Source organism: Oncorhynchus mykiss, chromosome 26, assembly GCF_013265735.2.
Source record: "Oncorhynchus mykiss isolate Arlee chromosome 26, USDA_OmykA_1.1, whole genome shotgun sequence".
Lineage (NCBI taxonomy): Eukaryota > Metazoa > Chordata > Actinopteri > Salmoniformes > Salmonidae > Oncorhynchus > Oncorhynchus mykiss.
The window spans coordinates 15,619,675-15,691,763 of record NC_048590.1 but is presented as its reverse complement, the minus strand read 5'-3'; the positions used below and the strand labels follow the sequence as shown (position 1 = coordinate 15,691,763).

General features: G+C 43.3%; 1 protein-coding gene across 1 annotated transcript; it reads right to left on the bottom strand.

Annotated features, from left to right (window-relative positions):
* Positions 1–18,825: 18,825 nt before the first annotated feature.
* LOC110506084 lies at positions 18,826–51,880 on the bottom strand. Its single transcript, XM_036964556.1, has 10 exons — positions 51,759–51,880; positions 32,141–32,225; positions 32,007–32,046; positions 31,882–31,930; positions 27,327–27,423; positions 27,128–27,153; positions 19,678–19,783; positions 19,263–19,307; positions 19,076–19,120; positions 18,826–18,933 (listed from the first exon to the last, which is right to left on the bottom strand). The coding sequence occupies exons 1-10, from the start codon at positions 51,878–51,880 to the stop codon at positions 18,826–18,828; spliced, it is 723 nt and encodes a 240-aa protein (XP_036820451.1).
* Positions 51,881–72,089: the final 20,209 nt, after the last annotated feature.

Here is a 72,089-nt window from a genome sequence, read left to right as displayed (position 1 = left end):
GAAAACAGCAGAGGTGTATTTAGAGGGTGGTTAAGATGATATCTATGAGGGTGTCCGTGTATACGGTTTTGGGGTTGTACCTGGTAGGTTCATTGATAATTTGTGTGAGGTTGAGGGCATCAAGCTTCTGTGTTATTTCTTAGTATTGATGTCTTCACCATTATACTCCAATGTAAAAATAGTACAAATAAAGGAAAACCCTTGAATGAGTAGGTGTGTCCAAACTTTTGAGTGATACTGTATACATTTTAAAATATATTTACCTTCTTTATTATTTTCCCCTAACCCTTTCACCCCTCCCCTAATTTGAGTAAACAAATGGACAACAATACTTAGGCTTCTACTTCCAGCTTATACATATTATATACATTTTACGGACAATATATTTTACATTACTTATCTTTTGCTTGTTTTTAGTCCCAGCCTTCAGCTACCCTCAACCCCTACCATCTATTGCATCTCTGAAGACCATCCCGTTTTGATTTCTAGCTGCCATATATTTTCCCACTGTGCTGAGATGTTTCACAAAGGTTCTGAACCTTTCTATTTTCATAGTTTATACAGATTGTAAATGATGTATTATTATATTATGGGCCGATTGACTATGACTTTTCAAATCCCCCAGCAGTGCTATTTGAAGAGCTAGCTCCATATAAATGTTGCAATTTTTCAGTCATTCCTGAACCTGCGACCAAAAACAGGGCAGTACCAAAACAAGTGATCTGATGATTCTGGGTGTTAGTTTTAGGGCATGAGGGTAACAGGGCTGGGATGTGTGAGTAATTTGGTTTAGGTGTGTGGGTAAGTGACCTGAGGTATACAGAGATTGGAGCTGAGAAATAGGGGTACAGTGCATTCGGAAAGTATTCAGACACCTTGACTTTTGCCACATTTTGTTGTTACAGCTTTATTCTAAAATAGATTATATATATTTTATATTAAATGCAGTACTACATGATGAAAAAGCAAAAACAGGTTTTTCTAAATGTTTTTTTAAATTTATTTACCCTCTGGAAGTATCACATTTGCAAAAGTATTCAGACCCTTTACTCAGTACTTTGTTGAAGCACCGTTGGCAGCGATGACAGCCTCAAGTCTTCTTGGGTATGACATCACAAGCTTGGCACACCTGTATTTGGTGAGTTTGTCCCATTCTTCTCTGCAGATCCTTTGAAGCTCTGTCAGGTTGGATGGGGATGGGACACAGCTATTTTCAGATGTTTGAGTCCTGGCCCGAACTGGGCCACGCAAGGACACCCAGAGACTTGTCTCGAAGCCACTCCTGCGTTGTCTTGGCTGTGTGCTTAGGGTCATTGACCTGTTGGAAGGTGAACCTTCGCCCCAGTCTGAGGTCCTGAGCGCTCTGGATCAGGTTTTCATCAAGGATCTCTCTGTACTTTGCTCCGTCCATCTTTCCCTTGATCCTGACTAGTCTCACAGTCCCTGCTGCTGAAAAACATCCCCACAGCATGATGCTGCCACCACCATGCTTCACTGTAGGGATGGTGCCAGGTTTCCTCCAGACGTGACACTTGGCATTCAGGCCAAAGATTTTAAACTTGGTTTCATCAGCCCAGAGAATCTTGTTCCTCATGGTCTGAGAGTCCATCAGGTGCCTTTTGGCAAAATCCAAGAGGGCTGTCATGTGCCTTTTACAGAGGAGTGGCTTCCGTCTTGCCACTCTACCATAAAGGCCTGATTGGTGGAGTGCTGCAGAGACGATTGTTCTTCTGGAAAGTTCTCCAATCTCCACAGAGGAACTCTAGAGCTCTGTCAGAGTGACCATCCGATTTCTCGGTTTGGCCGGGCGGCCAGCTATAGGAAGTGTTGCTGGTTCCAAACTTCTTCCATTTAAGAACGCTGGAGGCCACTGTGTTCTTGGGGACCTTCAATGCTGAAGAATTTGTTTTTTTACCCTTCCCCAGATCTGTGCCTTGACACAATCCTGTCTCAAAGCTCTACAGACAATTCCTTCGACCTCATGGCTTGGTTTTTATTCTAACATGCACTGTCAACTGTGGGACCTTATACAGTATAGACAGGTGTGTGCCTTTCCAAATCATGTCCAATCAATTGAATTTACCACAGGTGGACTCCAATCAAAATCTCAAGGATGATCAATGGAAACAGGATGCACCTGAGCTCAATTTCGAGTCTCATAGCAAAGGGTCTGAATACTTTTGTATATAAGGTTTTTCATATTATTTGCAAAAATGTCTAAAAACATTTATTCTCATTATGGGGTATTGTGTGTAGAATTGTATTATATGCAGAGCACTGTATGTTCCCATTGGTCACAATTGTGACCGAGATTAAAACATACTTACATTTGACATACATTTAAAACACACATACTTTTACATACATTTCAATATTTAAAAAAAACTATATGGATTACATGTTAAGGATTACATGTTAAGGGCATAATATTTGCATCGTGGCATGTCTGGGAAAAATGTTGGAACAAATGGCTTGATAAATGCAGCAACATAACATTATTTATAAAAAGCAATCTATTAATATGGTTTTTGAACACTATCATTTGTTTACAAGCATGATAGCTGGTCTCGTGTGGCTCAGCTGGTAGAGCATGGTGCTTGCAACAACAGTTTTTTAGCTGTGTTTTTAGTTTTTTGCCAATTAGCCAATCGGCGTTTCTCAATGAGTTCAAAGCACATGAATTCATCCGACTGGCATTTGCAACTTCAAAACTGGTAATTACCATCTTCCCACTTGGTTATGATCGCAGTATTACTCCACTCCCAATTTGAATATTCAAATGAAAGCGATAGTCTACCCAATTTACAACCTCATCTTAGTCCTCATCTTATGGACTCAGAGGATCAGTGGGCCCACTGATTTTGCTCAATATACTGTCAATACTGTCAATTTTGCTCAATATACTGGGGGGTAGCCCAGACCAGGAACCCGGGTCCAGCGACTGTGAAGCCAACACCTTAACCATTACACCAAGAGGTCAGAACATTTTGACTAGGTTGCTAGGTGTTGAGTTAAGGTGGCTACTTTACCGCTTTCCTTCGGGAGAGTGTTCTAAGTCCCACACCTGTACACACCTCTCCGATGGCCTCACAGGCACCATCCCATTTCTGACACCAATGTAGCAAAGTCGGGGGGTAGCCCCAATTGGGACTCGAACCCGGGTCCAACAACTGTCAAGCCTTAACCGTTACGCCAAGAGGAACGAACATCTTGACTAGGTCGCTAGGTGTTGGCTTAAGGTCGCTTCAATACATTGCAGTACTGTGTTTTACAAAAGGTTAGCACTAGCAGTACAGATCTATTGAAAATATATTCAACAAATACAGTGTACCCAACTTCTAATCATATCATGTAATTCTGACCCCTTTATATACTTGGCTGTTATAATATTTATAGGTATAAGCCTAATTGATTGATTGATTGATTGGTAGATTGATTGGTAAATTGACTGTCACACAAAACACCAGACTGCATTTCAAACTCTTTATTAATCATAAACAAACGGCATATGATGTAAAAACATCTTCATAACAATAGGATTGCTGCCTGGGCTTAGGTAGTTATTGTGTTTGTCTCATTGGACAAACACAATAACAACGGTGCTAACAGTAGTGTGTACTATGCTAACAGTATGTTGACTACAAACCGTGTGTGAAATATAGTGCCAATCCAACTGTTTTTTTTTTATTGTCACGTGTCTATGCAATCTAAAAACAATTGATAGCAGTGTATTGATTCTACACGGTTTAAAATGAGAATGGAAAGTATTGGAAAAAGCTTATACTAGCTGTGATCACCCTGTCTGTCTGGAGAAAACCGAATTCCTAGGCTTTTTGAGATTCCTAGGCTTTTTGGAGAAATCATTAGCATCAATGCACTATTGCAGTTAGAGTGAGATATTGTTTCCAAAGTTATGATTCTAACAGATAACGATCATAGCGTGATCACGCCTATGTTTACACGGCCATCCTAGCAACCCGATTCAGATGCTTGTTTCATATTCAACCACTTTTTTCTGGCTGTTCACACCCAGTTTTATATGGGACAAATTTGCACATTTACACTCATGTGACCTCTGAAATAGCACACATATGAAATGCTAAGTTTTTTTTTTTAAATCATGTAAAAAAACAACAACCTTTCAGAGCAAAAATAATTATTCGATCTGAGCATCCACACGAGGTCGCATATGGAGCATCAGAATCGTATCAGAATTGAGAGTCACACACGGATGTGGAATAAATCAGAACTTAAAAGATTAGATTCCATGTGTTTTTTTTTGTTGCTGTGGGGGGAAAGATCATATATGTCGGATATGCCAAATAATTGACATAAGATCATAATTGAGACACCTGTGTAAACACAGCCTTTGTAAATTAGACTATATTCACTCCCATGCTAAGCTAATTCTCCTGGTTTATGGGTTCTTAAACCTAATTAGTAATTTCATTCAGAATCTCTTATCATTGGCTCAATCGTTTGTGGGAAGGAGAGGGTGAAAGTGCATTATGCGTTATAGCTGCGCAAGAACTGAAAGCTCTATTGGTTTACAGAGCCATTGACTATTTCTAGCTATGTGTGTGTCAGAAGAGGCTGGTGGGAGAAGCTATAGGAGGATGGACTCATTGTAATGGCTGGAATGGAATAAATTGAACGATATCAAACACATCAAACCTATGGCACCCTTAGTGGAGTTAAAAAAAACATGAGCTGGTGCACACCCAGAGAAAATGATTTTATGTTGAGGTGCTGACTAATGGCGAAAAAAATATATGCTATAAAAAAAATCAAGAGAGTTGCACACTCTATATATAAACTCCCAGTCATTCAATGGGTAAATCACCAACATTTCGGCATAACTGTGCCTTCTTCAGGGTAATGTCATGAATGCTTGAACCAGGTTATGTAGAAAAAAGTGCAATCAATGACCAGTGTCATAATTATTTAGTTAATGCATTGAGTGAAACTGTTAAAGCATATACAGTTGAAGTCGGAGGAAGTTTACATACACCTCGGCCAAATACATTTAAACTCAGTTTTTCACAATTCCTGACATTTAAACCAAGTAAACATTCCCTGTATTAGGTCAGTTAGGATCACCACTTTATTTTAAGAATGTGAAATGTCAGAATAATAGTAGAGAGAAGGATTTATTTCAGCTTTTATTTCTTTCATCACATCCCCAGTGGGTCAGAAGTTTACATACACTCAATTAGTATTTGGTAGCATTGCCTTTGAATTGTTTAACCTGGATCAAACGGTTCGGGTAGCCTTCCACAATCTTCCCACAATAAGTTAGGTGAATTTTGGCCCATTCCTCCTGACAGAGCTGGTGTAGTTGAGCCATGTTTGTAGGCCTCCTTGCTCGCACATGTTTTTTCAGTTCTGCCAACACAAATTCTCTATGGGATTGAGGTCAGGGCTTTGTGATGGCCACTCTAATAGCTTGACTTTGTTGTCCTTAAGCCATTTTGCCACAACTTTGGAAGTATGCTTGGGGTAATTGTCCATTTGGAAGACCCATTTGCGACCTGACTGATGCCTTGAGATGTTGCTTCAATAAATCCACATAATTTTTCCTCCTCGTGATGCCGTCTATTTTGGGAAGTGCACCAGTCCCTCCTGCAGCAAAGCACCCACACGACATGATGCTGCCACCCCCGTGCTTCACGGTTGGGATGGTGTTCTTCAGCTTGCAAGCATCCCCCTTTTTCCTCCAAACATAACGATGGTCATTATGGCCAAACAGTTGTATTTTTGTTTCATCAGACCAGAGTACATTTCTCCAAAAAGTACAATCTTTGTCCCCATGTGCAGTTGCAAACCGTAGTCTGGCTTTTTTATAGCGGTTTTGGAGCAGTGGCTTATTCCTTGCTGAGTGGCCTTTCAGGTTATGTCGATATAGGACTCTTTTTACTGTGGATATAGATACGTTTGAACCCGTTTCCTTCAGAATCTTCACAAGGTCCTTTGCTGTTGTTCTGGGATTGATTTGCACTTCGCACCAAAGTACGTTCATCTCTAGGAGACAGAACGCGTCTTCTTACTGAGCAGTATAACAGCTGCATGGTCCCATGGTGTTTATACTTGCGTACTATTGTATGTACAGATGAACGTGGTACCTTCAGGCATTTGGAAATTGCTGAACCAGACTTGTGGAGGTCTACAATGTTTTTGGTTGCTTTCTTTTGATTTTTCCGTGATGTCAAGCAAAGTTTGAAGGTAGGCCTTGAAATACATCCACAGGTACACCTCCAATTGACTCAAATCATGTCAATTAGCCTATCAGAAGCTACTAAAGCCATGACATAATTTTCTGGAATTTTCCAAGATGTTTAATGTACAGTCAAATTAGTGTATGTAAACTTCTGACCCACTGGAATTGTGATACAGTGAATTATAAGTGAAATAATCTGTCTGTCAACAATTGTTGGAAAAATGACTTGTGTCATGCACAAAGTAGATGTCCTAACCGACTTGTCAAAACTATAGTTTGTTAACAAGAAATTTGTGGAGTGGTTGAAAAACGAGTTTTAATGACTCCAACCTAAGTGTATGTAAACTTCTGACTTCAACTGTAGCATTAGGAATATATTAGGCTATTGTTATCATATTGAAACATAATTAAATATTGTACATATTATTAACATCAACATACATTATTGTTTAATTCAATTTCACATATATATCTAATTGTTCCCTATTTCATTAAAACATTTTGTTACATGTCATCTTTTGGTTCAACCATAAAAGCATCATCAACATGGGGAACATATTGGGTGAACCAGACTTGTGGAGGTCTACAATGTTTTTGGCTGTTGGAAGAATATGTCCATTTATAAGACTTGTTCATAAAAGAGAGAGTTGTTCATTTCAATTACATTCTTTATTTTATTTAACCAGGCAAGTCAGTTAAGAACAAATTCTTATTTACATTGACGGCCTACCCCAGACCAACTGTGCGCCGCCATATGGGACTCCCAGCCTGGATTCAAACTAGGGACTGCAGTGACGAATCTTGCACTGAGATGCAGTGCCTTAGACCGCTGCGCCACTCTGGAGCCCAAACGAAGAGTTCATAAGAAGGGTCTGAGATCAAAGTCAATATTCAGACCACTAGGGGTCAATGTTTTTAGATAGGGTTTCCAGTAAGCCTCCCTTTGCAGTAGTAGGATCTCCATGTTACTTCCTCTCTTTTGTAGAGCAACATGCTCAATGCCTGTGTATTTGAGGGAGGACATAGGACCTGATGACTCTGATCACTGAACAACTTAAAAAGGATATTACAGAGATCGCAACCTGGTTGGCTTCAACCAAGTGAAATGCTACTGGATAGTCAACACCTGATTGAGCTGCGGTGTTCAGCTATGCGTTGTTTTAATTGTCTTTTTGCTTGTCCTATGTAGGCTTTCCCACATGAACAGGTGATGAGATTGCAGAATATTCCAGTGCTTTTTCGGGATTGCTTTCATCTTCTCCAAATACTTGGTGTACTCGATGCAAAAGACTGTGGCATTGTTTTTCTTCTTTGGTTGAGTTTTTACATATTCCTCTCTTGGTTTTTGAGATCATTGCAGCATGAAGAGTTTTGTCTTTGTAGCCTCTCATTTTGAATGTATCTGTCATTTTTGTTGTATTGTTGTCAAAATCTGTCTGGTGGCCACAGATTCGTTTAACCCTGCATAACTGGCTATATTGTAGACCATTCTTGAGGGGAAGGGGATGCATAGTATTCTCACATAGCAGGGTATTGCGGTCTGAGGGATTTGTGTATAAGTCCGCATGTAATGCATCATTCTCTTTGATGATTCATAAATCCAGGTAGTTTATTTTTCTCTCATCAGTCTGCATGGTGTATTTGAGGTATTCAGAGCTCTCATTTAGTAGAGTTTGGATTTCATTTAGCTCCTGCTGACTTCCTTCCCAGAGTACAAAGACATCATCTATGTATCTCTTCCATAGGATGATTTTAGAAAGTGACTAGTGTCTCTGTTATGAAAATGAGTGCTACCTCAAGTTATCCCACACACAGGTTTGCATAGTTGGGTGCAAAGTGGGAGCCATTGGCTACACCCCGAATTTGAAGGAAAAAGTCTGACTCAAAGATGATGGAGAAAGGGTAGAGTCTCTCTGCTGAAGGAAGTGGTGCAGTGCCTGCAAGCCTCCAGTGTGTGGGATAGTGTACAAGCTCTCCACATCAAGAGTGGCCAGCAGGGTGCCCTCTGGTGTCCTTCCTAAGCCCTTTATCAATGAGATCATGTGACTAGTGTCTTAAGATGGGAGATTTTCAACCATTGGTTTAATGTGGTGGTCCACAAACGTAGAAATGTTGGACGTCACAGAGTCGACTGCTGCTACAATGGGTCTACCTGGGGGAGAAGACACTTGTTTGTGCAATTTAGCAACGGTATAAAAAGTTTTCACACATAGAAATTCCCATTATTTTGGGGGGATTTGTCCTGATTCCAAACAGCTTTCCACTGAGGATGAGATATTATGCTGGAATTCTAGGGTAGGGCCATGATTCAGTTTGCGATAGAAGTGACCTTTAGATAGTCATCGGCGACATTCATTCATATAGTCACATTTGTTTTGTATACAAATTCCTCCTCCTTTGCCACTTTTTTTTAATGATAATCGAAGGATCTGTCTGTAAGTAGTTATGACCCATTCTCTCATCACTACTCAGGTTATCATAGGATTTGTGTTTCTGTTTGTCTTTCAGTAGGTCACCTACATCATTTTCAACAATCCTGCAGAAGGTGTCTATGGAGGCATTGCGTTTGGGGCGAGGTAAAAATGAACTTTTAGCTCTAAATGTGGTTCTCTCAGAGTTCTCAGGTACCTCAGCTGTGTTGATGGCTCCATCTCCTGCTTGACTCGCAGTAGGGCAGGTAAGTCTATTGATTAACATGGTAGACCTATGTTTTCATCTCACTGAAGATGACAAAGAATCTCAGATTACAGAAAAACTTGAATAGCTCTATCTGAACGTCAAAGTCATTAATGTATTAATGTATGGGTACAAATGATAACTCCTTATTGAGTACACTAAGGTGAGCTGATGTCAGGGTCTTACTTGATAAGTTGAATACATTTAGCTCCTGTTGGACTGGGGGCCCGTCTGGGATCTCAATTAAAAGATGTCGCGGGGTGGTAGTGAATTTCTTCTTCCCCCGATGTATGCGTCGAACCCTCTTACATGCTGAGGGGGATGTTCTCAACGTTGTCCCTGGTGTCCCCGTCCTCTTTTGAGAAAAACGCTCACAGTTGTTAGAGGAGCCAGAGTTAGCGCTGTCTGTGGATAGTTGGTCTGACAGAGGACCTCTGCGTCTGTCATCGGCTTGTCTTTTCCTGCTTTGTGGTTTCTTGTGCTCAGGATCTCGCCAGAGGTCTATTCGTCCGTTGTTCTTCCAAATCGCGTTTATACTTCTTGATTTTCCTCTCCCTCAGTTCGGTCGTCATCTTGGTCTGAAGGTCAGCGTTACTCTTCAATGAGATCATTCAGTTTGATAGGGTCATTAAGCTCATCTCATAGACGTTGCTGTGAATTTTCAAATGAGGTTTGCGATCTCTGTAATATCCTTTTTAAGTTGTTCAGTGATCAGAGTCATCAGGTCCCACGTCCTCCCTCAAATACACAGGCATTGAGCATGTTGCTCTACAAAGGAGGAGGTAACATTGAGATCCTACTACTACTACTACTAAGGAAGGCTTACTGGATATCCTTTCTGAAAACATTGACCCCTAGTGGTCTGAATATTGACTTTATATATATTAAATATGTATGTGAAATTGAATGAAACAATAAAGTATGTTGATGTTAATATTATGTACAATATTTAATTACGTTTCCATAGGATAACAATAGCCTAATATATCTAATATGCTAGAAACACTATTTTTTTTTTTTTTTTTTGTAATCAACTAAATAATTATGGCACACCCCTCACTATTGTCATTGGTTGCACTAATTGCACTGTTTGTCTACATAACCTGGTTCAAGCATTCGTGACATTACCCTGAAGAAGGCACAGGGATGCCGAAATGTTGGTGATTTACCCATTAAATTACTGGGAATTTATATAGAGTGTGCTACTCTATTTTCAGTTGCCAACAACTGGATGCATTTGGTTTTCAGGGATACAGCGATCTTCCGACTTAGGTTCCCTTTCCGCTGAAAACCGGATATTCTCAGGCGTTTCTGTTACGCCTGCTACGTTAAGTTTAAACATATGGAAACTGCATGTTTGACTCCATTTCATTTATATCATTCCAGCCATTACAGTGAGCCTGTCCTCCTATAGCACCAGCCTCCTCTTCTAAGTGTGTGTCCATTTATTAATTATTCCGTCTTTTTTGCCTGTCTGTTGAACTGCCTGTCTCGCTCCAATCATCAGTGTGTGCCTGTGGTTTAGTCTCCTCTTCTATGTGTGTGTATATGTTTTTGTGAGCGACTTTTTCCCAGTCTTCCTTCTCCTTTTGTTTAAGGGGCTCTCAGCGCACCTTCCCCCCTGAAACAGAATGAGAAGAGGAGCCCAGTTAGAGTCTGCCTCATCATGGACACTAGCCATAATCAACCAATCAGTACACCTTGTAATTAACCAATCAACCAATCAATGAACCTGCAAATCACCAGCCCACTATACTGATCAATCAATCAAACTACCTCAAAGCATAACTCAGGTCACTGAAGTGTGTCCACAGCTGATATCAGACTCAAAGGAGCAGTGCCAATGTCTGGTTGTACTCTCTGTTGTCCTGCCTGCCTGTTGTCTATTGGAAGTTCAAACTTCTTTGTATGCTGTTTTGGATTTTATATGACTATAATGTTGTTTTTTGAACACCATTTTGAGTTTCATGATCTGTGAGATGCTGTATGTGTATGAGAAAGTCATGATGCCAGCTTTACTTACTGTTCTGAACAGCGTTCTCCTGTCAGAGGGGGAGACACAAAACAAAATATGTTAGACTTCAGATCCCATTTACCTACGTCCTCTTTCAGTTATGTCCTGTTCAGTTGAAGTTTAAGAACCACTTTGAATAACAATGAAAATGTGATTATAAAGAACTCCCCCAGCCTTATCTCTAACCCAAAACCAGGGTCTTGTTCAGTCTTTGCACCAAACAGAAGAACATTTACTGAAACAAGGAAGGACTACCTGAACTTGTCCGATAAGAAATGTGCTTTACCATGCAAAGTGTTTTGCTACAGTGTGCCTTAATGAATACTATCCGGGTGTGTCGTCTTGTGCTATTGGGAGGTTAGTCACTCACCGATCCACTTGGAGTCAGGACAGGCTGAGGTAACATACGACCGAAGCCCTGAACAATCCAGCCCACCACACTGTAGAAGGAAAACAGAGATGTCAGAAAATGGACTGTCTACATCATATGGCATGTTTAACAGCTGCTATCATGCTTTACGAGTATAGCACATTTCAGGGCTATTACTATGTTAAAACAGCGTCATGAATGTATTTGCAAGCCGTTCCCATGTTATAGAAGCGTAGAGAATGTGTCTGACCACTGGGAAGGGAAAGGGGATACTTAGTCAGTTGCACAACTGAATGCATTCTACCGAAATGTGTCTTCTGTATTTAACCCATTTAACCCTTTCAATCAGAGAGGTATGGGGGCTGCCTTAATCGTTGTCATAAGCATGGCATTTCCTGTTAATTATAAGCTGCGGCCATTTGGGCTGTTTCTCCTCCTCACTGTCATGACAACAGATACAGTGGCAAGAAAAAGTATGTGAACCCTTTGGAATTACCTGGATTTCTGCATAAATTGGTCATCAAATTTGATCTGATCTTCATCTAAGTCACAACAATAGACAAACAGTGTGCTCAAACTAACACACAAATTATTGTATTTTTCGTGTCTATATTGAACACATCGTTTAAACATTCACAGTGTGGGTTAGAAAAAGTATGTGAACCCCTAGGCTAATGAATTCTCCAAAAGCTAATTGGAATCAGGAGTCCGGTAACCTAGAGTCCAGTCAATGAGACGAGATTGGAGATGTTGGTTAGAGCTGCCTTGCAACACAAAATTTGAGTTTGCTATTCACAAGAAGCATTGCCTGATGTGAACCATGCCTCAAACAAAAGAGATCTCAGAAGACCTAAGATTAAGAATTGTTGACTTGCATAAAGCTGGAAAGGGTTACAAAAGTATCTCTAAAAGCCTTGATGCTCATCAGTCCACGGTAAGACAAATTGTCTATAAATTGAGAAAGTTCAGCACCGTTGCTACTCTCCCTAGGAGTGGCCATCTTGCAAAGATGACTGCAAGAGAACAGCACAGAATGCTCAATGAGGTTAAGAAGAATCCTAGAGTGCCAGCTAAAGACTTACAGAAATCTCTGGAACATGCTAACATTTCTGTTGACGAGTCTACGATGCATAAAATCTAAATATTTGTATTTATTTGTCACATACACATGGTTAGCAGATGTTAATGCGAGTGTAGCGAAATGCTTGTGCTTCTAGTTCCGACCATGCAGTAATATCTAACAAGTAATCTAGCATAACAATTTCACAATAACTAGCTTATACACACACAAGTGTAAAGGAATGAATAAGAATATGTACATAAAAATATATGAATGAGTGATGGCCAAACAGCATAGGCAAGATGCAGTAGATGGTATAGAGTACAGTATATACATATGAGATGAGTAATCTAGGGTATGTAAACATTATATAAAGTAGCATTGTTTAAAGTGGCTAGTGATACATTTATTACATCAATTGTTTTCATTATTAAAGTGGCTAGAGATGACTCAGTGTGTTGGCAGCAGCCACTCAAAGTTAGTGGCTGATTAACGGTCCGATGGCCTTGAGATAGAAGCTGTTTTTCAGTCTCTCGGGCCTCGCTTTGATGCACCTGTACTGACCTCGCCTTCTGGATGATAGCGGGGTGAACAGGCAGTGGCTCGGGTGGTTGTTGTCCTTGATGATCTTTTTGGCCTTCCTGTGACATCGGGTGCTGTAGGTGTCCTGGAGGGCAGGTAGTTCGCCCCCGGTGATGTGTTGTGCAGACCTCACTACCCTCTGGAGAGCCTTACGGTTGTGGGTGGAGCAGTTGCCGTTCCAGCCAGTGATACAGCCCGACAGGATGCTCTCGATTGTGCATCTGTAAAAGTTTGAGTGTTTTTTGTGACAAGCCGAATTTCTTTAGCCTCCTGAGGTTGAAGAGGCGCTGCTGAACCTTCTTCACCACGCTGTCTGTGTGGGTGGAACATTTCAGTTTGTCTGTGATGTGTACGCCGAGGAACTTAAAACGTTCCACCTTCTCCACTACTGTCCCGTCAATGTGGATAGGGGGCTGCTCCCTCTGCTGTTTCCTGAAGTCCACGATCATTTCCTTTGTTTGGTTGACATTGAGTGTGGCGTTATTTTCCTGACACCACACTCTGAGGGCCCCTTGAGTTGGATGCGTGCACGGCCACGCAGTCATGGGTGAACAGGGAGTACAGGAGAGGGCTGAGAACGCACCCTTGTGGGGCCCCAGTGTTGAGGATCAGCGGGGTGGAGATGTTGTTACCTACCCTCACCACCTGGGGGTGGCCCGTCAGGAAGTCCAGGACCTAGTTGCACTAAACAAGAATGGTGTTCATGGGAGGACACCACAGAAGAAACCACTGCTGTCCAGAAAAAACATTGCTACAAGTATGAAGTTTGCCAAATTGCACCTGGATGTTCCACAGTGCTACTGGCAAAATAGTTTGTGGACAGATGAAACTACAGTTGAGTTGTTTGGAAGGAACACACAACACTATATGTTGAGAAAAATAGGCACAGCACACCAACATCAAAACCTCATCCCAACTGTAACGTATGGTGGAGGGAGCATCATGGTTTGGAGCTGCTTTGCTGCCTCAGGGCCTGGACAGCTTGCTATCATTACCGGAAAAATGAATTCCCAAGTGTATCAAGACATTTTGCAGGAGAATGTTAGGCTATCTGTCCACCAATTGAATTTCAACAGAACTTGGGTGACGCAACAAGACACTGACCTAAAACATAGAAGTAAATCAACAACGGAATGGCTTCAACAGAAGAAAATGCGCCTTCTGAAGTGGCCCAGTCATAGTCCTGACCTCAACCTGATTGAGATGCTGTGGCATGAAATCAAGAGAGCAGTTCACACCAGACATTCTAAGAATATTGCTGAACTGAAACAATTTTGTAAGGAGGAATGGTCCAAAAGTCCTCCTGACCGTTGTGCAGGTCTGTTCCGCAACTACAGAAAACTTTTGATTGAGGTTATTGCTGCCAAAAGGTAGGTCAACCTGTTATTAAATCCAAGGGTTCGCATACTTTTCCAACCCTGCACTGTGAATGTTTACACAGTGTGTTCAATAAAGACATGAAAACGGATAATTGCTTGTGCGTTAATAGTTTAAGCAGACTGTGTTTGTCTATTGTTGTGACTTAGATGAAGATCAGATCAAATTCTATGACCAATTTATGCAGAAATCCAGGTATTTCCAAAAGGTTCACATACCTTTTCTTGCCACTGTACATAACAATACAACAGCGTTATAGAGATAGCAGAAAAATGTATTTTTTCATTAAACTGTTCAAATAGTTCCCTTTACAACCTCTGTACAATCTGTAATATTTACATGAATAAGTACATATTTGTGTATCAAATGTATCAATGAGCTTGTAGTGTAAATACAATGCGTAAACGTCTGTGAGACTCACTTTGCTTTGGCCTCCTCTTCAGCTTCCGGAGATTTGGAGGTCACTGCAAGGGCAGAACAAACAGCTCATAAATATGCAACAAATGTAAAAAAATAAATATACATAGGCTTGCTGGTGCATGAGGTTTCTAGCCTCAGAACAATATATAAGATTGGTGATAGGCTGTGGAACCAATATAGAGTAACCTATTGCTCAGCACCCCCAAGCATCCCTATAATAAATATGAGGATCTCTGCGTGTTAGAAGATAACCTTTCTGTGGGCAGGAGGCCTTCGCTGAGACGTCTTTGTTGTCAGCTGGCTGTGGAACCACCTTCTCAAAACCCTGTTTGATCCACTCATACACCCTGAGAACAGAACACACCACACACAGGCACAAACACACACATTAGAATGTCATTGGAGACAACAAAGTGGGTAGAAGAGAGAGATTGAAGGAGAGAGGCATTCATTCATACACACACACACACACACACACACACACCTGGGAGGGATTCCCTTCTCTTCTTGAGGCTCTTCATCTGACATAACCTCCACCACAGGAATATGAGGAAGAGGCTCTGCATCTAGAGATAAGGAGTTGATCATCATCATCATCATCATCATCATCATCACCCCCACCCCAAAATCATCAATAGAACCACACGCACACACCTAAGCCCCTTTTTTGATCTAGAAAAAAAAACCTTGCAATAGAAATGTGATGTATAGAACGAACACTGGAATGCGTACAATTTTGCTACATGGGGCTTATAAATACAGTATTCTATAGAATTATCATCATGCTGGTACTTCTACCCACAGAAAAAATATGTTGATAGCTCTCACCTGGGACATCTTGGATAGCATGCACCTGAAGGAAAACAAACAAACATTCACAGAACATCTGTCAATACTCAACAATAACAGATAAGCATTGTAATGAGTCGTAAGTAGTTTGTGTACATTCAGAAAGTCTTCATAACCCTTGAATTATTCCACATTTTGTTGTGTTACAGCCTGAATAAAACATTTATTAAATATATGTTTTTTTACCCATCTACAAACAATACCACATAATGACAAAGTGAAAACATGTTTCTAGACATTTATGGAAGAAAATATTACAGAAAGTTAATACATGTCACTTTTGGCAGCGATTACAGCTGTGAGTCTTTTTGAGTCTAAGAGCTTTGCACACCTGGATTGTTCAACGTTTGAAAATTATTCAAGCTCTGTCAAGTTGGTTGTTGATCTTTGCTAGACAGACATTTTCTGTCCATAGATTCTCATGCAGATTTAAGTCAAAACTAACTAGGCCCACTCAAGAACATTCAATGTTGTCTTGGTAAGCAGCTATAGCGTATATTTGGCCTTGTGTTTTTGTTTGTTGTCCTGCTGAAAGGTGAATTTGTCTCCCAGTGTCTGTTGGAAAGCAGACTGAACATGGTTTTCCCTAGGATTTTGCCTGTGCTTAGCTCTAATCTGTGTATTTTTATCCCAAAAAACTCCCTAGTCCTTGCCGATGACAAGCATACCCATAACATGATGCAGCCACCACCATGCTTGAAAATATGAAGAGTGGTTCTCAGTAATGTGTTGTATTTGGCCCAAACATAACGCTTTGTATTCAGGAAATAAAGTTAATTTCTTATTGCATGTTTTGGAATATTTGTATTCTGTACAGGCTTCCTTCTTTTTACTCTGTCATTTAGGTTAGTATTGTGGAGTAACTACAAAATTGTTGATGTATCCTCAGTTTTCTCCTATCACAGCCACTTTTTTAAAAGTCATCATTGGACTCATGGTGAAATTGCTGAGCGGTTTACTTCCTCTCCGACAACTGAGTTAGGAAGGACGCCTGTATCTTTGTAGGGACTGGGTAAATTTATACACCATCCAAAGTGTAATGAATAACTTCACCATACTCAAAGGGATATTCAATGTCTTCTTTTTCTATTTTTACCCATCTACCAATAGGTGCCCTTCTTTGCTAAGCATTGGAAAACCTCCCTGGTCTTTGTGGTTGAATCTGTGTTTGAAATTCATTGCCTGACTGAGGGACCTTACAGATAATTGTATCTGTGGGGTACAGAGATAAGGTAGTCATTCAAAAATCATGTTAAACACTACTATTGCACACAGTGAGTCCATGCAACTTATTATGTGACTTGTTCAGCAAATGTTTACTCCTGAACATATTTAGACATGCAAAAACAAAGGGGATGAATACGTATTGACTCAAGACATTTCAGCTTTTAATTTTGTATTAATTTGTAAATATTTCTAAAAACATAATTCCACTTTGACATTATGGGGTAATGTGTGTGTAGTCCAGTAACACCAAATCTATTTAAAATTCAGGCTGTAACACAACAAAATGTGGAAAAAGTAAAGGAGTGTGTGTACTTTCTGAAGGCACTGTAGGTTTGTGCATTTTGTCATTCAATTGCAACTTTCTCTTAGACAGGGGATGCTCTTCATGTCTTAAAAGGCCTTCTCACATACTGTACAAGCCACAGCAGGAACCTGCACATATATACAACTCTGGACCTGAACAGCTACAGGGTTAGAAATATGTTTCTCAAAATGCATACCACCGTGCTCTGCATATTGGAGTATGAGTCCAAATCAAAAGAAACGGAGCACGGAGGGCAATTCTCGGACGAGTACTCCGTTTGTACATATTTTGGCATTACCTGCCTACAATACCCACTGTAGTGTAAGTAGATTGCAAGCCCATAGTAAAATAGGGCTAACGGCAACTGGCGAGCTACTACTGTTCGCTAGCTAGATAGCCACAAAGATTTCAGATCTAAGTTACCCTGCATAACATTAGTTTGAGATAGATTAACAGGCGAAAATTATCTGGTTAGCTCGATTATTACGATTCACATATAGCTTGCTGATAGTTATGAAAAAACTTTGCTTTTCGTATATCTTGTTTAGTCTCTATTGTTGCCATTATCCTTGTCTAGAAGAAGGTTCAGTGAATGGGGAGGTCCAGTGTGAGGTAATACAGTAGGGGGAGTGCGAGTGCTTTTCAAATGTAATGTTTTATTTGTTCTCCATACTCTCGTCCTCACAATAACGTACTCAAGAGAACGTCCTCTGAGAATGCACTAGAAGTATGAGAGTGTGGAGCATGGTAGTATGCATGTTATGAAACACCCGCTATATTCTTAATTCATTATCACACAGTGCATGCATGCATGGAATGACTGCTGTTAAATTCTTGCAAAGGCTGCCACTGAAGTGAGGAGACATTCAAATTGAGATGTTATGTGATTGGATAATATCATTTGGTTTTGATAGCTGACTCATATAAATTTGATTCTCCAATCAGGGATTGTGGAAAACCCTTTTCTCTCCAGGTCAAGAGTTATCGATCCCCGTAGATCATCAAACAGCTAAACCACAGGAATCACCACCTCGCAGAACCTGCTTGAGCGGATGACATGTGAATCATTGTTGCCAGCAAGAACCCGCCCTCTCAGCCTGAAGTTAAGGCACAGCTGGGGTGGGAGATGGGTAGCAATGGGACATTGTGGCGAATGGATCTCTAGAACCAAGTTTGAACATGGCTATAGCAGGTCCGTTAGCATTGGGTTTAAGTTAGCATAGCATAGCAACGCCCATATTATAGCTAGCTACTTACGCTTGGTCATTTCTGGAATCTGAATGGAAATTCTATTAAACATGACTAGCTTAGCTGCAAGTACATACATGAGAGTTTGAGAAGGCTAATGCTACACGTTAGCATAAGCCATGAGTAATTTTGGTTAGCATATTAGCAAGGCCCTTGACGTTGCTACTTACGGTAGGTGTTTTCTTAACCTCCGGCGCATTGCTCACCTCTGCAATCTGAATGGAAATGCTGTTAAACATGGCTAGCCTGGCTCCAAGTACAGAACGGAGAGTTTGAGTAAGCTAATGCTACACGTTAGCGTAAGCCATGAGACATTTTGGTTAGCCTATTAGCAAGGCCCTTGATATAGCTACTTACGCTAGGTTTTTTCTTAACCTCCGGCGCCTTGCTCACCTCTGCAATCTGAATGGAAATGCTGTTAAACATGGCTAGCCTGGCACCAAGTACAGAATTGAGAGTTTGAGAAAGCTAATGCTACATGTTAGCATAAGCCATGAGTAGTTTTGGTTAGCATATTAGCAAGGTCCTTGATGTAGCTACTTACGCTAGGTTTTTTCTTAACCTCCGGCGCCTTGCTCACCTCTGCAATCTGAATGGAAATGCTGTTAAACATGGCTAGCCTGGCTCCAAGTACAGAATTGAGAGTTTGAGAAAGTTAATGCTACACGTTAGCATAAGCCATGAGTAATTTTGGTTAGCATATTAGCAAGGCCCTTGATGTAGCTACTTACGCTAGGTTTTTTCTTAACCTCCGGCGCCTTGCTCACCTCTGCAATCTGAATGGAAATGCTGTTAAACATGGCTAGCCTGGCACCAAGTACAGAATTGAGAGTTTGAGAAAGCTAATGCTACATGTTAGCATAAGCCATGAGTAATTTTGGTTAGCATATTAGCAAGGCCCTTGATGTAGCTACTTACGCTAGGTTTTTTCTTAACCTCCGGCACCTTGATCACCTCTGCAATCTGTATGGAAATGCTGTTAAAAACGTCTATCCTGGTTCCAAGTACAGGACAGAGATGAGTCAAAGAAAGCTAATGCTATAATTTAACTATGAATAATACATTTTGGTCCTCTCTAACTGAGATTGTTTTTATTTATTAGAGCTTGCTGATTGAAGTTAACAAATGCTTGAGGGGCTGCCTAAGTCCTCTTTACTTAAACATTTTTAGTGTACAGTGTGATTTTAGGTAGGGGCTGTTATATAGCTACAACACTTAACTACAACCAATTTAACTGACTTAGATGAAAGTTCAGACAACACTGCTACAGGCTATTACTCAAATAAAATCTGTGGAACCCTTCAGGGCATCTGTCAGACCATTCCATATGTACCTCTGTTGTTTCTGCAGGTTCCACCTCCTCCGTGTTTTTCAATTCAGGCTGTGGAACCACACTGGCCAATCCCTGGGCAATCCAGCCGATGACTCTCGACCCCTGCCTGTGGAGAGATAAAATATATGAAAATTGTTTTGATTAACAACCACTTTCATTGACAGCTTTGGCTGCGGCTTTGCTAAATATATGCATTAGAATGCGGTGGGGGGCTGTGAAAGCAGTTTACAGTAACGCAAGCGTGGGCAGTGGCAGAACTGGTACGAGTTTTGGACTTTTTAGGTTTGACATATCAGAAGATGGTCAATTCAGGTATTGTAGCTTATATTTGCTACATTGAACTTAATATTTTCACCATGCCATTCTAAATCTGAATAAATAAAAAATAGATGCAAATGAATGGGAAGGATAATGGGAAGGATTGACAGCATTTAGATGGTGCTAATCCCTTTCCCATTAGGTTAGCGAGATGTACAAAACTCATGTAAGTACAAAATGTATTAACTTTTATTTCTTCAGGGGATCCGAATTGAGACCAGTCCCATTTATAATGGTGACCTGAGGACAAAAATGACATCAATACGGCAACAACAAAAAGATTTTTAAAAAATACTACAAGACAGCTATAAATGTATTACATCAACAAGCTGTAACAATCAATTGAAACAAGTACACACTTCGGTGAACACTTAACAACCGAGTTTTAAACTGACCTATCCAGGTGTAATTTGTTTTGTAATGCATTCCATAACTGTGGTGCATTAAAACTAAAAGCGGTTTTACCAAACTTTGTTCGAAGACAAGCAGCACCTCAAGAATGAATGGGTTTGGTATCTCTTTGTAAACAAGGGAGTAATGAAGTGAGCTACCGTCTGATACAGGATGCAGTGATTAAAACGTTCAAAACGTGATAAAAAAAAGTGGTTCAACTAGTATTAAAACTTCCACCTGTAATAAAGTTAAGGTGCTCTATCGTAGACGGCATCTCAAGAGTAGTGGCTTCTGCATTCTGGTAAATGGTGTCACCATAGTCAAGATCTGTCAGGAAAGTTGACTGTACTTTCTGCCGTACAAGCCCACTTTAAACCTTAGCTTTTAAACTAGCTCATCAGTATGTTTTTTTAAACGTTCTTCATCAATCCAAATGCCCAGATAGGCGGGAACACGCTCGACGAGGGAACCATCCAATAAGTGAATATAGAGCCCATCTGAGACATTTTTACATGAATTAGAGAACGACATATTTCATTTTGCCCGCATTAAGTGCAAGTTTTAAATCAACAAGGGCTTTCTGTAATGTATCAAAATCAGCTCGCAGCTCTCACATAGCTTGGTCAACTGTCGGTGCAATGGCATACATTACCGTATCATCTGCATACTGATTAATATTACAGGAATGAATACATAGACCAATGTTATTTATAAATAGTAAAGAGAACTGGTCCCAAAATCGACTCCTGCAGTACACCTTAATATTGAGGAAACATTGTGCCCTGTCTGTCAAATATTTCTTAAGTTCATAACCCTTATGTGGTGTTCGTGTCTGTGGGACCATTTTTCAATGTTTAGTAAAAGAAAAATTAGACAATTAATTATTTTTTCAACCTGAGAATCATTGGCCTTGGCTTATTTTCTGTGAAGAACATGTAAAATAACACAATTTCGTTGAGTGCACACTGTGCACCCCCTCACACATTTATACTACATATTTATTATTTGGTTCCACTGGACCTGAAGCTAATAAAAGTGTGGAAATGTGTGTGTGTGTAGATGAAAACAAGCAAAAATGAAACAAAAAGGTTTGCTGTGTGCCTTCACTCTGTCTTTCTCCTCCCTGGGCCTGCTGTTTCAACATAACACCAAGAACCTGTCTGTCTCCCTGCCTGTCTGCCACGTTTCTCGCACTCTTTACCCTTTGTAGTGTGTGAAACTACATAATGTCTTGTGGGAACCTGCACAATGTTATTACAATACATTATTTCGATACATTATTTAAAATACATTATAACAATTCTGTATTTTCCCACACTCTACCCCAGCCAGGTGCAAATTGGGGGAGGGACACAAAAAATAAATAGCATTGCATGTGAGGCTCCTTACCACAATCAATCAGTATTGCAAAAATAATCTCTGCTCAGAGGGCCTTCGAAATAATTTTTGCAGAGAAAGAAATTAGTTAGGATGGAGCGTCTACCACTTTGGAAGACTAAGACATTTTCGAATATGAGGATCATGTCTCTGTCAATTCGGAGTCTGACAGTGAGTTGGAAGAAGAGGATGAGATTTACCCTCAGCCAGCCCCAGGACCAGCCCGTCAGCAACCAGTTTATCAGAAGGCTGCATGAGGAGAAATATGGATGTAAAAAAAATGGTGAAATTGAATAGTCTTTTTGTCCAAGGAATGAAACACTCCGCATGGCTGCCAATGTGATAAGGATGCAACCAGGGCCAACGCGGATGGTGGTTACTCATGAGCAGGACAAGTCTTCTTTTGAACTGTTCATCCCAGACACCAACCAGAAAATCATTCTGGACTGCACCAATTTGGAGGGAAGGCATATTTTTGGAAGGAGATGGACCAAACTCATTTACATGCATACTTTGTGACTATTTTCCTTGCTGATGTTTTCAGATGCAATGGGGAATCCACAGAATCCCTGTGGGATGCAGAAACTGGCAGAGAACTTTTCCGTGCAACAATGTCTCTGGAAAACTTTCATATTATTTCCAGGATTATTCCAATAACCGAGACACCATATCAGCTCGGCGGCAGAGAGACAAGCTTGCTGCAATCAGGTCAGTGTGGGACAAGTGGGAGGACTGCCTTCCCCTGTTTTACAACCCTGGGCCCAACGTTATTGTTGATGAGCAGCTTATGTCATTTAGGGGCCACTGCCCCTTCAGGCATTACATACCGTCTAAATATGGAATCAAGATCTGGTTTGCCTGTGACGCTGCTTCATCATAAGCGTGGAACTTGCATGTGTCTAAGGGGAAGCCAGATGGAGGAGTCTCTGAGAAGAACCAAGGGATGTGGGTTGTTCTGGACGTGACACAGGGACTCCGTGGCCACAACATCACATGCAATAACCTTTTTACTTCACACAAGCTGGGACAGGAGCTCCTCAAGAGGAACCTGACGATGGTAGGAACAGTACAAAAAAACAAGCCAGAGCTCCAACCTCAGCTGTTGAATACACGGAGCAGAACTATCAATTCCTTTAAGTTTGTGTTCACGGCTGACGCAGTCATCAAGGAGCTCTCTGTACTTTTCTCCTGAATTGTCTCCCAGTCCCTGCCGCTGAAAAACATCCCCACAGCATGATGCTGCCACCACTATGCTTCGCCGTAGGGATGTTGCCAGGTTTCCTTCAGACGTAACGCTTGGTATTCAGGCCAAATAGTTCAATCTTGGTTTCATCAGACCAGATAATCTTGTTTCTCATGGGCTGAGAGTTCTTTAAGTGCCTTTTGGCAAACTCCAAGCGGGCTGGCATGTGCCTTTTACTGAGGAGTGGCTTCCGTCTGGCACCTCAATCATAAAGCCCTGATTGGTGGAGTGCTGCAGAGATGGTTGTCCTTCTGGAAGGTTTTCCCATCTCCACAAAGGAACTCAGGAACTCTGTCAGAGTGATCATCGGGTTCTTGGCCACTTCCCTGACCAAGGCCCTTCTCCCCCGATTGCTCAGTTTGGCCGGGCGGCCAGCTCTAGGAAGAGTCTTGGTGGTTCCAAACGTCTTTCATTTAAGAATGATGGATTCCACTGTGTTCTTGGGGAACTTCAATGCTGCAGAAATGTTTTGGTATCCTTCCTCAGCTCTGTGCTTCGAAACAATCCTGTCTCGGTGCTCTACAGACAATTCCTTCGACCTCATAGATTGGTTTTTGCTCTGACATGCACTGTCAACTGTGGTCCTTGTATAGACAGGCGCATGCCTTTCCAAATCATGTCCAATCAATTGAATTTACCACAGGTGGACTCCAATCAAGTTGTGGAAACATATCAAGGATGGTCAATAGAAACAGGATGCATCTGAGCTGAATTTCTAGACTCATAGCAAAGGGTCTGAAAACGTTTTTGCTTAGTCATTATGGGGTATTGTGTGTAAATTGATGCATATTTGTTATTTAATCCATTTTAGAATAAGGCTGTAATGTAACAAAATGTGGAAAAATGGAAGGGGTCTGAATACTTTCTGAATGCACTGTACATGCAGGCAGGGTAAAGTGATAGATCATAATAAGAGTAAAATAAAGAACAGAATAGCAGCAGCAAACAATGAGTGTAAAAGTGTGTGTGAGTGTGTATATTAAGTCTAGTGAGTGTGCGTAGGGTTAGTTAGCAAGATAGTTTGGATACCATTAGTTGACTATTTAGCAGTCTGGCTATTTAGCAGTCTTATGACTTGGGGGTAGAAGCTGTCTTAGAGCCTGTTGGTCCGAGAGCCGATGCTCTGGTAGTATTTGCCGGACTGTAGCAGAGTGAACAGTCTATGAATTTGGTGTTTGGAATCTTTGGCAATTTTCCGGGTTTTCCTCTGACACCGCCTGATATAGAGGTCCTGGATGGCAGGGAGCTTGGCCTCAGTGATGTACTGGGTTGTCCGCACCACCCTTTGTAGTTCTTTGTGGTCAAGGGCGGTGCAATTGCCATACCAAGCGGTGATGCAACCAGTGAAGATGCTCTCGATGGTGTCACTGTAGAACTTTTTGGTGTAACCCAATCACGAGGCATGCCTACAGTTGGGAACGCGCTGCAAATTTGTCAGTGAACAGCATACATGCAAAACAGCTATTTCGCCATATTTCAAATACAATCGAGGGAAAACAGATTGAAAAGCAAATGACTCCTGCTAAAAAAAAGACTAATCTCCCTGTAGGCTACAAAATATGTTATCAACTTCCAAATAGGCCTATTGAGCGAACAATATTGTACAGAGTAAAAGAAGATAGAGGCTTTTGACATGGGCATCAGCCATCACCAGTGAGTGAGCTGCGCATCATTGGGTGAGTCAGTGAAACTGGAAAGCTTTTAGAGGACAATAATTTCCCCTAATATTGTACAATATGTACAGTACCAGTCAAAAGCTTGGACACCTACTCATTTTTTAAAAATGTATTTGTACTATTTTCTAAATTGCAGGATAATAGTGAAGACATTAAAACTATGAAATAACACATATGGAATCATGTAGTAACCAAAAAAGTGTTAAACAAATGTTGTTATATTTTATATTCTTCAAAGTAGCCACCCTTTGCCTTGATGACAGCTTTGCACACTCTTGGCATTCTCTCAACCAGCTTCACCTGGATTGCTTTTCCAACAGTCTTGAAGGAGTTCTCACATATGCTGAGCACTTTTTGGCTGCTTTTCCTTCACTCTGCGGTCCATCTCAATTGGGTTGAGGTGGGAGGATTGTGGAGGCCAGGTCATCTGATGCAGCACTCCATCACTCTCTTTCTTGGTCAAATATCCCTTACACAGCCTGGAGGTGTGTTGGGTCCTTGTTCTGTTGAAAACAAATGAAAGTCCCACTAAGCGCAAAACAGATGGGACGGCGTATCGCTGCAGAATGCTGTGGTATTCATGCTGGTTGAGTTTGCCTTGAATTCTAAATAAATCAGTGACAGTGTCACCAGCAAAGCATCCCCACACCATCAAACCTCCTCCTTCATGCATCACGTGGGAACCACACGTGCGGAGATCATCCATTCACCTAGTCTGCGTCTCACAAGACATAACGGTTAGAACCAAAATTACAGATTTCCACCGGTCTAATGTCCATTGCTCGTGTTTCTTGGCCCAAGCAACTCTAATGAACTTATCCTCTGCAGCAGCGGTAACCCTGAGTCTTCCTGATGTGGTCCTCATGAGAGCCAGTTTCATCATAGCACTAGATGGGTTTTGCGACGGCACTTCAAGAAACGTTCAAAGTTCCAGAAATCTTCCGGATTGACTGACCTTCATATCTTAAAGTAATGATGGACTGTCGTTTCTTTTTGCTTATTAGAGCTGCTCTTGCAATAATATGGACTTGGTCTTTTACCAAAAACTGCTATCTTCTGTATACCACCCTCTCCTTGTCACAACTCAACGGATTGGCTCAAACGCATTAAGAAGGAAAGAAATTCCACAAATTAACATTTAACAAGGCACACCTGTTAATTGAAATGTGCAAAGCTGTCATCAAGGCAAAGGGTGGTGTCACGCCTGCTCTCGCTCTCCCTCTCTGGCACTCGAGGGCACCAGACGGCCTATCATTATGCACATCTGTCAAAAGTTTCATCCTCACAGAATGTTGACACCAAAATTGGAAGCATCAGGGAGGCCTTGTTTGTTGTTGGTGATGTTGGGTCCGGTTCCGGGGGTGCCTCAGCTAGCTCGTCGGGCTTCCATGCCATAGCTGGATCAAGAGGTTTTTCTCGTCCCGGTGGTCTCGGCAGGCGCCCACCCCACGTCATGCTTCAGCCGGTTCGCCAGGCTCCCACGCCGCAGCCGGTCTGCCGTGGGAGCACCAGACTGCCTATCATTATGCACACCTGTCCCTTACATTACGCGCACCTGAACTCCATCATTATTTGATTGTCTCCCCTTTATCTGTCTGTTCCTCACGTTATTCCCGGTGTTTGCAATGATGTCGTTATTTTGTCCCCTGTCCAGACGCTGTTCTGTCCTGTTTCATGTCCATTATTTATATTGTTCTCCCTGTACCTTCTTCCTGTCTCCAGCGACGATCCTCACAGGTGACTACTTTGAAGATTCTCAAATATAAAACATATTTTGATTTGTTTAACACTTTTTTCGTTATTTCATAGTTTTGATGTCTTCACTATGATTCTACAATTTAGAAAATAGTAAAAATGAAAGAAAAACCCTTGAACGAGTAGGTGTGTCCAAACTTTTGACTAGTACTGTGTATCTCCACACACCTAAGCTATTGGCAGATTCAAGACGAGGTAGTTTTTAAAAATCTCATAATCTCAGTTTGTCAGTGTCAAAAGTAGTCATTTGGATCATTTGTGAGGTATAAAAAAAAAATCCTGCTAAGTCTTCAATCATCTAAAATGATTTATGAAAGGCAACATTTTTCCCAGACTCTATGCTACAAACTCCCCTCCCCCCATATGTGCAACTTCTGAAAGTGCCTCTACTCTACTGCTCTATGCCAGTATGCAAAGTCAATGAAAATGCATGCAATGCTTGATTACAAAGGTGATTTTCTTTTTCATGCGTTGCTTTACCACCCTCAGGCTCACTATTTGTTCCGACACCTCCCAATTTACAAATTAAGTGTGTAACATAGTACATAGTATTAATCAGCGTGAGACCATTTACTAACTCTTGAATAGTGATGTCCACACAGGAGAATAAACAGAATAAACACTCAGTAGTAAACTGCCTCTGGAAAATGCACAGACACGCACACACGCACACACAGAAGTGCTGTACCTGTTCTCCTCCTGTGTGGTGGAGGGCTGAAGGATAAGGATAAACAGAGAACAGAGTCAAACCTGGCACACCGAGATTGAACTCAAAACGATCTTGCAGTAACGTTAACACAAATCTGTAGTGGATCTCCATTTCTTACCAATGAGAAATCCACCAACATTAGTATCTATTTGCTATGATGACATAGCATAGCGCTTACCTCAGTGTTGGCTCTGCCTAGCCGGGGTGTCCCAGCAGGCTGGGGAAGAGAATTAGCAAAGCCATGGGTGATCCAAGTCAACACTCCAGCCTCACCACTACACAGAGATGGAGAGATGGGGGATAAAATAGTTAGAGGCAATATACACCGAGTTTACTAAACATTAAATTACATAGACTTAACAGGTGAACGCTATGATCCCTTATTGATGTTGCTTGTTAAATCCGCTTCAATCAGTGTAAATTAAGGGGAGACAGGATAAAGAAGGCTTGAGACAAGCCTTGAGACAATTGAGATCGTTTATGTGTGCCATTCAGAGTGTGAATTCAGCGAGTCAAAATATTTAAGGAAATTTGAGAAGATATATTAGTTTGGCCGAAGCAAAATACTATCTCTGTCTCCCGCGCTTCAGGAGTGTGAGTAGACGCGACGAGTATTACTTAATATTACCACGTGTTCCAGTAACATTGCTATCAAGAAACACTGATTGGGTTGAACGGGAACGGGTGTTTACTAATGACGTCTCACAAATTTTAGGGGACCTTTTAGTGCTTTAAGTGAACAGGGCAAGCTTTACGTTAGAAGCTAAGCTAACAATCAGTGGCTGGCAGCCATTCCCCCACTAATAAGTGATCCCTCATCCATAGGAAAATGTATTGCTGACCTCAGCAGCGATATAAACTCAATCTGTGCTAAAGGGCTGAGACTGTTAGATCACAATGCCATAAGCGAAAAAAAAGCAGAAATTGCAACAGACGCCCTCCAAAATAAACCATCAGTTGCAGGCGTTGTAAAGGTTCTCTCCAGGTCAGCCCTGAAGTAAGGCCTCCAGCAGAGTACCGCAGTGCACAGCAGAAGCACAAGCAAGAAATGGTTGAGTTGAAGGGACAGGTGGATAGAACCAGGAAACGAATGACAAAAGGCGAAAAATAAAAGATACTGCTTGCCGAGGTACTGCAATTGAGAACATATATACAGTGCCTTGCGAAAGTATTCGGCCCCCTTGAACTTTGCGACCTTTTGCCACATTTCAGGCTTCAAACATAAAGATATAAAACTGTATTTTTTTGTGAAGAATCAACAACAAGTGGGACACAATCATGAAGTGGAACGACATTTATTGGATATTTAAAACTTTTTTAACAAATCAAAAACTGAAAAATTGGGCGTGCAAAATTATTCAGCCCCCTTAAGTTAATACTTTGTAGCGCCACCTTTTGCTGCGATTACAGCTGTAAGTCGCTTGGGGTATGTCTCTATCAGTTTTGCACATCGAGAGACTGAAATTATTTCCCATTCCTCCTTGCAAAACAGCTCGAGCTCAGTGAGGTTGGATGGAGAGCATTTGTGAACAGCAGTTTTCAGTTCTTTCCACAGATTCTCGATTGGATTCAGGTCTGGACTTTGAATTGGCCATTCTAACACCTGGATGTGTTTATTTTTGAACCATTCCATTGTAGATTTTGCTTTATGTTTTGGATCATTGTCTTGTTGGAAGACAAATCTCCGTCCCAGTCTCAGGTCTTTTGCAGACTCCATCAGGTTTTCTTCCAGAATGGTCCTGTATTTGGCTCCATCCATCTTCCCATCAATTTTAACCATCTTCACTGTCCCTGTTGAAGAAAAGCAGGCCCAAACCATGATGCTGCTACCACCATGTTTGACAGTGGGCACGGTGTGTTCAGGGTGATGAGCTGTGTTGCTTTTACGCCAAACATAACGTTTTGCATTGTTGCCAAAAAGTTCAATTTTGGTTTCATCTGACCAGAGCACCTTCTTCCACATGTTTGGTGTGTCTCCCAGGTGGCTTGTGGCAAACTTTAAACTACACTTTTTATGGATATCTTTAAGAAATGGCTTTCTTCTTGCCACTCTTCCATAAAGGTCAGATTTGTGCAATATACGACTGATTGTTGTCCTATGGACAGAGTCTCCCACCTCAGCTGTAGATCTCTGCAGTTCATCCAGAGTGATCATGGGCCTCTTGGCTGCATCTCTGATCAGTCTTCTCCTTGTATGAGCTGAAAGTTTAGAGGGACGGCCAGGTCTTGGTAGATTTGCAGTGGTCTGATACTCCTTCCATTTCAATATTATCGCTTGCACAGTGCTCCTTGGGATGTTTAAAGCTTGGTAAATCTTTTTGTGTCCAAATCCGGCTTTAAACTTCTTCACAACAGTATCTCGGACCTGCCTGGTGTGTTCCTTGTTCTTCATGATGCTCTCTGCGCTTTTAACGGACCTCTGAGACTATCACAGTGCAGGTGCATTTATACGGAGACTTGATTACACACAGGTGGATTGTATTTATCATCATTAGTCATTTAGGTCAACATTGGATCATTCAGAGATCCTCACTGAACTTCTGGAGAAAGTTTGCTGCACTGAAAGTAAAGGGGCTGAATAATTTTGCACGCCCAATTTTCAGTTTTGGATTTGTTAGAAAAGTTTGAAATATCCAATAAATGTCGTTCCACTTCATGATTGTGTCCCACTTGTTGTTGATTCTTCACAAAAAAATACAGTTTTATATCTTTATGTTTGAAGCCTGAAATGTGGCAAAAGGTCGCAAAGTTCAAGGGGGCCGAATACTTTCGCAAGGCACTGTATATATATATATATATATATATATATATATATATATATATATATTTTGTAAATTGGACATAAAGAAATACAGAATACAAATTGACCAGATACATGCTTTTACCCCCTATACTTATTGAACCACCTCCCTCTCTTTAACAGAAAAAGCAGCATACATAAAAAAATAAAATACGTTTATGATTGGAAATATATAAATATGCACAAAAACACAAATATCACAACATACTATCCCTCCCTTCCCACACCCTCCCGTATCCCGTTGGCCAAAATTCTTACTCCTGATCCATAGAAGGCAACTGTTCAAAAAAAAAAGGAAATTAAAAGGCTGCCATCTCAAGAAAAAGTTATCAGTACATCCTCTCAGAGTGTATAACATTTTTTCTAAGTGTAGAAAAGACATTAGATCTTTCAAACAGGATGATGCAGTGGAAGGTTTGAAGGATATCCAGTGAAGCAAGAGCTGCCGGCGTGCTATAAGGGAGGCAAACGCTACAGCGTCTGCTTCACTTTTAGTGAGACTATGCAACGAAGATGGAACTCCAAAATATTGCTACTTGAGGACAAGTCTGCAGGTCAATATCTAGAATTTTAGAGAGAGTATTAAAAAAGGATGACCCAATACTCAGACAGCTTAGAACACGAATAAAATATATGGTCTGCAGGAGTGAATGAACATCTATCACGTGTCATTCGTGTCTGGGAGGAATTTACTACATTTTTCTTTGATGAATTCTGTGCAAGACTTTGAACTAAATGAAATTTAACCGAGCACATGAGGATGTGAAGTTAACCCTAAGAAGGGCCTACTCCCACTAGTCATCTGCAAGGTCAAGTCACTACCCCAGTCGGTCTTGATTTTGTTTATCGGAGAGGGTTAAAACAGCACAATGTCATAATCTAGAAATCAGACCTTGCCAATTCCACAGGAGGGACAAAATCTCCTCTAGCAACATCTTGGGAGGTAGTTAAGGAAAGGTGGAAAAATGAGAGAGAACAAAGTTATGGGCTTGAAAATTGCGGAAAAGATTAAAATGAGCCAGATTAGATTTAGCTACGAGATCATTAAAACGGACAAACTTCCAATGTAAAAAATACATCTTGAGCGGCTGTTCATGTGCAAAGGATTAGCATTTCAATGAATATAATTGTAGACTGTATGTAGTGAATCTATTTGTCTTTCCCGCTCTTTCTCAGTCCAGCCCCTTCCCTTTGTCTACCAAGCTGTCATATCGGCTTGGCACAATAGGGACTTTTCCATCACTGTTAGTAACCAATATCCAATATATGTTTCTATGTATTTCTGTGATTATTTAGTTAGTTAGTTAAATAATTAAGCAAATGTGTATATTGCTGATTCATAATTTGTGCTACGGTTTGTGCAGATAACCAATAATTTTATGGCGTTCAGATGAGACTGATAGAAGGTAAAGAATAATGAATGATTGACTGCTATTGATATAAAAGATCTTCAGATCTTTAAGAGTGGATTTGGGAGAAAGCTGCTCTATATAAACTAATGTTTCCGTGGTGCCCCAGATTCCTAATGAGTTAGTTATTGCCTGATTAATTTATTAAGCAAATAATTAAATGTTAGGTAATCGATTTGAAAATAGCATGTCATCTCATTTAACCATAGTAAAGACACGACAGTGGGCTCAATAGCATTCCGCTATAGGATTGCCTCTGATCCTGGTCTGATCCCTCTGATCCTCTCTGTCCTCCTGGCACACCATATGTGCCCACAGCCAACTAGGCCACCGGGTCATATGGAACTCTCTCTCTCTCAAATGTAAATTAGCTTCATTGGCAAGAGAGGGGAAATCAATGTTGCCAAAGAAATACAATACAGAAAGAAATAGTGTCAAATCAATGTTGAAAGATCCCCTCTCTTTCTCTGTTGGCGAGCATTGACAAACTATTAGTATTGAATTCCGGCCATAGATACACTCACCCATTCTCCTCGGCGACCTCCTCCTCTTTGGCCTTGGCAGGTTTTAGAGCTGTCAATCATAATTAAAGAACAGTATGAGATGGCTGAGGGAATTGTTTATAGATTAGGTTTAAGTCAGTTATTACCTTCTTGTTTCTTCTCTTCTTTGAATGTTACTTGTTTTACCTGTTTTAAACACAAAGCGACAGTTTGAGTAATAGAACATTTAAATGGTGATACAATCTCCCCCTTTTCTTTCTCTCACTTTTGGGGGACTTACTGTTGCAGGTGAGGCATTGGTCTTCTCCTCATCTCCTAGTTTCCCAGGAGGCTGGGGAACCCCCTTCACCACCCAGCTGAACATCCTGCAACATACACAAAGTGACAATTACTGTGCTAAATCTTTACGTGAATCCACCACTATGGTAAACTCGGGGAAACAAGGAAACCACTGGTAAACTGGATCTTGAGGTAAACCACCAGGCAAATACACAAATAAGGGCAATCTGCAGTAGATACATCAATTTTTGGATGTACAAATTAATAATGCGTTCCTATTAATTCTTACAGAGTATACTGTGCATTCAGAATGTTTTCAGACCCCTTCACTTTTTCCACATGTTATGTTACAGCCTTGTAAAAAAAAATCATTAAATTGTTTTTTTCCTCATCAATCTCCACACAATACCCCATAATGACAAAGTAAAAACAGGTTTGTATAAAAAATAAAACATGTGAAATATGACTTTTCAAAAATCTTCAGACCCTTTACTCAGTACTTTGTTGAAACACCTTTGGCAGCAATTACAGCATTGAGTCTTCTTGGATATGATGCTACAAGCTTGGCACACCTGTATTAGAGGAGTTTCTCCCATTTTTCTCTGCAGATCCTCTCAAGCTCTGTCAGGTTGGATGGGGAGCTCTACGGACAATTCCTACAACCTCATAGCTTGGTTTTTGCTCTGACATGCACTGTCAACTATGGGACTTATATAGACAGGTGTGTGCCTTTCCAAATCATGTCAAATCAATTGAATTTACCACAGGTGGACTCCAATCAAGTTGTAGAAACATCTCAAGGATGATAAATGGAAACAGGATGCACCTGAGCTCAATTTCGAGTCTCATATCAAAGGGTATGAATAGTTATGTAAATAAGGTCAACCAAAAACATTTCTTAAAACCTGTTTTTACTTTGTCATTATGGGGTATTGTGTGTAGATTGGTGAGGAAAAACATTTATTTCATCCATTTTAGAAGAAAAAAATGTGAAAACAGTCAAGTAGTCTGAATACTTTCCGACTGCACTGTAGCTTATAAATGCTTCAAGAGCTTAGTTCAACTGTTGTACCCCGCCAGAACCCCAAATATATGCGTGTTTAACTCCAATGTTTGTCAGCAAAGTAAATGTAAACAAACCGCTTATGGCCTCAGTGGGGGTATAAAGGTTTTTAATTGTTTCAACAGCTGATTGCCACATTAAAGTCTTTGAGTATATGTGAGTCAATCTGGGCCCGCAGCCAGACACCTGGTGTGTTTTCTGCCTGTTTTTCTACCTTCTCTCTCCATACCCTACCTCTACTGTTCCTCTCTACCCTGCCATTAGCTTGTTAACCTGCCTGTTCCTGTCCTGCTGGGCTGTTTGTCTCTCCGTCTAACCCTCCCTTATCTCTTTGTTGTACGTCTCCTGTAATTCCCTTCCCTCCTTTCTTAGCTTATTAACCTTCCTGTCTAACCTACTGTATGTCCTGGATAGGGTCCTGCCACCTGAACATGGCCGATAGAGGGGTATTTGCAGCCATGTTTGGTAAGAAGCTCTTAACACAGCACTCTAAATAGCTCACCAGACAGTCTTGATGTTTACTTTTGGAAAACACACATCCACCAAAAACCACATAACGTTAAAGTAATTGCCATAATAACAGTAGTTAAAACCAAATACTGCTACAAATCATAGCTTTACTGATTTAATATCAAGATAATTCTGTTGTGAGCCTGTGAGTTTTGTAGAGTTTGGGAGGAAATTTCCCTACATAATGGTGCCACGTGAGAGTACAATTCCCTACATATGGTGGTGCCCCATGTGAGGAGACCATCCCCTACAGCAGTGTTTCTTAACCTTTTCACGATTAAGTTTCAAATATTTTTAATGGTCCCTCCAAGCGTGAGTTTTTGAAATGTGCTTTATGTCAGAATGTGATTGTTATGCAACAGGACAGTTAACCTGCATTGCCCTCAAACCTACTAATTATCTATAGGCTGTGTTTCAGTTTGTACATTCCAATTCACTAGATTAGCTAGATGAGCCTGACAAACTTCTCTCTTCGATGAGAGCCCAAGCACTCCCCTAGTGTTTCCTCAGGTCAAGTATGCAGATATTTGCGCATCTCTAGTCAGAACAGAACCTGACCAAACTTTTACCCCCTGGCACATTTTCCTGCTGTTGACCGTTCTCCTTAAACTCCACCTTCCCCCTCTACCCCCTTCCTGCTCAGCCGGAACTATGCCACAGGCCCCTGTGCTGTTGGAAAGCTGATGCTGGAAGATTGTGGGGTTGCTGTACTAATTGTAAACATACAATGTTTGGCCCTTTGAACCTGGTTGGTTAACTACCTGCAGATTCATGCAGGGTAGTAACATCACGAGTTGTGATTATGGTTCATTGTTTACCTAGCTAGCTAACATTAGCTGGCTGGCTCGCTAGCTAATGTTACGTGTATGACGTTATTATTCATATCTCAGAGTCATTTGCTTAGCTAGCTAGCTAACATTAGGCTATAGCTAACATTAAACCTGGTTGGTTAGCTACCTGCAGATCCATGCAGGGTAGTAACGTCATGAGTTGTGATTATGGTTCATTGTCTTAACAAAAGACTCCACTATGCAAAGATCCATTTCAGGTGCGTTTGTAAATTCAGTCTGGCCATCTACTCCGATTTCAGAGCACTCTCGTCTGAGTGTGCCAGAGAGCGCAGAATAACTGATGCATTTACAAACGCTCAACAGCCGTTGAATATGGGCAGTGTCAGTAAACGTCAGTAACCTCATCGGCCAAGAGCGTCTGGTGTGCGCTCTGAACGCGAAACACTCAACATTTATGAACAGACAATCTGCCAGCACAGTTGCAGTCACCAACGCTCTGGATAACATAACAGCCTAATCAGCTCTGCTAGGGCCAGTATTGTTCAGTGAGCTGTTCTCTCTCACTTCAACTTTCATAGCAAAATTACTTTCCCATTATTCTTCAACTGTTGTGTATGATATACCATTTTGTAGCTCTGAGTCTCTACTTTTATCCAATGTAAAAAACAAAATGTCAAATTTTGTTACATAAGGCTGATTTGAGCCCTTCGGTCACAAATATGATGTGTGTAAAACTTATTTTTGAAGGTTGTGCTGGTTATGATGTGCTAATGCTAAGCTGATTGCCAGCTATGTGTGGAGCCATGTTTGTTGACAACATACAATGCATTCTGGGTGTCATGTAAACATCTGTCAGACCAAATATGTTATAAGAAAACGAGGTGAAGGGATAGTTCACTTGTTTTTCGAGTAAACCTCCGGAAGTGAATGATGGGATGTGAATAATGATAATGACACACCGCCTTCTACATGCATACTGTAAACCACATATGTCAGAGTCAAGGCCCGCGGGCCACATCCGGCCCGCAAGAAGGTTTTTTACGGCCCCTGGGATGATCTTGATTTATTATTAGAACCGGCCCGCAGCAAGCCGGCAGCCCGCAGATCTTTTACACGCACCAATACTACATTTCCCACAATGCAAAGGTGACGCACCGAGCAGTAGGCTGCTTCATTTCAATATTTATTGGCACAGCAGTCGTCAGCATCACAGTAAAATTAACTTTCAGATACCCATCAAAAATGGCAAAACGGAAGGTGGATACTGAGAACCGGGGGTTTCAAACAAGGTGGGAGTCGGAGTATATGTTCACGAAGGTAGCTGGAAAACCTGTGTGTCTTCTGTGTGGAGAAAGTGTGGCGGTACTGAAAGAGTATAATCTGAGACGACATTATGAAACGAAACACGCGGACAAAAACAAGAATATGGACATGGAACAAAGGCTACAAAAGGCAGAGGAATTAAAACGAGGCCTCAAATCTCGACAGGCTCTGTTCAAAAAAGCCAAATCACAAGGCCAGGCTGCTGTCAAGGCCAGTTTTATTTTGGCAGAAGAGATCGCTAAATCAGCCCGGCCATTTACGGAGGGGGATTTCATCAAAAACTGCATGATTAAAGTTTGTGACGAAGTTTGCCCAGAAAAAAGGCAACTCTTTTTAAATGTGAGTCTGAGCAGAAACACCATTGCCGAGAGAGTAGACCAGTTGTCCATCAATCTAAAAGAGCAGCTTGTGAAAAAGGGAAAAGATTTTATTGCATATTCCTTGGCTGTGGATGAGAGCACCGACATTTCTGACATTGCCCAGTTGTCAATTTTCATCCGCGGAGTGGACTCCAACCTAAGCGTGACAGAGGAGTTTTTGGCTTTACGTCCTATGCATGGCACAACTACGGGGCATGATTTGTATGAAGAGGTGTCAAGATGTGTAAATGAGATGGAGCTGCCTTGGGAAAAACTCGTGGGTTTGACAACCGACGGAGCACCTGCGATGTGTGGACACAGGAGCGGACTGGTGGCGAAGATACGGGAAAAGATGCAAGAGGAAAACGCGACAGGTGAGCTGACAGCTTATCATTGTATCATACACCAGGAAGCGTTGTGCGGTAAAGCCTTGAAAATGGAGCATGTAATGAGCATCATCACGCGCACAGTTAACTTTATCAGAGCCAAAGGTTTGAATCACCGCCAGTTCAAGGCATTTCTGACGGAGTTAGAAACGGAGCATGGTGATTTGCCTTATCACACAGAGGTGCGATGGCTAAGCCAGGGAAAGGTGCTTCAAAGATGTTTCGAGCTTCGTGAGGAGATTTGTCTGTTCTTGGACAGCAAAGGGAAAGACACAACACAACTCCGAGACGAAATGTTTCTGTGTGAAATGGCTTTTCTGTGTGACATTACGAGTCATCTGAATGCAATAAACTTGCAGCTGCAGGGTCGGGATCGTGTCATCTCTGATATGTACAGTACAGTGAAGGCATTTAAAACCAAACTGACTCTGTGGGAGACGCAGATGCGGAAAGAAAATTTGAGCCACTTTCCCAGCTGCCAGACCATGAAAGAGAAGCTCTCTACCAGTGCGTTCCCGAGCACACAGTTGGCTGATAAAATAGGTATGCTTGCCGCTGACTTTCGACGCCGATTTGCTGACTTTGAAGCACAAAAAAGCAGGTTGGAACTGCTCGGTAACCCATTTGCTGTTGACGTGGAAAGCTCACCACCAAACCTCCAAATGGAGTTGATTGACCTCCAATGCAATGATGCACTGAGGGCAAAATATGCTGCAGTGGGTGCTGCGGAGTTCGCCCGTTTCCTCCCCGGCACAATGCCCCAGCTGCGCATCCAGGCTGCTCAAACGTTGTCTATGTTTGGCAGCACATACCTGTGTGAACAACTGTTTTCTTTGATGAACCTGAACAAAACATCACACAGAAGTCGACTTACTGCTGAACACCTCCACTCAATTCTGAGGATTTCTTCAGCTCAGAGCCTTACCCCGAACATTGATGAACTTGTGGAAAAGATGGGACACCACCAAGTATCACCCTCAACCTCAAACAAGTGAACATTACTGTGCAATCACATATTTAGAGTTTTTACTCAGTTCAAGTTTAAAAGTTAAAATTTAATATTTGTTTTCACTGCATGTTACTTCTCCTTAAACAAAGTGTTGTTTTTGATTAATAGATTTTTGCACTTTATTTTTTTGTATTTCAATCCAATTATATTTTAAAAATATTTCAGTTGAGTGGATGATAGAAAATTGCTATTATTGTTTTTTCTTTGAAGTAAATTTAGCCCACTTTTGCTAAAATAGAAAATATAGTCTACTGATGGTGCCTTGAATACCGGTTTCTTTCATTTAATGTTCATGTTATGGGGATATTTATATAAAGGAAATTTGTCTTTTGTGTCTGTTGAAAATTAAAGATTACTGACAGAGCCATAAGAAAATATTGCTTTATTTATCTGATCATATTGTAATATATTTGTTAGGTTTTCAGTAGGTTCAATTAGGTTCACTAGACTATATGCGTCATTTAAAAATTTTTCAATGAACATTCGAACAGTCCGGCCCTCGTCTTGTAGCTGATTTTTTTATTTGGCCCTCCGTCCATTTGACTTTGACACCCCTGCTGTAAACAGACCCAACTCATCTTGTAACCGCTTCTTATTTGTTGTTGACTCGGAAAAAACAAACATGTCTGCATGCACAAACTAACCACCATTGGATTACTTCAGACTTTTACAAAGTATTTATATTTCCATCACTGGTGAGCTGACCTGTAATGAATTGTAAATGGTCATTGCTATTAGCTACTTATAATTATGGTTTATGTCAGCCGAGAGATAGCTAAATATGATCGCTTGTGTTAGCTCACTCAGCGCTAGGACTAATGTAGCATACATTTTCTGATTATGATGGGAATTGTGTTATGCTGTTGCTACTTCTGTGAATGTCTGAACGTTGCGGCCAAAAATAAACTGCTCACATTGAGGACATACCGTCGTTAAGACTGTGTTGGTGCAAGTTGTTTCTGTGAAAAAGCAGTGTAGCCAACTCAAACGCTGACTGTTGCATCAATTGTAACTAGACATGTCAATGAAGTGTTGTCGAGGTGAAGGAAACGCACACCTATTTAAGCGAGGTGCTGACTAGCGGAGTGGAACACTTTAAAACAAATTAAGGAGAGCCGCACAGTCTCGGAGCTCAGACGCAAAAATGTTATGTCCAACGTTTCGACAGACAAGCTGTCTTCATCAGGGTATGATGACAAACACTGTGGTGTCAAAAGACACACACAGGTGTCTGTAATCATGGCCGGGTGTGGCCTGATATCATTGGTTAATTCTCATATATTAAAATAGCATACCAAAAACATAAATGGATAAAGTACGATCATAGGTACAATTTGGCTACATAAGCCTACAAACATTTACAATAGCAAAATCACAATAATCCCAAGAATGTCTTCAGAATTCCGAAGGGAGCAAGGGTCTTTAAATTAAAGATCCAGGCAGCCTCTTGTTTTAATAATAAATTGTCGAGGTCATTCCCTCTCTTAGGGAGGTTGACACGTTCAATGCCGATATAACGTAGAGACAAAATCGAGTGGTTTGCTTCCAAAAAGTGGGCCGCAACTGGGTAATTCGAGTTTTTGCACCTAACGACGGTACGATGCTCTGAGATACGTACTTTTAATTCACGCTTTGTTTTACGCACATCATTTTTACCACAAGGACAAGTTATAAGATAAATAACTGCCTTAGTGGAGCACGTAATAACACCTTGTATTGGGATCGATTTCCCTGTTTGTGGGTGTTTGAAAGATCTACATTTATAAGTACCATTGCATTGAGCACAGCCATTACACTTGTAGTTTCCATCCAGTATGGGCGCAAATAGATGTTGTGCAGGGATATCTTGGGGTGGTAAATCAGAGTTTACCAATTGATCACTGAGGTTTCTGCCCCGCGAGAATACGACTAAGGGAAGGTCCAAAAACACATTACCGATACTATCATCGGATCTTAGAATGTCCCAATGTTTGTGAACGATTCCCTTCATTTGTTCAGAACACTTTGAATATGAAGGGGTCTAATCACACCGGTTTGAGCGTACGCTACAGAGACCATTGTACAATGATGAAACCAGTGTGCTCGTACACATCAAACGGTTAATCCTGGTCCTAGGTTCCTATGGCGGAGCACATTTTTGCTTTTGCCTTAGCAGTACACATCTGATTCAAATCAACAAACTTGATGATGAGTTAATAATTTAAATCAGCTGTGCAGTGCTAGGGCAAACACAAACATGTGCACCCCTTTGTGACCAGGACCAGGATTAAGAAACTCTGACCTACAGTTTTGATGAAAAATGTGTTGCAAATGTTGCCAACCAGTGATACCCATCTCTTATATCAACTCTTCTTCCATTACAAAAGACACACAATTCCGTTCCAAAGCTACGTCGATGTCTCTCCCTAAAACAAAAACAGAGCTACCACGGAGACACGACGGCCACGAACCACTGAGGGGACACCCACCAAGTGCTCGGAGATACTATTCGGAAGACGTGTAGACAAATTGCAAACATGTAACAAAGGCTGGTCTAGTTTATAGTCAGTCTCGTTTCAGCGGTAGTCTCTTGTTAGCGGTGTGGTATGCCACTGATAAAGTCTACACCAGCGGTCACCAAGCCTTGGCCTCAATACCTTGATTAGCTGAATCAGGTATACTAGCGCTGCCTTGGAACATAACTCTGCTTACCCAGGGTTTACGCCCACTGGTCTACCTGTAGTTTGGAATCTAACAGTAGTTTGAGGATGCATAGGGGGACTTCTATAAGGGTGAGGGTGCTGGGACTTACCTGAGGGTCTTAACAGTGGCCCGTCATCCCAGAAGCGGTGAGAGTGTGTAGGCTGCGGAGTGCTGGGCGATGTGGGAGGATTAAAGCAAGCTAGGCTGTGCCAACGGGATTAGCCGCCTGAAGGACAGCACTCGCTGCTCCGCTGAAAGGGTGGGGCAGGGATTAGCCTGCAGAACCCACAGAAACCTGGAGAACATTTCAGAAGAAGCAGAGAAGACCCAAAGCGTCAGAACAAGGAGAGGGTCTGCATGAAGAACTGGAGATCAAGGTTTGGCGAGACAACCTTTCTCCTGTCAAATAATATTTGTTAGCTTGAGAAACTTAGAAAACCCAGAACCAAGATCCCTGATTCCGGATCCCATAACCAATACAACCGAACCAGTGAAGCTGGAGAAGCCCACTTAGGCTTTATAATTATTGTTTGTCTGTATTCGGATATGCTATTTGGGGGAAGAAAACTACTAAATCATTATACACTTTTGCAGGCCTCAAGTGTTGACAGGTGTTTTCAAGGGTTTTGTCTCCTACCTGTACTGGCGGAAAAAGTATCCAATTTTCATACTGGAGTAAAAGTAAAGATACCTTAAAAGTAAAAGTAACCCGGTAAAATACTACTTGAGTAAAAGTCTAAAAGTATTTGTTTTTAAATGTACTTAAGTATCAAAGGTAAAAGTATAAATCGTTTAAAATGTCTCCTTTACATTTTTTTAGGGATAGCCAGGGTCACAGTTCAACACACAGACGTCATTTACAAATGAAGCATTTGTGTTTAGTGAGTCTGCCAGATCAGAGGCAGTAGGGATGACCAAGTGCATGAATTAGACAATTTTCCTGTCCTGCTAAGCATTCAAAATGTAACGAGTACTTTTGGTTGTCAGGGAAAATGTAAGGAGTTAAAATTACATTATTTTCCTTAGGGATGTAGTGGAGTAAAAGTAAAAGTTATCAAAAAATATAAATAGTAAAGTAAAGTATAGACACCCTAAAAAACTACTTAAGTAGTACTTAAAAGTATTTTTACTTAAGTACTTTACACCACTGGTACTGACCCAGTGACTCGGTATCGTCACTGAGTCAAAAGGCGTATTTAACCCACATTTCTGTCTAACCACCTCTCTCTATTCTTTGTTTACCTCATGCCCACCCACACTCTATCACTCTTTCTCTCTATCCACCTCTGTTTGTCCTCACTTTCTTTGATTCAGTCTTTGACTGCGAATACAGGAACTGCAAAAGCCTAACATTTTCTCGTCTAGATTATGAGGAAATCTCAAAGCAAAAGAATGCGCTTTCACTTTCTTTGCCCCTCCCCCTCTAGTGTTTCATTTCCAATCATAGCATTAGCAGGATGATGGAATGGTCAGCATCACAAAAAGAACAACCTGTCATCTGCTCAACGAACCCTGACCCTGAGTTATACCACTTCCTGTGTCGTAAGACCCTGTTTACGCCAACACACAGCCAATCATCACAGAGAGAGAGAAAGAAAGAGGGCATGTGTTGGGTATGTGTATTGCGGGGGATATATAGTATGGTGTTTTGGGGTAGGTGGTTAGTTCCTGCTTACAATCCATAACTTTTGATTTTGTGTGTGTCTTTGTAATAAAAAATTCGAGTTTTAGTTAACTAGGACATAGATCCTTGTGCCTTCTGGGGAAGAACCTATACTACAGGTGTATTCTATGTCAGTGTCAGGTATAAACCACAGCACAGATGTATCTCTATCTCAGGTAACTGTGGACACAGGGCCAAAGCTGTTAATGTGGCCCGAAGAGGATTAGCCGCATCCAGCGTCAGCGAAAGAGAGGATAGTCTTCTGTGCCTGAGCTCCCTTGACCCTGACTGTACACACACACACACACACACACACACACACACAGTGATCGATCCCATAAGGACATAAGGACAATAATCCAACTGGGTTTTACCATTTTTTATACGTCTGTGGTGAATTATCTAAACTCTTAGTACTAAACTCCAAACTAGTAACACCTGTTACGCAGCTAGTCTTACATTCAAAACCTTTAATTTTGTATACATTTTGTTTGTCGACATCTTTCACCACTCAACCATTGATCCAAAATATACGTTTACTGTGAAATATAATGAGCACATTGGTTTAATCACCAAAACACAACATAATGATACCTTCTCAATTGAGTTATTTTAACAACCAATTAATCCAAAAGCAAAACATTTAAGATAATGTTTCACAATTGCCCTTTGAATGTAGTATGCTACAGTACTGTAAATTACAGTACATTACACTGTTTTCACATTAGGCAAAACACTTGCACTACCCATTAAAACGTCCACAATTTATATCCCATGTGAGGATGTGAAGGGGTGATCATTGAAGACATCTTTCACAGTGTAATCAAATGAAAGAAATGAAAGAAACATCATGTTTAGCAGGCACTAGTTTGCATCAAGCCTGTAGCCATAGGTTCTCATCGAAATCGCAATAAATATCCTCATTGGTCATGTACCTGGGGAAAAACCTTTCGGCATGGTGAATCCAAGCCTGACATAGGCCTTGGTTGAAATAATTTCATGCCCCATGGCCTGAAGGAGGGTGGTACAATCATGGGAATGGCAATCATACATCTTCCACCTGAACTGACCCCAGCAACTTCATTTTTGATACATGTTTATTGTAAAGGGGGTGCATTTTTGTTTTGTTTTGGACTGTCTGGGTTATTTGTGTATTGGTATATTGTATTGAGCTAGAACTACTTTATTACTGTGAAGTGAAATCATAGTAGTCATCCTCATAGTAGTACATTCAAGTGTGTATCATACTTTTTATGTTTGTACTTTACAGACATACACTTTCATTGTGTACTTCTCAAAATCTGTAGTAGACAAACCAGTTTACATGTAAAATATAAGGGGAGAAAAGGGAAAGAAATACATATAGGTTAACCGAACGTTTAAGTAAGTTATCATCAAGTAAGAGAAGTTGGAGTAAAATGTATTTTAACAAAAGAAAAGAGAATCATAAAAAAAAACAAAAAAAACGTTAAACCTCAGGGGAGGAAGAGGAGGATGAGAAGGAAGAGCAGGCCGGCGCTCGTGACCCGCTGATAGCAGAGTGACCGCTCTAACAATATAAATAAATGTCCTCAATGATTGAAGGCAGACGTCTAAACAACTTGCACAACTAAATTGTTTTTTCTCAAATTTGCCAGAATGCCACGTGCATCCACTTAAATCAGTACATTTGTAACAGCCCAAGCATTACGATACTTTTATTCGATCAATTAAGCCTCACGTCATTCGACACTCTCTCATAGACCTCCAGACAAAAAAAGGCTTATCTCAGACAGATTTTGGGCGGAGTAAATCCTCTCGCTTCGCCTCTTCCTCTCTGATATACCAGATAATATCTACCACATGATTGGACGAGGAGAGGAGCAACGCAACCAACCAGGACAGAGACAAGAAGAGAAGAGAAGACGGAGAGAGGAGAACAAGAAAATAAGAAATGAAGAGGGGAGGAGACGGTCGAAGAGAGGAGAAAAGAGAAGAGTGGGGGAGAGTAAAATATGGAAGGTGTTAGAAAAAAAGACAAGTAAGGCATCATAGAGATTTCAATGCAAAATATTATATTCAGACAGAAAGTGATCAGAAATTGCCATCATAAGACCTGTCGGCTATTATTGGTCATGATAAATTATGCTACAATATAGAAGTTGTTTTAATGGTGAGCATCCACCAATAGGTGGCGACGGAGTCCTACTGTTCACCGCTGTAACTCATCCTCACACTGCCTCTAGTGAGCGATACTTTAGTTTTGTCAAGACACTGGCAGAAAACATCCCATTCCTAAAATGACAACTGGGGCCTGTTCAGAAGAATGCAATGTTACAGAATGTTCAGATAGAAATGTATGGTGTAGAACAGATACGATGTTCAATAGTTTAGAAAAGGGAATCGTGGCAATTCATCCTCTGCAAAGTCCTGAATGTGTCTCCTCACTGTAACTATACTGGTCATCTGCAATAGCACTGCTCACGGCTTCATTCCCACTGTGAATACATGTCAGGTGGTTTTATACTTTGGGACAGGGTTTTGCCATTCATCCCTTTTCGATCAAATTGTGTGTGTGTGTGTGTGTGTGTGTGTGTGTGCGCGTGTGTGTTTGCGTAAGATTGCGATAGAACTGTCTACCTTTGTTCAGGCATATTGCAGAAGGACAGTAACTCTTTCTCTCCTTTTCACTCCCCCCCTTTTCTTTGTTTTCGTGGACGGTGTGTGAACACTCATCTGCTCGGCACACACACAGGGAAAACTGCAGTCGACTGACAGGCGTGAAATTCAGCATGTTCTGATATGACTGCTGATAGCGAATATTACTGCTATGTGTATTTTCTTCTACTCACCATTTTCCCCTGAGTACTCACTCTTTTCCCCCAGCATCTCCCTCACTGTTACACCTATCTTAGCTTTTTTTTAAAACTCTTTTGACATTTTTCTTTAGGGGTGGATCAGCTTCAATATTGCGGATAGATTGTAGCTTCCATCAATGTAATTGTCTGCATCATTTCCAATCCCCCATATATTTTTGGGGTATATACTTATATTTATATATACTGTATATACACATACATACTCACATATCTCACATACTCACCTATACAGTTGAAGTCGGATGTTTACATACACCTTAGCCAAATACATTTAAACTCAATTTTTCACAATTCCTAACATTTAATCATAGTAAAAGTTCCCTGTCTTAGGTCAGTTAGGATCACGACTTTATTTTAAGAATGTGAAATGTCAGAATAATAGTAGAGAGAATGATTTATTTCAGCTTTTATTTCTTTCATCACATTCCCGGTGGGTTGGATGTTTACACACACTCAATTAGTATTTTGTAGCATTGCCTTTTAAATTGTTTAACATGGGTCAAACGTTTTGGGTAGCCTTCCACAAGCTTCCTACAATAAAGGATATAGGATCAAGGATATATGAATGAGTGATGGTACAGAGCCGCATAGGCAGGATACAGTAGATGGTATCGAGTACAGTATATACATGAGGTGAGTATGTAAACAAAGTGGCATAGTTAAAGTGGCTAGTGATACATGTATTACATAAGGATGCAGTCGATGATATAGAGTACAGTATATACGTATGCATATGAGATGAATAATGTAGGGTAAGTAACATTATATAAGGTAGCATTGTTTAAAGTGGCTAGTGATATATTTACATCATTTCCCATCAATTCCCATTATTAAAGTGGCTGGAGTTGAGTCAGTGTCAGTGTCAGTGTGTTGGCAGCAGCCACTCAATGTTAGTGGTGGCTGTTTAACAGTCTGATGGCCTTGAGATAGAAGCTGTTTTTCAATCTCTCGGTCCCAGCCTTGATGCACCTGTACTGACCTCGCCTTCTGGATGATAGCGGGGTGAACAGGCAGTGGCTCGAGTGGTGGATGTCCTTGATGATCTTTATGGCCTTCCTGTAACATCGGGTGGTGTAGGTGTCCTGGAGGGCAGGTAGTTTGCCCCCGGTGATGCGTTGTGCAGACCTCACTACCCTCTGGAGAGCCTTACGGTTGTGGGCGGAGCAGTTGCCGTACCAGGTGGTGATACAGCCCGCCAGGATGCTCTCGATTGTGCATCTGTAGAAGTTTGTGAGTGCTTTTGGTGACAAACCAAATTTCTTCAGCCTCCTGAGGTTGAAGAGGCGCTGCTGCGCCTTCTTCACGGTGCTGTCTGTGTGAGTGGACCAATTCAGTTTGTCTGTGATGTGTATGCCGAGGAACTTAAAACTTGCTACCCTCTCCACTACTGTTCCATCGATGTGGATAGGGGGGTGTTCCCTCTGCTGTTTCCTGAAGTCCACAATCATCTCCTTAGTTTTGTTGACGTTGAGTGTGAGGTTATTTTCCTGACACCACACTCCGAGGGCCCTCACCTCCTCCCTGTAGGCCGTCTCGTCATTGTTGGTAATCAAGCCTACCACTGTTGTGTCGTCCGCAAACTTGATGATTGAGTTGGAGGCGTGCGTGGCCACGCAGTTGTGGGTGAACAGGGAGTACAGGAGAGGGCTCAGAACGCACCCTTGTGGGGCCCCAGTGTTGAGGATCAGCGGGGTGGAGATGTTGTTGCCTACCCTCACCACCTGGGGGCGGCCCGTCAGGAAGTCCAGTACCCAGTTGCACAGGGCGGGGTCGAGACCCAGGGTCTCGAGCTTGATGACGAGCTTGGAGGGTACTATGGTGTTGAATGCCGAGCTGTAGTCGATGAACAGCATTCTCACATAGGTATTCCTCTTGTCCAGATGGGTTAGGGCAGTGTGCAGTGTGGTTGAGATTGCATCGTCTGTGGACCTATTTGGGCGGTAAGCAAATTGGAGTGGGTCTAGGGTGTTGGGTAGGGTGGAGGTGATATGATCCTTGACTAGTCTCTCAAAGCACTTCATGATGACGGAAGTGAGTGCTACGGGGCGGTAGTCGTTTAGCTCAGTTACCTTAGCTTTCTTGGGAACAGGAACAATGGTGGCCCTCTTGAAGCATGTGGGAACAGCAGACTGGTATAGGGAATGATTGAATATGTCCGTAAACACACCGGCCAGCTGGTCTGCGCATGCTCTGAGGGCGCGGCTGAGGATGCCTTCTGGACCTGCAGCCTTGCGAGGGTTAACACGTTTAAATGTCTTACTCACCTCGGCTGCAGTGAAGGAGAGTCCGCATGTTTTCGTTGCAGGCCCTGTCAGTGGCACTGTATTGTCCTCAAAGCGGGCAAAAAAGTGATTTAGTCTGCCTGGGAGCAGGACATCCTGGTCCGTGACTGGGCTGGATTTCTTCTTGTAGTCCATGATTGTCTGTAGACCCTGCCACATGCCTCTTGTGTCTGAGCCGTTGAATTGAGATTCTACTTTGTCTCTGTACCGGCACTTAGCTTGTTTGATAGCCTTGCGGAGGGAATAGCTGCACTGTTTGTATTCGGTCATGTTACCAGTCACCTTGCCCTGATTAAAAGCAGTGGTTCGCGCTTTCAGTTTCACGCGAATGCTGCCATCAATCCACGGTTTCTGGTTAGGGAATGTTTTAATCGTTGCTATGGGAACGACATCTTCAACACACGTTCTAATGAACTCGCACACCGAATCAGCGTATTCGTCAATATTGTTATCTGACGCAATACGAAACATGTCCCAGTCCACGTGATGGAAGCAGTCTTGGAGTGTGGAGTCAGCTTGGTCGGACCAGCGTTGGACAGACCTCAGCGTGGGAGCCTCTTGTTTTTAGTTTCTGTCTGTAGGCAGGGATCAACAAAATGGAGTCGTGGTCAGCTTTTCCGAAAGGAGGGCGGGGCAGGGCCTTATATGCGTCGCGGAAGTTAGAGTAACAATGATCCAAGGTTTTTCCACCCCTGGTTGCGCAATCGATATGCTGATAAAATTTTGGGAGTCTTGTTTTCAGATTAGCCTTGTTAAAATCCCCAGCAACAATGAATGCAGCCTCCGGATAAATGGATTCCAGTTTGCAAAGAGTAAAATAAAGTTCGTTCAGAGCCATCGATGTGTCTGCTTGGGGGGGGATATATACGACTGTGATTATAATCGAAGAGAATTCTCTTGGTAGATAATGCTGTCTACATTTGATTGTGAGGAATTCTAAATCAGGTGAACAGAAGGATTTGAGTTCCTGTATGTTTCTTTCATCACACCATGTCTCGTTAGTCATAAGGCATACGCCCCGCCCCTCTTCTTACCAGAAAGATGTTTGTTTCTGTCGGCGCGATGCATGGAGAAACCCGCTGGCTGCACCGCCCCCGATAGCGTCTCTCCAGTGAGCCATGTTTCCGTGAAGCAAAGAACGTTACAGTCTCTGATGTCCCTCTGGAATGCTACCCTTGCTCGGATTTCATCAACCTTGTTGTCAAGAGACTGGACATTGGCGAGAAGGATGCTAGGGAGTGGTGCACAATGTGCCCGTCTCCGGAGTCTGACCAGAAGACCGCCTGTGCTATTTCACAAAAGTTCTGAGCCTGTATACATTTTACAGACCGCATATGTTTCACATTTGTTATCTAGTTGTTAGTCCCACCCTTCAGCTCCATTCAACCCCTCCCATCTATCTCTCAACATCATCCTCTCTTCTCTTTGTTTTTTCTTTGGGCTTTCACCTCCTCCCTCTCTTTCCCTCCTCCCCCTCCCCTCCTCTTCCTCCTCAAGAGTATCTCTCGATCCTCTCCCCCCATAAAATAACTTTGCCGCTGTTGCTTTTCAGACCTTCTTTCTCTCCCTCCCTCGCCACTCTCTCGCATCCTGTCATTTTCTTTCCCTCCCTCCCGTAACCGCCACAGCTCAATGCGGGCAACACCTCAACTCCTCTCAGATTTCTGCACTTTTCTCTCTCATCCCCTTCTCCTCCTCTCCCTCCATCTCTCATTCGTATGCTCGTCTACCTCATGTCACCCAGCCAGAGAGGCGTGATGGAGAACAAGGAATAATCCATCTTTAATGGAACAATTATCCATCTGTGGAAGAGAGATGGGGAGACACAGGGTCCAAATATAGTGCCGCATCCAGACTAGTTCCATGTTAAGTTGGATCAAATCACTGAGGGAGAAGACGAGAAGAAAAACAGAAAAAATGGTTGATTAAACGCCTGAGAGTGTTATGAGCCTGCAGTGAAAATGTCCATGTCCCAACATGTGACGAGTTATGCCTGGTGCACACCGAGCCTGGTAGTAGAAGAGGTTCTACTGGTGACTGGAGAGCATGGGTTTGAGACAATAGGTCTTCTTTCTATGGAAAGTAGAGAGAGCCAGGGAGAAGGAGACAACCGTCTGGGTGAAATACCACAGTGTGCCATCACAGCAGCAAGATTTGTGACCTGTTGCCACAAGAAAAAGGTCAATCAGTGAAGAACAAACACTATTGTAAATACAACCCATATTCATGCTTATTTATTTTCCCTTTTGTACTTTAACCATTAGTACATCGTGACAACGTTGTATATATACATAATAGGACATTTGTAATGTCTTTATTATTTTGGAACTTCTGTAAGTGAAATGTTTACTGTTCATTTTCATTGTTTATTTTACTTTTGAATATTATCTACTTCACTTGCTCACTTGCTTTAACATATGTTTCCCATGACAATAAAAGCCCCTTGAATTGAACTGATAAAGGGAGAGAGGAGAGAGAGAGAGTGAGAGAGAGAGAGAGAGAGAGAGAGAGGGAAGGGTAGGAAGAGAATGAGAAAGATAAACAGAAAAGGATTGAGAAATAAAGACAATGACCAAAATAAGTGGTTGAGAATGGGGTTTGATTCCCTTGGAAAGGCTCTACCGTAAGAACCCATGTGATCACGCAGTAGCAAAATAGAAAAGAGAGGGGTAGGAAGAGAAGACAGAGAAAAAGAGGAGGAGCGCAGGAGGGATTTGCTGAGTGATAAAATTATCTCCCAGTAATGGGAATTCCTTTGGCAAATTAGCCTAGCGCTAACGAACATGCTTCAGAAACAGTAATAGGGCTTTAATGAAAGAGGGAGTTTGAAACAGGCTGTGCTAACACCAGAGCATAGAGTTAATGCACTACTCATCTTAACCTCATTACTGACTGTTTAGAAGCCCATTTAGACCTGGAGATGGGGATTCAGGCTAAACTCGGTTTAAATAAATGGTATAGATAGACCCACACCTCCCACTGAAGAAAGTGCTTTTCACAAAGCAGCTAAAAGTAAGTTGATCAAACATTTAATGAATCAACCATTTTCGTAGTTTGTTGTAGGCTATCGACTTTTTTTCCTGACAAAACATCGGCATCAATACTCAAAGCTAATCAATGCAGCAAGGAAAGGTAGAAAGGTCAGGTAGAAAAATCACAGCCTAAAAAACAACTTGTAATAGTTAAAAAAAAAAAACATCTCAATGTGAACGTAGAGTTAGGAATATGGAAGCGGTTCAAGTTATAGACCACTCTGCTGTAGAGCAGCTGTTCAATGGTGTCCATTCAATCCAGTGTTGTCCTCCCATTTCATGGATACAACCCTTACATGTAGCAGCTGTCAGTGTACCCCTAATTATCGGTCTCTGTCCAAACCCTGGCCTGAGACAATTTCTATTAAACGGCACTCTCCAACAGAGTCTGTATGACTAAACAAGCCAGGGAAATACAACTCAGACAGCAACGCAAAGCAAAGCAGGGCCATCCATCAGCATCACTGGTGTAATAGCTACAGCGCCTCTCTGTCTACCTCCTAACACCTTTTGTCTCCCCCATTTCACCAAAAATCTTTCACATCCATCTATCCTACCCTCCATCTCTGATTATCTGGCCACACAGCCCACATGAAAAAATAAAATCATTATTATAATACAATAAGCTTTGTTAAAAAACATTAAAATGTGACACTTAATTCATTGGTCGTACGGCGAATACAGCCATTAAATAATATAGTATTTACTGTAGTTTTGCCGACATGACAGTAGGAAACTGTAGTATTTAAAGTTTACTATAGTATATATACTGTCGTGAGAAAAAATCTGTAGTATAGTATAGTAATTACTGTAGTGTTTTTGCAGACATTATTGTAGTATTTACCACAGTATTTTTGTTTTATTATCTTTGACATGGCAGTGGGGGCTTTGTACTCAAGGAAACCTACCGGACAAAATACTGAAAGACAAATTCTCCATAACCTGAAGTTAGGTAGGACTGAGGCCTGAACGGACAGTTCAGAGCTTCTACTCTTTTTTTAATAACCTGTAGGGACCACAATATAGTCTACACTTGGCATGTACTGTAGGCTTCTCAATTATAGGTGGCACAAATTGGGAATTAAGGGACTCGGCAGGGTACATGCAAATGAAATACTGTAGTATTGTCATGTTCGTCGTATGGAGTAGACCAAAGCGCAGCGTGATTAGAATACATTATACTTTTAATAAAGATAGACACGCAACAAACTATACAAAATAACAAAACAAATGTGAAGCTATCACACAAAAGTGCAGACACAGGCAACTAGACATAGACAATAACCCACGAAATACACAAAGAAGATGGCTGCCTAAATATGGTTCCCAATCAGAGACAACGATACACACCTGCCTCTAATTGAGAACCAATCAGGCAACCATAGACATATATAAACACCTGGATGATAAACAACCCCATAAACCTACAAAACCCCTAGACAGTACAAAAACACATATCACCCATGTCACACCCTGACCTAACCAAAACAATAAAGAAAACAAAGAATACTCAGGTCAGTGCGTGACAGTACCCCCCCACAAAGGTGCGGACTCCGGCCGCAAAACTTAATCTAAAGGGGAGGGTCCGGGTGGGCCTTTTTCACGGCGGCGGCGGTTCGGGTGCAGGACGTGGACCCCGCTCTACCTCAGTCTTGGCCCACTTAGGTGGTGCCTCTGGAGGGGGCACCCTCACAGCAGACCCCGGACTGAAGATCATCGTAGAGGGCATCACTGGACTGAGGAGCGGCTCTGGCAGCTCCGGACAGAAGGGAGATTCCAGCATCGCCGGCGTGACAGGCGGATGCTCTGGACTGGGTACTGTCGCCTGACGCTCTGGACTGGGTACTGTCGCCGGACGCTCTGGACTGGGTACTGTCGCCTGACGCTCTGGACTGGGTACTGTCGCCTGACGCTCTGGACTGGGTACTGTCTCCGGACGCTCTGGACTGGGTACTGTCGCCAGACGCTCTGGACTGGGTACTGTCGCCGGACGCTCTGGACTGGGTACTGTCGCCAGACGCTCTGGACTGGGTACTGTCGCCGGACGCTCTGGACTGGGTACTGTCGCCAGACGCTCTGGACTGGGTACTGTCGCCGGACGCTCTGGACTGGGTACTGTCGCCAGACGCTCTGGACTGGGTACTGTCGCCAGACGCTCTGGACTGGGTACTGTCGCCAGACGCTCTGGACTGGGTACTGTCACCTGACGCTCTGGACTGGGTACTGTCGCCAGACGCTCTGGACTGGGTACTGTCGCCGGACTCTCTGGACTGGGCACTGTCGCCGGATGCTCTGGACTGGATACTGTCGCCGGACGCTCTGGACTGGGTACTGTCGCCGGACGCTCTGGACTGGGTACTGTCGCCGGACGCTCTGGACTGGGTACTGTCGCCGGACGCTCTGGACTGGGTACTGTCGCCGGACGCTCTGGACTGGGTACTGTCGCCGGACGCTCTGGACTGGGTACTGTCGCCGGACGCTCTGGACTGGGTACTGTCGCCGGACGCTCTGGACTGGGTACTGTCGCCAGACGCTCTGGACTGGGTACTGTCACCAGACGCTCTGGACTGGGTACTGTCGCCGGACGCTCTGGGCTGAGTACTGTTGCCGGACGCTCTGGACTGGGTACTGTCGCCAGACGCTCTGGACTGGGTACTGTCGCCAGACGCTCTGAACTGGGTACTGTTGCCGGACACTCTGGACTGGGTACTGTTGCCGGACGCTCTGGACTGGGTACTGTCGCCGGACGCTCTGGACTGGGTACTGTCGCCGGACGCTCTGGACTGGGTACTGTCGCCGGACGCTCTGGACTGGGTACTGTCGCCAGACGCTCTGGACTGGGTACTGTCACCGGACGCTCTGGACTGGGTACTGTTGCCGGACGCTCTGGACTGGGTACTGTCGCCTGATGCTCTGGACTGGGTACTGTCGCCGGACGTTCTGGACTGGGTACTGTCGCCGGACGCTCTGGACTGGGTACTGTCGCCGGATGCTCTGGACTGGGTACTGTCGCCGGACGTTCTGGACTGGGTACTGTAGCCGGACGCTCTGGACTGGGTACTGTCGCCGGACGTTCTGGACTGGGTACTGTTGCCGGACGCTCTGGACTGGCGAGGCGCACTGTAGGCCTGGTGCGTGGTGCCGGCACTGGTGGTCCCGGGCTGGGGACACGCACCTCAGGGCGAGTGCAGGGAGCAGAAACAGGGAGTACTGGACCCTGGAGGCGCACTGGTGGCTTGGTGCGTGGTGCCGGCACTGGTGATATCGGGCTGGAGACACGCACCTCAGGGCGAGTGCACGGAGGAGGAACAGGATGTACTGGGCTGTGGAGGCATACTGGAGGTCTGGTGCGTGTTGTTGGCACTGGTGGTACTGGATAGACCAGACCGTGAAGACGCACTGGAGGTCTCGAGCTAATGGCCTGCACAACCCGTCCTGGCTGGATGGTGACTCTAGCCCGGCACGTGCGTGGCGCAGGCACAGGATGCACTGGGCTGTGCAGACATACGGGAGACACCGTGCGCAACGCCGGCGCAGTATATCCTGGCCCGAGGAGACACACTGGCTGTCTGGAGAGCAGGGCTGGCACCATCTGCCCTGGCTGGATCCTCACCCTAGCCCGGCAGATGCGGGGAGCTGGGATGTAGAGCACCAGGCTAAGTATGCGTACTGGGGACACCGTGCGCTCCACTGCATAACACGCTGCCTGACCAGTACGACGCCCGCCACGGTAAGCACGAGGAGTTGGCTCAGGTCTCCTACCTGACTTAGCCAAACTCCTCGTGTGCCACCCCCCCCAAAAAAATTTATTGGGGCTGCCTCTCGGGCTTCCGTGCTAGCCTTGTACCCATATACCGTCGCCGTTCCTCCTGTGCTCTCTCCACCTGCTTCCATGGCAGGGTCTTGTCCCCTGCCATTACCTCCTCCCAGGTCCAGGATGTTTTACCGTCCAGTATTTCGTCCCGAGTCCTCGATTCCACAAAGCACTGTTCCTCCTATTCACGCTGCTTGGTCCTTTTATGGTGGGTTATTCTGTCACGTTCGTCGTATGGAGTAGACCAAAGAGCAGCGTGATTAGAATACATTATACTTTTAATAAAGATAGACACGCAACAAACTATACAAAATAACCAAACGAACGTACAGCTATCATACAAAAGTGCAGACACAGGCAACTAGACATAGACAATAACCCACGAAATACCCAAAGGAGATGGCTGCCTAAATATGGTTCCCAATCAGAGACAACGATAAACACCTGCCTCTAATTGAGAACCAATCTAGGCAACCATAGACATATATAAACACCTAGATGATAAACAACCCCATAGACCTACAAACCCCCTAGACAGTACAAAAACACATATCACCCATGTCACACCCTGACCTAACCAAAACAATAAAGAAAACAAAGAATACTCAGGTCAGGGCGTGACAACTATGTACTATAGTAATAACTGTAGTGTTTTTGCAGACTGCAGTGTTTTTTCCCAAACATTACTGTAGTGTCTTTGTGGTCTGTAGTATACTTAAGCAATAAGGCCCGAGGGGGTGTGGCATATGGCCAATATACCACGGCAAAGGGCTGCTCTTACGCACAACGCAACACAGAGTGTCTGGGTTCAGCCCTTAGCTGTGGTATATTGGCCACATACCACAAACCCTAGAGGTGCCCGTATTGCTATTATAAACTGGTTACCAACGCATCTAATTAGAGCAGTAAAAAGAAATGTTTTGTCATACTGATGTATCACAGCTGTCAACCAATCAGCATTCAGGGCTTGAACCACCCAGTTTCCCATAGTAGGTACTGTAGAATTATATAGTAAAATAGGGCTATATTCTAGACAACTGCCATGGCACTGAATGTTCTACAGTATTATATGCTACCAGAGGTCTATTCTAGAACATTGTGAAGACTCTGAAGAGGTTCATTCCAGAATGTTCTAAATGACCGGAGGTCTATTCTAGAACACTCCAAAGATCCAACTATCCAATTTAGGAATCAATCTTTGAGTTCTTGTCTCTGAGTACAATCTCGTGATGATTTGCTGTAATACAAGACAGCTGGAAAGTGCAATGAGCAATCTGGTTCTAACTTTTTTTCCCCCCACCCAACTCATGTCTAACTACCACATCTCAAACAGAAGGTGTTGTTTATAATATGTCAATGAGAGAGAGAGAGAGAGAGAGAGAGAGAGAGAGAGAGAGAGAGAGAGAGAGAGAGAGAGAGAGAGAGAGAGAGAGAGAGAGAGAGAGAGAGAGAGAGAGAGAGAGAGAGAGAGAGAGAGAGAGAGAGAGAGAGAGAGAGAGAGAGAGAGAGAGAGAGAGAGAGAGAGAGAGAGAGAGAGAGAGAGAGAGAGAGAGAGAGAGAGAGAGAGAGAGAGAGCTGATTACTCTAGGGACCCCCAGGCTGTTGTTTGCCACAGGGACGCATTCCCTCTTATCTCTCCATACACCCCAAACTCACCCTGCTATAGCCTGAGGCCCAAATTCCTCCACTCACTCAAACTCTGACTACGTAGGCGCGCACACACACACACACACACACACACACACACACAGGCCCAAAATGACATCACTCCTTTTTGAATGACATCATAGACCCATGGAAGGATGACAAACAAATGGATTCTGATCTAATTTCATACTACCCCTAGGCAGTAGGCACAGACAAATTAGATAGTAGTTCAATCCATTGGTTCATATTTATATCCTGCCAAGCACTCACGCACATACCCCCACACACACACCCATGCGTGCATGTACGCACACACACTTAACATGGACAAAGGGTTTGTGTGGGAAATGAACAGCACACATGATATTTTCCCATGAACATACTTTCATTGACACATAATCGATTTACACACTACTCTAAAGTCATGACGCAGTTTTTCATCAGTAACTTGACACATCAGATCCACATCCTATATTTTCACCCATTCAATAAAAAACATTTACACGACTCAACCTAACCCGTGTTTAACGCCATCTTCTTACATTACATACCCATCTCTCTCTCTCTCTCTCTCTCTCTCGTAAGTCGCTCTGGATAAGAGCGTCTGCTGAATGACTAAAATGTAAAGTACATCTCTCTTACTCAAACACTCTTTCTAGATCTCTCTCTGCTTATGAATATTTTTCTCTTTCTCTCGTCTATCAAATCAAATCCAATTTTATTTGTCACATACACATGGTTAGCAGATGTTCATGCGAGTGTAGCGAAATGCTTGTGCTTCTAGTTCCGACCGTGCAGTAGTATCTAACAAGTTATCGAACAATTTCACAACAACTACCTTATACACACAAGTGTAAAGGAATGAATAAGAATATGTACATAAAGTTTATGAATGAGCGATGGCCGAACGGCATAGGCAAGATGCAGTAGATGGTATAGAGTGCAGTATATACTGTACATATGAGATGAGTAATGTAGGGCATGTAAACATTATATAAAGTGGCTAGTGATACATTTATTACATCAATTTTTCATTATTAAAGTGGATAGAGATGAGTCAGTATGTTGGCAGCAGCCACTCAATGTTAGTGATGGCTGTTAAACAGTCCGATGGCCTTGAGATAGAAGCTGTTTTTCAGTCTTTGATGCACCTGTACTGACCTCGCGTTCTGGATGACTGCGCGGTGAACAGGCAGTGGCTGGGGTGGTTGTTGTCCTTGATGATCTTTTTGGCCTTTCTGTGACATCGGGTGGTGTAGGTGTCCTGGAGGGCAGGTAGTTCGCACCCAGTGATGTGTTGTGCAGACCTCACTATCCTCTGGAGAGCCTTACGGTTGTGGGCGGAGCAGTTGCCGTACCAGGTGGTGATACAGCCCGACAGTATGCTCTCAATTGTGCGTCTGTAAAAGTTTGTAAGTGTTTTTGGTGACAAGCCAAATTTCTTCAGCCTCCTGAGGTTGAAGATACGCTGCTGCACCTTCTTCACCAAGCTGTCTGTGTGGGTGTAACATTTCAGTTTGTCCGTGATGTGTACGCCGAGGAACTTAAAACGTTCCACCTTCTCCACTGCTGTCCAGTCGATGTGGATAGGGGGGCTGCTCCCTCTGCTGTTTACTGAAGTCCACGATCATCTCCTTTGTTTTGTTGACATTGAGTGTGAGGTTATTTTCCCGAAACCACACTCCGAGTGCCCCTTGAGTTGGAGGCGTGCATGGCCACGCAGTCATGGGTGAACAAGGAGCACATGAGAGGGCTGAGAACGCACCCTTGTGGGGCCCCAGTTTTGAGGATCAGTGTGAGGTTATTTTCCTGACACCATATTCCGAGGGCCTTCTCACTATCTACTCTTGATCATATCTCCCTCCCCTATCTCTCCCTTTCCCATCCTCTCTACATTTCCATCTCTCAGTGTAAATTAGATCAGTGCCCAGCAGTGTTATTCCATACCTTCCATTACCTGCATGTCAGATTGCACACCGCCTCCGTGCCATCGCGCACTCAACTCCTAACCTCTCTTTCCCTCTCTCGATCTCTCTCCCTCCATTGCTAATCTGCCATTAGCTAAGCCCATTCAGTCGTAACTGCTGGTTAGAGTGAGTAATGGTACATGAGTTTCTGCTACACATCAGTGTAAAGCCGTAACAGGGAGAGGTTATTGAGTTTGATGTAATATGCACCCTATCTCTCTCTCCCCATCTCTCACTCACTCTATTGTCTGTCTGTGTCTCTTTCTCTATCATATTCACACAGTCCTGTCGCTGTTTCCCTCTCTCCGTCTCCCTTTCTCTCTCTCAAGCCACTTGTTTTGTTAAATTTTCCATTCATCTCTCTATTTTTGTCTCTGTTTATGCAGAGCAAGGGGAACATCTACTTCAGGTCTCAAAGCGAGTGACGTCACCCGATTGAAACGCTATTAGCGCGCACCACCGCTAACTAGCTAGCCATTTAACATCGGTTACACAGACACAGGAGGCAGATGGTTAGAGTCCAAGAAGGGTCCAAAAAGGGTAGGCAAGAGAATGGTTGTGGACAGGCAAAAGGTCAAAACCAGTTCAGAGTTCCAGAGGTACAGAATGGCAGGCAGGCTCGAGGTCAGGGCAGGGAGAATGGTCAGGCAGGCGGGAATGGAGTCCAGAACAGGCAAAGGTCAAAACCGGAAGGACTAGTAAAAGAGAATAGAAAAGCAGGAGCACGGGAAAAACACTCTGGTTGACTTGAACAGACAAGACGAACTGGCACAGTGAGACAGGAAACACAGGGATAAATACACTGGGGAAAATAAGCGACACCTGGAGGGGGTGGAGACAATCACAAGGACAGGTGAAACAGATCAGGGCGTGACAGGTTTGGCTAGGCGAAGTGAACATCGAAGTGAACAATTAATCTAATATAAATAAAAAAATCTGTAATCAGGTTTTAGTCAGGCAATTTTACATCTAACTAAGATGTTTGTTGCAGTAGAAGTGAAACATTTGCATAAAAACTAGTTGTCTCTCGTTAAATGACAACAAAAAAAACACTTGATTGAAGAATCCCCAGTGGCGTGCCGTGGGCCTGGGGCCTGTACCTTCATTGAGGTCCTACACAGTCCCACCCGAATTAATCCACCTCTTATTACCATCATTATGATGCCATGACAATCAATGAGTCTTTTCAATATTTCCCTATTTTTCTTCACCTTTTCATTGTGCAGCTCCGTTGCCCTGCGCGCTTGTTCGTTGAGCTGTAGATCCACTCAGGTGTCCCCAAAAGTTTTCAAAAGCACCATTGCTTGTAAGTGCCCAGCCGTACTTCGGTGTCTCGTTGCTGCCTTGGTTAGACAACTCAAGTTTGCAAAGCCAGTGTGGCTCCAAACACCAAATCGATCACTTGCAAATAATAGGCATTCCCAGCAGTACAGTTTGCAGTGCTTCTCAGAGCCTGTGAGCCATTGATAGCGCTCGTAGTTGGAACTTTGAAAGTGGCGAACGAACCCCTTTCCCATCTGTGACAGGCTTTGTAGCGTCGGCATCGGGCGACCTCTCCTTACAATGTCTAACTTTTCTTGAAAAGTTCGTCTTGAGAATGGCGTTATAATTATATCCTCGACCAAATCGATATCTTCTCCTCCTTCCGCCATTGTGGGTTGAAAAAACAGCTTAGTAGTACGCAAATTAATTCGTTTATCAAATTCAGTTTCCTAGTTCTGAGGTTCTGCATAGACCTGCCTCTCAATATTGGTAAACCAATCAAAAGACGTGCACGCACTACGCCTGCTAGCTGGCTCCTGTGTAACACTGGAGACAGCCAGCAGGCGTACAACAGCCAACTCTAAAGCTGATTGGTTGACACTAAATTTTCATTTCCATTCACTTTAAGCTACAAGCGCCCGCACTGTTGATTCTGGAGGCCCGAGGGCAGATTTTAGACCCCTGGTGGCTGAATATGATTAGATAAAAGATCTAACATAAAGACCAGCCCTCCAAATCTCAACCTGGGGCTGGAAGCAGTGCAACCAAGAGGAAAGCCATGAAATGAAGAGTATAACTCTTACTCTGGGGTATAATTTAATACATATTTGTGGGAAAATATATTTAAAAAAAATTATATTCTGATTAAGTTTAGGCCAGCAGAGAAGGCCTTGCTGGCCCTGACGGCCCACCACTGAGAATCCCTAAACTTGACAAATCACTGACGTAGGTGCTTAGACTTTGGCTACCGAACTTCGACTTGCCTCAAGAAAAAAGGTTGCGTGCGTTAACAGCAGAAAAAAAACCTGCCGAATGTTGCCAAACACCAAAACGAACAAAAACGTCACAAAATGTCACATAATATATGGGCAAACTGTTTCGACTAGGAAGCATACAGTCCACTTTATTCCTCCCCTTCCTCCATCTCTACCACACTCTAACATGTTGCGTGTCGTAGCGTGTATCCAGTGTTGTATTTAGGGTATAAAAGGGAATCATCCAGGACATGGCGGGACTCAGCCCAGTCTTTAACTCGTCTTGTCCTGGTAAATGTTTTCTCTGTGTAACGGTCGTCGGTGGAAGAAGGTGAGGGCCAAAGCGCAGCGTGGTACGTGTTCATGTTATTTATTTAAACTGAACAACATCAAACAAAAAAAGCACAACCGAAACAGCTGCGTCTGCAAACCACACTAAACAGAAAGTATAATCACCCACAAGTCAAGGGCGAAAACAGGTTGCCTAAGTATGGTTCTCAATCAGGGACAACGATTGACAGCTGCCTCTGATTGATAACCATACCAGGCCAAACACAGAAATACCAAATCATAGAAAAAAGAACATAGACTGTCCACCCAACTCACGCCCTGACCATACTAAAACAAAGACATCACAAAGGAACTAAGGTCAGAACGTGACACTCTGGTTTCATTCATACCAGTTGATGCATCCTTTACCTGTGCTAAACTTACATTACCAGTCAAAAGTTTTAGATCATCTACTCATTCAAGTGTTTTTCTTTATTTGTACTATTTTCTACATTGTAGAATAATAGTGAAGATGTCAAAACTATGCAATAACACATATGGAATCATGTAGTAACCAAAAAAGTGTTTTATGTATTTTATATTTGAGATTCTTCAAATAGCCACCCTTTGCCTTAATGACAGCTTTGTACATTCTTGACATTCTCTCAACCAGCTTCATGAGGTAGTCACCTGGAATACATTTCAATTAACAGGTCTTAAAAGTTAATTTGTGGGAATGATTTCCTTCTTAATGCGTTTGAGCCGATCAGTTGATGTCTTTACTATCACTCTACAATGTAGAAAATAGTAGAAAATAAAGAAAAACCCTTGAATGAGTATTTGTTCTCAAACTTTTGACCGGTAGTGTATGTCCAATAGTAGGGACAGTGGAAAGGGAGCCAGTCCAGGTGCATGTACAGCCCTTGCAAAAGTAGGAAACAATCTTATTCTGTATTTCGAATATTGAATTTTTTTCCGTGATCACTAAATATGTAATGATTCATTGCTAATGTATAGTGTGTGCCAGTCACTGTTTCCTGAAGCATATTCATGGCATAGATTCTTAGCTGTTAGCTGTGTTAACGGCGCTTCCCAGATTATCAGCTACAGGAGAGGCAACAAATATTACAGCTAACTCTCATCTATCGGAGCTCTTGCTCCTCTGCCTTAATCTTGTGGAGGTGTCTGGCCGTGTCCAAATACCCATGCTTGTGTCCTAAATAGTAGGCCATTTGAGTATGTGAAAAATGTAAGTTTTATAGTATGTGACATTTCGAATCTTCTCGTATACTTTAAATGCCCGGATGATATATACTCATTTTGGCTTTGACAACAGTTGATCAACTAGATATGGGAATGCTCTACCAAAACCAATGAATAACATAGACAACGCATTTGCGCATTACACATTCTCAGTATGCGAAAATAGAACGTTTAATAGTATGTGAATAAAACATTTAAAATCAAGAACGCTTTAAATGCTACGATATTATGCTCATTTTGTCTTTTCATCTAGTAGAATTCGGTGCACACTTTTCTGGAATTTCACAGGCACAATGCATTGGCCTAGTTAGCTAGCTACTTGTAAATACCAGGGCATGTGCCCAAACTTTTGCAGGGTCGAATGACAATACCAGGCATTTAATTCAGTTTAGAAATGCCTCAAAACCGATTTTGAGTAAATCATGTGGCCATAGCTCTCTTGCCATTGCACGATGCACTGCCACTAGCTATAGCTAGCGTTAGTAACGCGGTAGCCTGCATTCCTATTTTCTGGACCTAACGTTTCTCTTTTATTCTAGTGCTCCTGATTTGTCACTTCACTTGATCTGTGTTGAGCTGATTGTAAATGTTCAGGCTATGCAACATTCGTTTCTACCTGAATGGTTACAGCCTGAATGGGTCTAGCTAGCTAGTTTCCTTGCACCTAACCTGTTGTAACGAAAGTAACAGTAAACTGCACTCATTACTGTTTCACCTTGGCTCTCAAGTATGTGGCAGTCTAGTTATCTACGGAGAGTTCACACAACTCTACTTTGCTCATGATTTGTAAATAATGTGCTTCATCTGTCTTTTCGGGATCTACGTCAAGGAGTGTGAGCTGGAGGGGCAGCAGTGGGAAAACCACAAGCGAAAACACATGGTAAGCTACGTCATGTCACCGTGACCTTTTGTTGCTCTGCTTGGATAATAAAGTTCCCATTTTCTCTGAAAGCAACCACACCTTCCCATCTATTTCCTATGCTTCATTGGCATATTCATGTAAGTGTGAAGACATACATTTAGGTCAACCCTCTTATCCAGAGTGACTTACAGGAGCAATTAGGATTATGTGCCTGGTTCAAAGGCCCATTAAACAGAGGTTTCACCCTGTCAGCTTGGGGATTTCAATTAGTGACCTTTGGGTTACTGGCCCTACCCTCTTAACCGCTAGGCTATCTGCCACGTCATATAAACATGTCAGAGAGTTGCAAGTATTCCAGGAAAATGTATTGCAATTATCATAATACCTTTTACAGGGCTTTACATGTAGATGTTTGATGCTGAAAGCTATCCTTTTCATATTTTTCACGAGTTGGAATCTCCCCACACCGGAGTCAGCACGGCGGGAGGGGAGGCCACAGCCGCACCATGGAAGTAGTATGCGGTGATGGATGAGGCGCTGGGAGGCTGCCACTCAATCACCCCACCGGTTATCATCTCCTCATCCTCTCTAGGTGCAGATGTGGACGCTGGAGAAAGAGCAGGAGAAGGAGGTGATTGCCATGGAGGCACGCCTTAAGGCCATTTTAGAGGCCATGTTAAGAAATAGTTTTATGTATTTTATTTGTAGCTTTCATTTATTCATTTTGTACTGTTTTTGGTGAAGTCCTTTTTTAGACTCAAATTCGATTTCTGTTCTCATTGAAAAGTGTTTATTGTTTGTAATAATAATATAACAAATATATCAGTACATCTACTGTTGGAATGTTTTACTTTCAACATGAAAAAATGAACTCTCACATCTGAGCTATCTTGTTGCCGGTACATGGTAACAATTAGATACGTTGAAAGAAAAAGGAAACCTGCTGTTACGGTGCGTGAATGAGGACCCAAAAGCGAATTAACGTAAACAGAGCTTCTTTAATAACAAAACATAGGTAGGCTCAGATGGACCGGCAGATTCCGACAGGACAGGACAAGGTTGCAGCAAACATGACGATAGTCTGGTTCAGGCATGAATAACACAAACAAGAATCCGACAAAGACAGAAACAAAAACAGAGAGAGATATAGAGGACTAATCAGAGGGAAAAAGGGAACAGGTGGGAAAAGGGGTGACGAGGTAGTTAGGAGGAGACAAGGAACAGCTGGGGGAAAGAGGGGGAGAAAAGGTAACCTAAAACGACCAGCAGAGGGAGACAGGGTGAAGAGAAAGGACAGAAACAAGACACAACATGACAATACATGACAGTACCCCCCCACTCACCGAGCGCCTCCTGGCGCACTCGAGGAGGAAACCTGGCGGCAACGGAGGAAATCATCGATCAGCGCACGGTCTAGCACGTCCCGAGAGGGAACCCAACTCCTCTCCTCAGGACCGTACCCCTCCCAATCTACTAGGTACTGATGACCACGGCCCCGAGGACGCATGTCCAAAATCCTACGGACCCTGTAGATGGGTGCGCCCTCGACAAGGATGGGGGGGGGAAGACGAGCGGGGGCGCGAAGAACGGGCTTGACACAGGAGACATGGAAGACCGGGTGGACGCGACGAAGATATCGCGGAAGAAGAAGTCGAACTGCGACAGGATTAATGATCTGGGAAATACGGAACGGACCAATGAACCGCGGGGTCAACTTGCGAGAAGCGGTCTTGAGGGGAAGGTTCTGAGTGGAGAGCCAAACTCTCTGACCGCGACAATATCTAGGACTCTTAGTTCTACGCTTATTAGCAACTCTCACAGTCTGCGCCCTATAACGGCAAAGTGCAGACCTGACCCTCTTCCAGGTGCGCTCGCAACGTTGGACAAAAGCCTGAGCGGAGGGGACGCTGGACTCGGCGAACTGAGATGAGAACAGCGGAGGTTGGTACCCGAGGCTACTCTGAAAAGGAGATAGCCCGGTCGCAGACGAAGGAAGCGAGTTGTGGGCGTATTCTGCCCAGGGGAGCTGTTCTGACCAAGACGCAGGGTTGCGAAAAGAAAGACTGCGTAAGATGCGACCAATAGTCTGATTGGCCCGTTCTGCTTGACCGTTAGACTGGGGGTGAAAGCCGGAAGAGAGACTGACGGAAGCCCCAATCAAACGGCAAAACTCCCTCCAAAATTGAGACGTGAATTGCGGACCTCTGTCCGAAACGACGTCTGACGGAAGGCCATGAATTCTGAAAACATTCTCGATGATGATTTGTGCCGTCTCTTTAGCAGAAGGAAGCTTAGCAAGGGGAATAAAATGAGCCGCCTTAGAGAACCTGTCGACAACCGTAAGAATAACAGTCTTCCCCGCTGACGAAGGCAGTCCGGTGACAAAATCTAAGGCGATGTGAGACCACGGTCGAGAGGGAATGGGAAGCGGCCTGAGACGGCCGGCAGGAGGGGAGTTACCGGACTTAGTCTGCGCGCAGACCGAACAAGCAGCCACGAAGCGACGCGTGTCATGCTCCCGGGTGGGCCACCAAAAACGCTGGCGAATGGAAGCAAGCGTACCCCGAACGCCAGGGTGGCCGGCTAACTTGGCAGAGTGAGCCCACTGAAGAACGGCCAGACGAGTAGGAACGGGAACGAAAAGAAGGTTCCTAGGACAAGCGCGCGGCGACGGAGTTTGAGTGAGTGCTTGCTTTACCTGCCTCTCAATTCCCCAGACAGTCAACCCGACAACACGCCCCTCAGGGAGAATCCCCTCGGGGTCAGTGGAGGCTACTGAAGAACTGAAGAGACGAGATAAAGCATCAGGCTTGGTGTTCTTAGAGCCCGGACGATAAGAAATCACGAACTCGAAACGAGCGAAAAACAGCGCCCAGCGCGCCTGACGCGCATTAAGTCGTTTGGCAGAACGGATGTACTCAAGGTTCCTATGGTCAGTCCAAACGTCAAAAGGAACGTTCGCCCCCTCCAACCACTGTCGCCATTCGCCTAGGGCTAAGCGGATGGCGAGCAGTTCGCGGTTTCCCACATCATAGTTACGTTCCGACGGCGACAGGCGATGAGAAAAATACGCGCAAGGGTGGACCTTGTCGTCAGAGAGGGAGCGCTGAGAAAGAATGGCTCCCACGCCCACCTCTGACGCGTCAACCTCGACAACGAACTGTCTAGTGACGTCAGGTGTAACAAGGATAGGTGCGGATGTAAAACGATTCTTGAGGAGATCAAAAGCTCCCTGGGCGGAAACGGACCACTTAAAGCACGTCTTGACAGAAGTAAGGGCTGTGAGAGGAGCTGCCACCTGACCGAAATTACGGATGAAACGACGATAGAAGTTCGCGAAGCCGAGAAAGCGCTGCAGCTCGACGCGTGACTTAGGGACGGGCCAATCAATGACAGCTTGGACCTTAGCGGGATCCATCTTAATGCCTTCAGCGGAAATAACAGAACCGAGAAATGTGACGGAGGAGGCGTGAAAAGAGCACTTCTCAGCCTTCACAAAAAGACAATTCTCTAAAAGGCGCTGGAGGACACGTCGAACGTGCTGAACATGAATCTGGAGTGACGGTGAAAAAATCAGGATATCGTCAAGGTAAACGAAAACAAAGGTGTTCAGCATGTCTCTCAGGACATCATTGACTAATGCCTGAAAGACAGCTGGAGCGTTAGCGAGGCCGAAAGGAAGAACCCGGTATTCAAAGTGCCCTAACGGAGTGTTAAACGCCGTCTTCCACTCGTCCCCCTCCCTGATGCGCACGAGATGGTAAGCGTTACGAAGGTCCAACTTAGTGAAAAACCTGGCTCCCTGCAGGATCTCGAAGGCTGAAGACATAAGAGGAAGCGGATAACGATTCTTCACTGTTATGTCATTCAGCCCTCGATAATCTATGCAGGGGCGCAGGGACCCGTCCTTCTTCTTAACAAAAAAAAACCCCGCTCCGGCGGGAGAGGAGGAGGGGACTATGGTACCGGCGGCAAGAGCTACAGACAAATAATCTTCGAGAGCCTTACGTTCGGGAGCCGACAGAGAGTATAGTCTACCCCGGGGGGGAGTGGTTCCCGGAAGGAGATCAATACTACAATCATACGACCGGTGTGGAGGAAGAGAGGTGGCCCTGGACCGACTGAACACCGTGCGCAGATCGTGATATTCCTCCGGCACCCCTGTCAAATCACCAGGCTCCTCCTGTGAAGAAGAGACAGAGGAAACAGGAGGGATAGCAGACATTAAACATTTCACATGACAAGAGACGTTCCAGGAGAGGATAGAATTACTAGACCAATTAATGGAAGGATTATGACAAACTAGCCAGGGATGGCCCAAAACAACAGGTGTAAAAGGTGAACGAAAAATTAAAAAAGAAATGGTTTCGCTATGATTACCAGAAACAGTGAGGGTTAAAGGTAGCGTCTCACGCTGAATCCTGGGGAGAGGACTACCATCCAGGGCGAACAAGGCCGTGGACTCCCTTAACTGTCTGAGAGGAATGTCATGTTCCCGAGCCCAGGTCTCGTCCATAAAACAGCCCTCCGCCCCAGAGTCTATTAAGGCACTGCAGGAAGCTGACGAACCGGTCCAGCGTAGATGGACCGACAAGGTAGTGCAGGATCTTGAAGGAGAGACAGGAGTAGTAGCGCTCACCAGTAGCCCTCCGCTTACTGATGAGCTCTGGCTTTTACTGGACATGAAGTGACAAAATGACCAGCAGAACCGCAATAGAGACAGAGGCGGTTGGTGATTCTCCGTTCCCTCTCCTTAGTCGAGATGCGGATACCTCCCAGCTGCATAGGCTCAGCACCCGAGCCGGCAGAGGAAGATGGTAGTGATGCGGAGAGGGGGGCAACGGAGAACGCGAGCTCCTTTCCACGAGCTCGGTGACGAAGATCAACCCGTCGCTCAATGCGAATAGCGAGTTCAATCAAGGAATCCACGCTGGAAGGAACCTCCCGGGAGAGAATCTCATCCTTTACCTCTGCGCGGAGACCCTCCAGAAAACGAGCGAGCAAAGCCGGCTCGTTCCAGCCACTGGAGGCAGCAAGAGTGCGAAACTCAATAGAGTAGTCTGTTATGGATCGATTACCTTGACATAGGGAAGACAGGACCCTGGAGGCCTCCTCCCCAAAAACAGATCAATCAAAAACCCGTATCATCTCCTCCTTAAAGTCCTGATACTGGTTAGTACACTCAGCCCTTGCCTCCCAGATTGCCGTGCCCCACTCACGAGCCCGTCCAGTAAGGAGAGATATGACGTAGGCGACACGAGCAGTGCTCCTGGAGTAAGTGTTGGGCTGGAGAGAAAACACAATATCACACTGGGTGAGGAACGAGCGGCATTCAGTGGGCTCCCCAGAGTAACACGGCGGGTTATTGATTCTGGGCTCCGGAGATTCGAAAGCCCTGGAAGTGGCCGGTGGATCGAGGCGGAGATGGTGAACCTGTTCTGTGAGGTTGGAGACTTGGGTGGCCAGGGTCTCAACGGCATGTCGAGCAGCAGACAATTCCTGCTCGTGTCTGCCTAGCATCGCTCCCTGGATCTCGACGGCTGAGTGGAGAGGATCCGAAGTCGCTGGGTCCATTCTTGGTCGGATTCTTCTGTTACGGTGCGTGAATGAGGACCCAAAAGCGAATTAACGTAAACAGAGCTTCTTTAATAACAAAACATAGGTAGGCTCAGATGGACCGGCAGATTCCGACAGGACAAGGTTGCAGCAAACATGACGATAGTCTGGTTCAGGCATGAATAACACAAACAAGAATCCGACAAAGACAGAAACAAAAACAGAGAGAGATATAGAGGACTAATCAGAGGGAAAAAGGGAACAGGTGGGAAAAGGGGTGACGAGGTAGTTAGGAGGAGACAAGGAACAGCTGGGGGAAAGAGGGGGAGAAAAGGTAACCTAAAACGACCAGCAGAGGGAGACAGGGTGAAGAGAGAGGACAGAAACAAGACACAACATGACAATACATGACACCTGCATACTGTTATTGCTAGCATCACTTTTTTTCTTGAAGCTTACGTGTTGGCCTCCTGGCCTTAATCAGAGCATTTTGCTCTGCTAAACTACATAAACCATCTTTGGTATAATAATAATAATTTATATAGCGCTTTTTCAAAAACTCAAATCACATTAAATGAGTAGCCTAGCTATGGTTGGCTAAGTCAACCAATAGAGACCAAGTCTGAGTGCATGCATCCTCCAAAGATGGAAAGGTTCATGGCTTGATCAGAGGAAGGTGGTCAACGAGATGGTCGATGAAGGGATGAAGATGATGTCTGGTGAAGATCTAGAGGGCTAGCTACTCTGGGAACCAGTCTGAGTCATGTAGCCACTGTACTTCTTCACAATGTCTGGCACCCACTTGCGTGATGCCCCAACCTCTCTGTGTGCCAGAAAGCTCACCACAGACAGTTCAGAGTAGTAGCTAGCCAGTCGTCCTCAATATGAGCCCTCTGCCTCAGCACTGCATTCCTCGACTGCGTCACCCGTTCCTTCAAGTTTCAGGTGACAATTGATTAATGCTTAGGCTTACAGCTTACATCGTTCCAAATGCTAGCCACTTAGCTAGCTAACGTTGGCCCAAAACAACAACACTCCCGAACTTCGCTGTAGTGAAAGGTCACTGGGTGGGGCTACAGGTGAGCCATAACTGATGAGAACTCAGACAACAAGGGAACTCTGAAAAAAATCACTGATGTTCCAGTCATTTTGTTTCCCCGAGTTCCCAGTTGAATTGAAAGCACCAAAAGGAGTACGTTGCGGCCTCGGCATACTACATACTACTTTTTTACTAAACAGTACGTGCTAAATTGTACGTGGTACGATTAGTACACAGTATGCAGTTTAAGTAAGTAGTACGCAAGCCAGATTTCGGACACGCCCTCTGTCTGTGTTTCTCCGCCACTGCCTGCATTTGATCCAGCGCGCACTGTGTCTTGGGAGGGGTGCACATGTAGGTTTTTGCCCTAACACTACACAGATGATTCAAATAATCAACTCATCATCAAGCTTTAATTATTTGAATCAGCTGTGCGGTGCTAGGGCAAAAACCTAAATGTGGACTCATTGGGGTCCCCAGGACCGAGTTAAGGAACATAAAAGTGGTTTGTTTCCTTTTCAGTGATTGCAGCCTCCCGAACTCAACATCCAACATTCCAAAATATAGATATAAAAAAAGTTCTCATCTAACCAACCATGTATAAGTTATTCCAAGTTTCCACGTGGCCTTTGAATAGTGTGAGTTTAAACAGTGTTACACTCCAAATATTTGCCCCCTGTTCTTTTGATTTCAGCGTGAAATCAATGGAAGTATTTAACAATAAAAGAGTTGTGTTATTTGTACCGCATTGAATCAAAATGCGACACTTCAAAATGTAGTTAGCTGCCTTTTACAAAAGTCCTCTAGCCAGTGGCCGGTAGGCTAGTGGTTAAGGCGTTGGGCCACTAACCGAAAGGTTGCTGAATTGAAAACCCAAGCTGACAAGGTCAAAATCTGTAGTTCTGCTCCTGAGCAAGGCAATTAACCCACTCTTCCCCGGTGCCGTGGATGTCGATTAAGGCAGCCCCTGCACCTCTCTGATTCAGAGGGGTTGGGTTGAATGCTGAAGCCACATTTCAACTGACTAGGTATCCCCCTTTCCCAGTGATTTGTTGGTTGTTGATTTTATTAGGATCCTGATTAGCCGACGCCAATTCCGACAGATCATTTTACTGGGGTCTGACACATAACAAAAAATACATTATAGACAAAATACTTTTACAATTGACATACAGTACATTAAACAACAAGAGCATGTAGTGTGCATCTTTCACTTACACATACACGTTAGGCCCTACACACAAGTACACTCTTAGAAGAAAAGGTGCCATCGAGAACCTAAAAGGGTTCTTCGGCTGTCCCCGTAGGAGAACCCTTTGAAGAAGCCTTTTTGGTTCCAGGTAAAACCCTTTTCAGTACAATGTGGAACACTTTAAGCAGAAGCGTTCTACCTGGAACCAAAAAAGGTTCTACCTGGAACCAAAAACAGTTTGCCTACGGGGACAGCCGAAGAACGCTTTTGGAACCCTTTTTATCTAAGATTGTAGGTCACATGGGGAGAGGTGTTGCTTTATTTTTTAAATGTGTTATTATATTTGTATTTATTTTTTAAATCCATGTTTGCTCTTCACTTGCACTATGTAGACAGTATTTCCAGATTCCACGTTTTTTTTGTTGCTGTGTTAGATGTAACAGGATGTGCAACCTCATCTCCCGCAATTGATTTCGACTTAATAATCAATATGAGTGATTGACAAAACAGTTTTGCATTTGTCTTTCTGTTTGGGTGACCCCCGTTTCAAAATGCAACATTTCAAAATGTGGCTGACTGCGTCGTGCAGGTTGTCCTTTAACCAGTGATTGTAAAGACATCTCCAGTTTCCATGTGGTCTTTGAGTTGTGTGTAGTTTCAACAGCCGATCATTTTTTGGAATGTACATGCTTCCTCCTCTTTGGTATTCTGTGTGGTTTGCTGTGCTTTTTCTTTTCTCTGCATTTCCACATCGCTACCTGCAGGTGTCGTGGTGAGGGGGGCGGGCGGCGCGCTGGAAGCGATCTGCAGGGGGACGCAGTGTGGTCTTGTTTTCAAATATCTGAGACAAAAATCATTCAACCTCTTGCATTCTCAAAAAAGGCCTCATCTGGTGACCTGGGAAAACTACAGGTAAGGGACAAAATAAAGGAAACACCAACATCCCGTTTTAATATGTAATCGGGCCACCACGAGCCAGAATCGCTTCAATGAATCATGGCATAGATTATACATGTGTCAGGAACTCTTGGAGGGATGGTGTTTTGTTGATGTTGGTGCAAAACGCTGTCTCAGGCGCTGCTCCAGAATCTCTCATAAGTGTTCAATTGGGTTGAGGTCTGGTGACTGAGTCGGCCATGGCATACGGTTTACATCATTTTCATGCTCATCAAACCTATGTGGGCATAAGCTATGATAGCCAAAATAATGGCCTGACCAGCATTTTTATACAAGACCCTAAGCGTGATGGGATGTTAATTGCTTAATTCATTCAGGAATCACACCTGTGTGGAAGCACTTGCTTTCAATATCCTTTGTCTCCCTCATTTACTCAACTGTTTCCATTATTCTGGCACTTACCTGAATACACCTTTATTTAAGGTTGAGGTACTTCCCCTCATTAAGCAGAAGGTGGCGTAATCTATTTAGTAGCCCTATAGAGTTAGGTTACCACAATAGCACAGGATCATTCAACCACAGAGGGCACGCATGATTAGTCCAGACATATAACCAACGTGAAAACTCTCAATCCCCCCCCCCCTTCCTTACTTCTCTCTGCAGTCATAGTCTTCACACACCATCAGTTGCAGGTCTCAGCGTATCAGTCATAATGACTATATTACATTGTTGGCCTTTCTCTCTACAGTATGTGTGTAATAGCCCTGATAGGCAGTTCAACCATTACGTTACAATAACCCTCGAGGAGAACTGTTGTTGTGGCAGGTAATGGAGGCGTACTGCATTTGCCTTGAACCTAATTGTCTGATCTTATTCCTCGATTGTGATAATGACGATAACAGCGAGTGAGAAATGAACAAAGTCATCTACAAAGAATGAAACAGATTGGAGAGAAAGGGAGAGTTGGTTAGAGCTGGAGTGACTGTGTTGTAGATTTAGCCGGGGTTATTCGGAGGATTAGCGAAGCCGAACCAGGGCTTTAGCTCATTGAGGAAATATGGCATTGCATATGCATTAGAACTCTGCAACACATAAGTGCACAATCTGATAAGTGCACAAACGTTTGGTCTTTCCATGTCATCGGGTTCTGTGGCATATTTCACGATGATCCCTGGGTAACAAGTGTTGAATTCCATGTCGCATAGCTGCACACAATCGGAATAGTTCCCATACCTGATATTACTGTTC

Bases quoted from the DNA above. Each gene is read 5' to 3' on its own strand.
- LOC110506084 (XM_036964556.1), bottom strand. From the start codon at position 51,880: ATGCTGGAATCTCCCTTCTGTCCGGAGCTGCCAGAGCCGCTCCTCAGT. The intron at 32,047-32,140 runs GTAAGTCCCCCA...TGTTTAAAACAG, and splicing joins CCAATGCCTCACCTGCAACA to GTAAAACAAGTAACATTCAA. The intron at 19,121-19,262 runs GTAAGTAGCTAC...ATTTCCATTCAG, and splicing joins AGGTTAAGAAAAAACCTAGC to ATTGCAGAGGTGAGCAAGGC.